This window comes from Lactuca virosa, chromosome 4 (genome assembly GCF_052849685.1).
Source record: "Lactuca virosa cultivar CGN04683 chromosome 4, Lactuca_virosa_CGN04683_v6, whole genome shotgun sequence".
NCBI classification, from domain to species: Eukaryota; Viridiplantae; Streptophyta; class Magnoliopsida; order Asterales; family Asteraceae; genus Lactuca; species Lactuca virosa.
In genome coordinates, this window is record NC_136429.1 from 287,974,218 (window position 1) to 288,046,306 (window position 72,089).

Consider the following 72,089-nt stretch of genomic DNA (forward strand, 5'->3'; position numbering starts at 1 on the left):
AGAAGATAGAATAAAACTGAGCTCGCATACGATTAAACACTTGAAACCGTCTGATACAACTCAGGGACCGAAAACTAGCAAAGTACAACTGCTGATCAACCACTACACTTTTGACAGCCTGACAGCCTATATATACTTATGTGGACCGAAAACAGGTTTCCGTCAGCAGACCGAAAGCCTGTTTTCGGTCACTTCCAACCGAGAACAATGGCCTAGACCGAAAACGTCAAATACACACAAAAGACTCCAAAATACATTGACAAATGCCCTAACTCATCTATACATTGTTGCCTAGCCCAAACCATATATATTGGCCCTTCAATCTCCCCCTTGGTTTGGGGCTAGCATGAATTCAGTCTTTGTCAACCACCAGCACGTCTGACTTTCCCATGGCTCCATTCCACATCTCCTTTTGAATAATATCAGCAACCATCGAAGTGTACTCCTTAGCAGCAGACTCAAAAAGGTCTTCAGCCACCTTGATCTGATGATGAGAAAGCTGATGTATATCCCACCTTCCAAACTGTAGCAGATCCCTCTTGTCATACAATCGAATACATCCATGTTCAAGTTTGATGACAGCGGAAGCTGTAGTTTCATCAAAAACCCAGTATTGCATGGATTTTAGAGATCCATCTGGATGGTTCTGAAGGATAGGAATCTGCTTTACTTGTTCAGTAGCAGGCCACATCACAGACCGAAGAGGCTGATTGGTTTTGGGATCAATGACACTCGGGTATATCTTGATGATAGACTCTGCAGTCTTCATTGAGGGAAAGCCCTTTGCCACTTGATTTTCCAAAAATAACTTGAACTGTGTCGCCTTGGGTTCATTTGATGGATTTGCAAAAGGAGCCTTAGACAACTCCGTAAGATCAACCCTGGTCCAAGAGTGGAAGTCATGAGCATCTTTATACAATTCGGTATTTCCACTCTTCCTTCTCACGATCCACATGTTTAGAGTGTCGTGGAATCCCCATGAGATGATCCCTGACCTATCACCATATACGTCTCTGAATCGATTTTCTCCAAGATCCGTAAAGGTGATGTTTGGTTGATCCCCGGGAGCATTCTGATCCGAGCTCCTCTTGAACAAAAATTGACCCTTCTCAGCAAACTTGGCTAGTTTAGCACATTTTAACGCCACGACATTCGGAGCCTGTGCTGGTTATTTGTCAAAACGATTGACAATCGAGGTTGTTCTTGTAGGAGGTGGAACCACGGGAGCGTCTTGATTGGGAAGATAGACCCTTGGCTCATCGACAGATGATTTGAATTTGTCACCAAGTTCTTCTTCCAGCTTCTTCTTCAAATCATAATAGCTGGCGGTCAACAAACCAAAGTGCGTATGAAGATCGGTGATCTGCTTTGTCTTCAGAGCTTTATCTTCAAGGAGATCAGCAACTTGAATATTGAGCTTGGCGTTCTCAGTTTGAAGGTCTGCAACCTTGATATCAAGCTCAATATTTTTCTGGTTCAACACACTAATCTCCTTTCTCAGCTCAGGCACTGAGGCATCATCATCTCCAGATATACCTTCCTCAAAGGATATTCCTTTTTTGCGTGAGGAGCGAGTTGGACTTAAATTCTGGGCCATATGCATGGCTAGCCTCTCAGAGGCAGCATCATGATAGAACCTTGGAGGAGACGAACTCAGGCCAGCAGACGAACCACCAGCTTCATGAATAAAGTTGGGGCCTTCTTGAATGGGCACAGATGAGGAAGGGGCAACTGTTGTAGATGGAGGAGTCTGTGTGGTTTGAGTTTGATCAGGAAAAATTACTCCCAACCTTGGATCAATTCTGCGTCTTTTCATCGGGGGATGGGAGGTTAGGACTGTCTGATTATCACTTGTAATTGGCTCGGATGTAGGAACCACCTTATCAAGGGTAGGAATCCCTGATGATGTGTCCATTTGAGTTGAAGAATCAGCCACTTGAACGGTAACCGGAGGCTCAACTTCTCGATCGTCAGCTTTCTCCCTTATCTCCGGTGTTGGATTGGCACCATCATCGATATATTTGAGGAAGTCATCGAGGTCTTCATTTGGCAAAGGGTTCTCAAGTCCAGTAAACTGCATCGAAACATCATCTTCGTCGTAACCGGACAGATCAAGATTCTCATACTCATCCTCTTCTCATCCTTCAATCTCAGTGAACTCTTCTGTTGTACCCTCGCTAAAATCACTCTGAACTGTCACATTCGTTAGGTCATGCTCCTCAGTAACAATGATGGATGGAGCAACAATTTCTTCCTCATGGTCTGACGCATCGATAACATCGTCATTCACATTTGCATGTTCTGACGATGCTTGATTAGTTGACATTTGTTCAAACGAACCATGTGATTCTGAAGAGTCTGACAGCTAGGCAAACTTTCCAAATTTTACGAGAGGGTACTTCCCTTGGAACATTATTTTCCCTTTACAGTTCTGCTTGATAAGGCTCACAGTGTTTGGTCCGAAAGCTTTCATGTCAAGAATTTCTCATGTCTTGACCAGATCGGGAAATAGGCTGTTGATGAAAATTTGAATAAATCTTGGATAGAGCAGGAATTGATCCTTCAACTTCTTGTTAGCATTAGTAACCATCTCCTCCAAGATAAACTTTGAGAAGTTGAAGTCAATCCCGTCAGCCAATGCAACGATCGCCTGAGTATTTCTCGAGGATATTTCGTCTGAACCACCCTTTCTCCCAGATATGCAGTTGACAAAAACGTGAGCTAGAAACCTCCAGTAAGGAGGTAACAACTTCTTTAGGGTTGGTGGAAAGACTCCTTCGTATCCCATCTTCTCGAGATACTCATCAACAATTCTCAGATCTATATCAGTCGGATAAGCAGCTTTGTCATCAATCTTTAAAACATCTCTGATGAATTGCTCAGAGATAACAGCTTTGCATCCTCTGACAGAAGCTTCAATTTTCACTGATCCATTGTCTCCATTTTTGACACTTGCAGATCTCCAGAATTCGTTGATCAGGTTCAGATAAATGATGGGGTTCCAGGTCAGTGCAGTTGAGATGCATCATTCCCTTAGCCTGTACATCATTGATTTGAACTCATTGTGTGCTACTGAAGGATCATCAAGAAGAATGGACACGTTGTGACTTTCTGCAACTTTGAGACTTGCCATTTTATCTGCACAAACAGGCCAGATGAGAAAACAATTGATTAAAACAAATTAAAACTATTTTCTCAATTATATCAATTAATTTTGGCCATTTCATTTGAATTTTATTAGTCAAACATGGGTTCTCGATCAAGACAGTCAGACCGAAAGCTCATGGACCGAACACTAGTTTGACCGAAAGCCAATTAGAATCGAAATGGCTTAAATGAGCCGATTTGACCGAACACGGCTTCGACCGAAAGCCGTCTAAGCCGTTTTGATCGAAAGTGGCTCGGCTTGACCGAAAGCCGGTTAACCGATGGACAGAAAACGGCTTCGACCGAAAGCTCGCCGACAGTTCTTGTTTTCACGATTTGGGCATGATTTCACGGTTGATTTTCAGCGATAAGCACATAGGCATGGTCAGAATCTTCATACCTTAAAGATTATGGGGTCGATTGAACGAAATAACACAAAAAAATATTTCGAGGGTTTGAGAGAAATCTGGAGAGTTTTTGGTTTGCAGAGAATGAAATGAGGAAAGGAACCGATTTCAGTGTTCCCTTTCCCTTATATACCTGGCCCAAACCCAGTTCTTCACCCATGGGCTGATCCCGATTTCAATTAGCATTAAGCCCAATACTCAAAAAATTTTAAAAATAAATCATTTTGAGGATTAACTTCAAATAAAATGAAATAAAATAAAATAAAATATTCTAAATTTTACCAATCCTAAAAATTTAAAGAATAAAAATAAAATAAAAAACATTTTCTAAAAATTTATCAATCTTAAAAATGAAAATAAAATAAAATAAAATAAAAATACCAAAATTTTAATTCAAACTAATTTTAATCCTCTATCTTGAAATTGATAAACTTTTTGTGATATGGGATCAAAGTTGTTAGACAATCATTTTCCATTTATCAGTACCTCTCCTTTCATGAATAGATCTGGTCGATCGCCGGTATTGTGGTCCACTTAAGCACGAAAAATTGTGACAAATTTTTAGGAATGCTATCAGTGACAGGACAAGTTGATCCTAAGTTACTAGATAAAAATACCTAAGGACCATTTATCTGACGACGACCAAGGATATTGTTGACCACCTAAATTGAGCAGCGAGATCTACAGACAATCTAGAATTGTTCATGTTTAGATGTACTAGAACATGTTTCCCGCTTCCTGACATACCCTAATAATCAAGAACTTCCGAGATACTCCTTACTTTAGGTGAGCAGACTATTATTCGTGGAGAGGATAGATTTAGAATGCATATGCCGTACACTCAGGTCAGATCTTTCAATCACGCAGAGAGTGAAACATATGACTGACTAGAATTTCAGAGGGATTGAGAAGAAGAATGTTGCATATGCTGTGTACCAGGTCGGATTGTTAATCACGCAAAGGAGACAGCATATGGCTAACAGATAGGAAGAGTTGCATAGATAGAAGATGCAGAGAAATAGAGTTGCATATGCTACATTGCAGGTCGGATCTTTCGATCACACAGAGGAGGCAACATATGACTAACAGTAGGAGAGAAAGAAAATAATTTCCTACAGACCTACTTTATCGGAATTCCCCAGTCGCTCCGTCAATACCGGAATTAAGGACATAATCCGTACATCGAGGAAAAGTTAAACCACAGTTCTAGATACGGGTTCTTTAATGTGACTGGTGGATTCTCATGTATATCTCCCTGCTCAACCTACCTAAGCGTCGTATTGTTAGGCTAAATGGAACTATCTAGGTCAGAAATTTGTCAAATCTCTAGATTCCTTAAGTTCATCTGCACCTAGTCAAGTCCAATAAATTTTTCGTGCCTACCAGCGCATCGAACACAGAGCCTAGACAATTTAGCTTTGGTACTTTACACAGACTCAGATTGTCTATTATCACAAGCTGATATCACTTCCCATCACATCACTTCTCAGTAATATTTTTGATTTTTTAGTTTTTCTAATGTTTTTGGATTTTCTGATTTTCTATTTTTTTTGGATTTTTAATTTTCTAAATTTTGTTTGGTTTTTGTTTATTTTTCCCCCTAAATTTGTGCATGGGTGAGAATGAAAATAAAATGCGCAAATTTAAACTAACCTAAACAAAAATTAATCCTCAAAGCGAATCATTTCCAAAAAGTTTACCAGCACATCGAATCGAGCTTTGTTAAACGGCTTGGTGAACAGATCCGCCACATTATTAGTAGTGGGAATCTGTTCTAGACAGTATTCTGCTTCTTGCATTGCCAAGACACCAGCCTATCTCCTAGAAATTGACATCCGCCTGAAGTCGATTTCCTGTCAAGCTCGCAGCCTCCGTAATTGCTGTCTGCAAAAGCATAAATATCAAATTCGGAATTTTTCGGATAGCAAAGACCCAGTTTTGGGCTGCCTTTGAGGTACCGAAAAATCCTTTTAACAGCAATAAGATGAGACAGTTTAGGATTAGCCTGGTAGCGCGCGCATTGACAGACCGCAAACATAGACTTGCAGTCAGATACATCAGCGATCCGATCATCGATCTGCAGTACGTTTGATCTACAGATTCGCCTTCAAGCGCGCCACGAGAGCACAAACTTCTGTATAATCAAGACCCTCAATTTGCCTGAACCCACAGACCACCAATCTCGCCTTATTACGGATAATGACACCCGAATCGTCTTGTTTGTTCTAAAACACCCATCTGGTGTCAAGAGATTTCTTGCCTTTAGGCAGCTCCACCAACTTCCAAACCCCAAGCTTTTCGAATTGATTGAGTTCGTCATGCATGGCATCCACCCAGCTGGGCTCATTCAAAGCCATTTCTACGTTCTTGGGCTCCATTTGAGAGATAAAGCAAGAATAGAGACATGCGTTGACGTCTCCACTCTGGCTTCTCGTTTGAACTCCGTCGCGTAGCTGGCCAATGACGTTTTCTATCGGATGATCGCGCTGTATGCGAGAGGGGATTTCGTGACTGATGTCATTGACTGAAACGGGAAGATTATGGATATTAATAGCTCCTTCATTTGCTGAAGAATCCACGGTAGATGTACCAGCTTCGTTTGGTAGATTTGCTACAAACTCATCAGAGATTTGTTCGGGAAAGAGAAGTTCCATCAAATTTTGAGTGACAACGGATGCGATTGGAGTTAGAGGAGTAGCATCAGCATCTGGAGCATGTTGTTGTGTTGAGGATTCAGGAGATGCGATTGGAACAGTAGACACCACCGGAGGATCAGTAGCAGAAACCAATGGTGGTCTGTAGACAACCTCTTCATCTTCGTCTTCAATGATAATCTTCGAGCCAGAGGTACACCCAGCTTGGTTATCGGACAACACACTAAAGGATTTGAAAAACGATGTGTAGTCAAATAGCCAATCAGGACCCACCCTAGCGTCCGTCTCATTCTCTTCAAGCCAGCGAACATCGAAAGACTCCACGATTTGTTTCGTCTTCTTGTTGTATACCCGGTAAGCAGTACGAGTAGCGTATCCGACAAAATAACAATCATCAGCTTTTGCATTGAATTTTGGGTTGGATTCCAAGTGGAGAAGGGTGCAAGGGCAACCAAATACTCGGAAATGGCGGATACATGGCTTGTGTCCATATAAAATCTCGTACGGGGTTTTCATCTGGGCTTTGTTGATCAGGACACGATTTTAAACGTAACAAGCTGTGTTGATCGCCTCCGCCCAAAAGAAAACTGGAAGTTTAGAATCACAAAGCATCGTCCTTGCGGTGTCTTGTAAAGTCCGATTCCTCCGCTCAGCAACACCATTTTGTTGTGGCGTCCGAACAGAGCTGAATTGACGCACAATACCCTTCTCAGCGCAAAAATGATCAAGAAAATCGTTCTTGAACTCTGTTCCATTGTCTGTACGAAGCGCTTTTACTCGGTTGTTGGTTTGGTTCTCGATCATTATAATGAACTTCTTGATGAGGTCAGCGATCCCAACTTTGTTGGACAGAAAGAAGACCCACGTGAAACGAGAGAAATCGTCTATCACAACGAGACAATACGAATTTCGGTTGATGCTGAGGACGTTGACCGGACCAAACAAGTCCATATGCAACAATTAGAGCACCTGGCTGATGGAGTTGACCTGCTTTGGCAGATGTGGTTTCCGATGGTGTTTGCCTTGAGCACAGGAAACACATTTTTCAAAAGTAATAAAATCTCTGACAGGCAGACCGCAGACCATTTCGTTCTTAGCAAGTCGGTTCAGGTTCTTTGCATTTGCATGGCCAAGTCGACGATGCCACAACATTGCTTTTTGTTCTGAGTCTTTGGAAAAGAGACAAGTGACTTCATCGGGGACATTGCTGCTCATGTCGATAATATAGGCATTCCCATCCCGCTTAGATTTGACGAGAATCCACTCCTCCGGAATGACAATGTCCGGCTTTAAGATTAGACATTCTTTATCGGTGAAGTGTGTTGAGTAACCCTTGTCACAGATTTGAGAAACGCTCAGCAGACTGTGCTTCAGCTCAGGAGCATAGTTGACATTCTCAAAACTAAGCACTCCGTTCGTCACCGTTCCTTTCTGCGTTATCTTTTCTCCTTCTCCGCCTGCGAAGGATACATATACCCCATTAAATGTCTGAATGTCGTGCAGTTGGGAGATATCTCCTGTCATGTGCCGGGAGCAGCCGCTGTCGACATACCATGGTCTGACGACATTCCTCCGCAACTTTCCCTGCATGATGAGCAGAATCATTTAGATTTGGGGACCCAGGTCATTACTGTCCTGGTTGACCCTTTACTTTCACAAATTCATCTTTCAATTTCTCTTTCATTTTTCTTTTTCAACCGATACAGAGGAGGATGATGACTGATCAGATTTTAATTTTGGCATCTATTGATATTTAGGTTTTGAAACATTTTTTGTTTGAGTTTGCTTCGAGCCGGTGGATTTTCTACTCGAAGAGTTTGAAGATCCAAACCTACTCTTTGACGAAATCGACTGTGGTTTAGCTTGGGTCGATTTTGGCAAACTGTTTGTGAATTTGTTGAAAACCTGTTTGTTCTTTTGAAAACCTGCCATTTTCTTGTTTTGATTTGTTTTCTAGTCATCATCTCGAGAGCGAGTTCTGGAGGATTTTCTAATTAAAGATCGTCCTCTAGACTCATTCTCTCCTCTTTGTGACAAATAATGCACAAACATCCGATTTAAACAATTTCTGGTAATATGACCAGCAGTACCACAATTGAAGCAAATTTGTTTATTATCATTGGTTTGGGTACTGCTCTTGCTAGATTTCTGGTTTTTATTATCTTTTCTAGCATTTTCACATTTGCAAGAACAAGCACTAGATTGTGAAGCAAACGTAGAAGATGTAGAAGCATTTGAATCAGATTTAACAACTTTACCAGAAACAACACCATTATTTTCAAAATTATCAGTCTGAAACAACACACCACCGGAAACAAAAACATCCGTTTTAGAGTTTGACACAGATTCATCACAAAATTCAACACCAAATTTAGACACAGAATTATTCGACTCAGACTTTTCAGCTTCTTGCTCCCCCTGAACTACTGACATATCTGCACTTGAGGTAGAAAATGTTAGTATCCAAAATTTTATCATTTGAGCATGTTGCTTGTTCAGAAGCAGGCTTTCCATAAACTAAGAAAGGTTCTCTATCAATCTCTTCTTGAGATAGAGGAATGACAGTATAGGTATGATTGAATGGAGGATGGACACTCTCAAAACCTAATCCTACTTTCTTTTGGTTTCCACATGTAATGTCCTTCCACTACATCTGTCCCTCTATCATTTTTGCAACTACTTCACTTGACCCATCGAATTTGTTAAAAATAAATTCAGCATTTTCAAGACGATTTTGCAATGAGTCAAGTTCAGCGGTCACAACAGCAAATTTTCTTTTGAGATGATCATAGTTCTCGCATTTGTTGCTGTAATCCTCTTGCAGTTTCTTAAAGTCCTTTGTTTTATTCTCTAATTGTGTTTTTAAAGGCTTTTGATTTTTCCTAAGTGTGTAACCCTCATACTTAAGGTCCTCGTTCTCTCTCTTGATTAATTCAATTTGGTCACATAAGAATTTAACAGTTTTCATGCAAGATTGAGAACAACCAAATTCACCGACCTCGGGTTTGGCTGGCTCGGGAGTAGTTTGCACCATGAACGCAAACTGAAGATTCATCATTTCTTCTTCAGGGTCTTTCTCTGCTTCTTCCTCCATACAATCCTTGATTTGAGCAAGATGCGCATTTTCAGGTCCTGAAATATTCAGAGCCTGAATTTGATCTTCCCAATCAAAGGATTGGGCTACCATCGCCAAGTTAGCAGTCTGATTGCTTGAAGAAGATCCCTTGTTGACATAGGTCACCGACACCATGGTTCGCTAAGAATTCTCTATTCGATCTGGCTTTGGACATTCTCGAGCAAAGTGTCCAGGTTCATGGCAATTATAACATCTCAGCTTCCCTTTGTTGAACCCCACTTTCTTGTCTGAATTCACACTCCAGTTGTTCTTTTCGGTTTTCTTGGAGAACTGCTTTGCCCTAAAAACAGCCATGGCCATTTGCCAGGTGATGTCCATCTCCTCCACATCCTCTGGATGGATCTGATCTAGGTCAGCAAATGATAATTGTGGGGAAAGTTCTCCAGCCACAAAAGCATTGTAGCAGTTCACCAGAACAGTGGCAAGGGCCAGATTTTCTTCCTTCTCTTTTAAAGATGAAACTTGAGAACTGAATCCATGAGATTGAATGGGTGCAACTGAGGATGAACCAACACTAGAACCAACTTGTTGAGCTAAAGTTTGAGGTTGAGGAACTTGAATGTGTTGCATTTGAGGGATCACGTATGAGGTAGGCTGATGAGTCACATAGGGTTGAACTTGTGGAACATGAGAAACTGGAGGAGCTTGAGAAGTAGAAAAACTTGAGAAAGCAGTGTTGTTGGTGGTTTGGATCCCAAGATTTGCTGAGGAGTATGAATTAACATGATTAATCTCCCTTTGCTTATCATCGAGATCGCAAGCCTTAATGATTGCCATCGTTTCGGCTAAACTCAACCTGTTCAAATCTTTGGTCTTTTTGATCACTGAGACATTCATGTCCCAGGATTTTGATAGAGAGTTCAGCAGCTTCTTGTTTATTTCTGATCTTGTCACCATAACACCGGCAGAGCTCGTTTCTGTGGTAACTGTGATAAACCTCTGCAACTGATTTTCAAGTGTTTCTCCCAAGACATAGTTAAACATATTGAATTTCTGTCGCAGCATGTCTTGGCGACTCTGTTTCATGTCTTCGTTGCCTTCGTATACTTCGATCAGTGCTTCCCATAATGCCTTTGCTGATGTATACTCACGGAAACCTTGAGCGATAATGCCATGGTAAGTGTAGCAAGAGCCTTTTCCTGCTCCTCGACTCTCTCGAAATCATCATCAGTGTAATTCTCAACTTGCTTATCCATTATTGTGCCATCTTCCAATGTTGTTGTGATGCGGATTGGACCTCTTAGAATGCTTCGCCATATCTTGAAATCCTTCATTTTGATATACTTTTCGATCCGATATTTCCATTCTGGAAATCCTTCCGCGGATAACAGTCGGGGAATTCGAGAAGTGGTTCCCATAATCGCATCTAATTCATGATGAGCTGACATGCTTTGAGATTCCATTGTTTTTTTTTTTGTTTTTGATTTTTGTTGTTTTTGATTTTTTCTTTAAAATTTTTAATAAAAATTAACTTGAAAAATAAACAAAATGATCAAGGAATGAATGTTTTCGGTTGAGTGGTGATGACCGAAAACAAGGAATTCGGTTGAAAGGAGAAACAAGACAAAAGAGGTTTTCAGTTTCTGAATGATAAGGGGTTTTCGGTTTATGAAGGATCAAGGGTTTTTCGGTTTATGATGATAGCGGGGGTTTTCGGTTTCTAAAGATCAAGGAGTTTTCGGTTGAAGAACAGCTTTCGGTTTCTGAAGATCCAAAGGATTTCGGTTGAAGAACAGTTTTCGGTTTCTGAAGATTCAAAGGATTTCGGTTGAAGAACAGTTTTCGGTTTCTGAAGATTCAAAGGATTTTGGATTTTCGGTTTCTGAAGAACTTGAAGAACAGTTTTCGGTTTCGAAAGATTGAACCGAAAAGTAACAGTTTTCAATGAAAAACTTAGATTTTCGATCCGATTTTGATTTCCACACACTGAAACCTCAAACACAGCTTCCAAACAGCTTAGATCTGGACAAAAATCGATTGAAGATATGTTTTCGGTTGATGAAGATCAAATCGAAAACAATAAGATTTCAATCGAAAAACTGAAATCCAAGCAGATCTCAATTCCACACAATACAAATTGTGATCTGATCTTCTAAACTCGAGCAAAAACAAGCTTCTAGTGACCGAGAACGTGAAGAACACGACTGTGAAATAGAAAACTGAATAATAAGCTTGATTGACACCGATTTGATGCTATGATACCAATTGTAAGGTCCTTGATGGAAGGATCTTCACCAATGATCAATCAAGCAAATGAAAATAAAGAAGAAATGGAGTAGAAGATAGAATAAAACTGAGCTCGCATACGATTAAACACTTGAAACCGTCTGATACAACTCAGGGACCGAAAACTAGCAAAGTACAACTGCTGATCAACCACTACACTTCTGACAGCCTGGCAGCCTATATATACTTATGTGGACCGAAAACAAGTTTCAGTCAGCAGACCGAAAGCCTGTTTTCGGTCACTTCCAACCGAGAACAATGGCCAAGACCGAAAACGTCAAATACACACAAAAGACTCCAAAATACATTGACAAATGCCCTAACTCATCTATACATTGTTGCCTAGCCCAAACCATATATATTGGCCCTTCAAAATTCCATGAAGTAATACAAGTGAGCGTGGGTTGAATCCAATACTCAGAACTTATGAGCACTCATGAGTGTTGTAGCAACACTTTGTTATGTCCAACATCTTAGACATCTACAAGCCAACTCATGACAATCTTGATTCATATCTACTTCCAACATACGACCAACTTTGGAGAATTTGAATAATAATATACCATAACATAATTATTCAGGAAGTCAAAACATGCAAAATGAAATGATAGTAAACGATTGACAAAAGATAGCAACAGTTTACTCATAAATAAACAACAACTTTTATTCATCATCAAATGTCAATTACACTTTACACATTTCAAAACTATCTAACTACTAAAACTAATATCATCCTTCAGCCCTATGCGCCTCGCATGTTGGAGATGCTTAACCCTACCCAGTCCCTTCGTGAGGGGATCTGCTGGGTTCTCATCCGATGATACCCTCTTTGCCACGAGGAGTCCTTCTTCTATTCGATGTCTGATGAAATGGTATTTTCTGTCGATGTGTCTGGATCTCCCGTGATCCCTTGGTTCCTTGGCTAAGGCAAACGCACTTTCACTATCACAGAAAATCTCCATAGGCTTCTTTATAGCTGGTACAACCCCAAGGTCTCCAATGAAGTTCTTTAGCCATATAACCTCCTTTGCTGTCTCGCTTGCCGCTATATACTCTAATTCGCAAGTTGAATCAACCACTGTCTCCTGCTTGGAACTTTTCCAAGAAATTGCTCCTCCGTTTAAGGTAAAGACCCAGCCTAACTGAGAGCACAAATTATCCCTATCTGTCTGAAAGCTAGCATCACTATACCCTACTACTCTCAAGTCATCACTCCCACCGAGGGTAAGGAACCAGTCCTTGGTCCTTCGCAGGTACTTGAGAATGTTCTTTACCGCAGTCCGGTGATCCTTTCCAGGGTTCCCCTGATATCTGCTGACCATGCTCAATGCAAAGGCCACATCAGGACGAGTACAAGTCATAGCATACATGATCGAGCCTACAGCGGAAGCATACGGTAATCGACTCATCTCAGCTATCTCAGCCTCTGTACTCGGGCTCTGAGTCTTACTCAACCTGGCGTTACTCTGGATCGGTAACTCTCCTTTCTTGGAATTCTGCATGCTGAACCTATTCAGCACCTTATCCAAGTAGGTACTCTGACTAAGTCCAATTAGTCTTTTACTCATGTCTCTAAAAAATCCTTATCCCTAGGATATAGGCAGCTTCTCCAAGGTCCTTCATAGCGAAACACTTCCTAATCCATGACTTTACTTCCTGCAGAGTTGGGATGTCATTTCCTATGAGTAGTATGTCATCCACATATAATACCAAAAAGCTAACTATACTCCAACTAGCCTTGACATATACACAAGATTCATCTTCTCTCCTCGAAAAGCCAAACTCTTTGACCTTCTCATCGAAACAAAGATTCCATCTGCGAGGTGCTTGTTACAATCCATAGATGGATTTCTCAAGCTTACATACTCTATTAGGGTACTCTACACTGACAAAACCCTCTGGCTGACTCATGTAAACATCCTCAGCCAACTTTCCATTAAGGAAAGCGGTTTTGACATCCATTTGCTATATTTCATAGTCATGAAATGCAACAATGGCTAACATAACCCTAATAGATTTAATCTTTGCTACTGGTGAAAAGGTCTCATCATAATTAACTCCCGGAGTTTGAGAAAAGCCCTTTGCAACCAGTCGCGCCTTATAAGTGTGTACATTACCATCCATGTCGGTCTTCTTCTTGAAGATCCATTTGCACCCGACTGTCTTACGACCTGGTACATTGTTAACCAAGTTCCAAACTTGATTGTCATACATGGATTGTATCTCGTTGTCCATATCCTCTTTCCATTTAGCAGCCTCAGGGCCTGCCATGGCTTCCGTGTAGCTGTTATGTTCGTCCAGACTTAGCAGTGTGCTATCACTGATAAGTGTATCACCTTTCGTAGTAATATGGAAACCATAGTAATGCTCAGGTTCATTCCTAACTCTCGTGGAACGCCTCAGAGGTACAGACTCTTCTGTCGGATCAACAAGAGTTTCCTGCTCAGGTTGATTGCTCGGGTTTCAGGTTCCTTCACCACTTGACTCTTGAATTTCTTTAAGGTCAATTTGCCTCCCACTGTTTCCTTGGCTTATGAATTCTCTCTCTCGAAAGACTCCTCTCCTTGCTACAAAGACCACATTATCATTGGGTCTGTAGAAGAGGTAACCAAAGGATCTCTGTGGGTAGCCGATGAAAATACACCTCTCACTTCGAGGTTTGAGTTTATCGTGAGTCTCGCGCCTCACGAAAGCTTCACAACCCCAAATCTTGATGTGGTCCAGATTTGGAACTTTTCCAGTCCACATCTCGAGAGGTGTTTTGGCAACCTTTTTGGTAGGGACTAGATTAAGGATATAGGCGGCAGTCTCTAAGGCATACCCCCAAAATGAGATTGGTAGCGTAGCTCAAATCATCATGGAACGAACCATATCCAACAAGGTTCGATTGCTCCTCTCAGCCACACCATTCAACTGCGGTGTCCTGGGAGGTGTCAATTGTGAGACAATCCCACATTCCTTAAGATAGTCAAGGAACTCTGTACTAAGATACTCACCACCTCGATCGGATCGAAGCATCTTAATGTTCCTGCCCAAACTCTTTGAATCTTTCAAAGGTCTCTGACTTATGCTTGATTAAGTAGACATATCCATATCTACTAAAATCATGAGTAAAAGTCACATAGAAGCGATTAGCATCTCTTGTGGCGGTTTTGAAGGGTCAACACACATCACCAGTGAAGGTTGACTTTGTCATTTTCCCAAGCAAACAAGATTCACAACTATCTTCTGATTTTAGGTCAAATGACTCCAAGACTCCATCCTTTTGGAGTTGGCCTATGTGTTTCTTGCTTACATGTCCAAGACGACAATGCCATAATGATGCTTTATCTAAACTAGTGGTAAAATAGATACACAACACATTATTTCCTAGGTTATCTACAATCGACACAGTTTCATACACACCATCACAAGGTAATGCTTTAAAATAAAGAACATTATTAACGAAAGCATTAATACCACCACTTTCATTATCAAATGAAAAGGTAAAACCTTGTTTGTACAAACCATGAAAGGAAATAATATTTCTTGCCATTTCAGGTGAATAACAACATTTTTTCAAATCTAATGTTAACCCACTACTTAGCAACAAAGAATAAACTCCAATCTTGGTGACAGGTGTAACTTTCCTATTTCCCATGATCAAGTTTATCTTCCCATGCTCCACATTTTCACTTCTTCTTAGTCCCTGCAAATCACAACATATGTGAATACCACAACCTGTATCAAGGACCCAAGAATTAGAATAGGGTGAGTTATTAGACAATATAGTGTAAATACCTGCATGGTTGGGTTTTACTTTCCCATCCTTAACATCTTGCTGGTACTGTGGGCAGTTTCGCTTCGAGTGCGATTTTTCATGGCAATAGAAGCATTCAGTCTCTTTAGGGTTAGCAGAAGGAGTGACGAAACCTTTCTTGGTTCCACTTGAAGAGGAGCCATCAAGGGACTTTCCCTTGGTACCCTTCGAAGGGCTCTTCCTCTTCTTTCCTTTGCCTTGCCAGATTGCCAAGACAGGGGCCGCGGTAGGAGTAGGAGTAGTAACAACCGACTTACCTTTAAGACCACTTTCCGTGGTCTTCAAAAGTCCTTGAAGTTTTCTAAGTGTAACTTCCTCCTTGTTCATGTGGTATGTCATGCGGAATTGATCATAACACGAAGGTAGAGAGTGAAAAATGATATCAATTGCCAACTCCTCTGGGAAGTTCACATTCAGTTTCAGCAAACGGTCCACATACCTTTGCATTTTCTGCATGTGGCCCGTGATGGGTTCACCATCCTTCATCTTGGTAGTTATCATGGAGGAGATGATTTCATACCGCTCTTGACGAGCACTCTGATGGTAGCGGTCCATCAAGTCCTGGTGCATCTCAAAAGTGTAGAAGTCCTCATAGGACTTTTGGAGCTCGGCTGTCATTGTGGCCAACATGATACAAGCCACTTTGGTTGCATCTCTCTCATGTGCCTGGTATTCAGCGATCGCCTCAGGAGTAGCAGATGACTCATCGAGTTCCTTAAGCTCCTTGTCGAGGACATATTCCTTGTCCTCATAACGAGTGACCATCCTGATGTTCCTGATCCAATCCATAAAGTTGGATCCATCAAAGATGACTGTCCCACAAAGGTTCATGAGAGAGAAGGAGCCGGTAGGGTTTGAGCCAGAAGCAGCATTGTTGGAAGACATCTGAAAGAAGAAAGACAAGTTTAGATTAGATATAAAGATAATCTTTAATAAAACACCCAAATGTAATATTAAGGTGAGGACCCAACACAATATTTTATAACTTAGAAGAGGGATGCCGTAATCCAAGCCATAAAATATTTGAAGGTAGGTGAATGCCGATTCACCAATTTCCACCATGAAAACGAAATAAAGTATTAGGTTTTAATTGGTTTTTGAAACTCCTAGATTCTTTGAGATTCATTGAACTTTTCAATGGCATGTTTCAATCTCGAGTGTGCCCTTCAGGTTTTGTGACTGGGATGCCGAGGATCACAAAACAAGGTGTGAAGTAACCATGCAAATTACTTGGTACCCTTAATGTTTACCCCCCAATCGATGTGCCGGTTAACCACATGCGCTCCATCGATACAATAATAAACATTAAGTTACCTGTTGCCTACCTTGTTAAGTCCAGGTTAGTGTGCCGGTTAACCACACACGCTCCATTAATGACTTTATCAAAGTGCAAAGTGTAATTTCATGGGTTAGCACCTTATTCACATGTTCCTAAAGTAACTAAGATTGGGAATTTATAAAAACATTTAGTTACTTTACATTCATCATACTTTTAATGAGGATTTAAAGTCCTTGTCCTACCCGTTCGGCTAACGACCCTCTACCAGTCAAGGAAGCGGTGGGTGAGAGTGGACACCCATTAAGCTGCCATTTTATAGGCAGCAACCTTATACCCCCTTATAGACCGGCTTCGTGAATGAGGCCTACTAACGGTAAAACGACTTGTTCTTATACATATATATATATATATATATATATATATATATATATATTATTAACTTATAATATTATAAAGTATAAGGGTTGAATTTCAACTTTTAAAATTCTAGGGGTTGGAACTAAAGTTTTTATAGTGACTTTACATGTTCCAAAACATGAGGGCAAGTTTTGTAACTTTCAAAACTTTTCATCTTTCATAACTTATGAGTTAATGGATTAATAAAATGGGAGACTTTTCATTTTATGTAACCTATGTGTTTAGTAATGGACTTTAAAAGAGTGATTTTTGGTAATCCATAACCGAGGACAAATTATGGATTCCATTAAAACACATAATGATCAAGAATTAAACTAACAAGCAAGTTACAAATAATTCCTATGATCTTCTAAACTCATAAGTTCATGAATGTTCATATCAACAATTTCAAGAATCATAAATAAACCATATAAAACTTGAAATTTTGATAATAGCTATTGAAAATGGATTAGCATAACCATTACACCATCTAAAACAAGTTTTATAACACCAAAACAGTTTAGGGTAATGTTTCTAGTCCATTTCCAGCAGCAAAACTCGAAAATCTGCATTCAGGGGCTCCTACTCGTCGAGTGCACAAACCTATTCGACGAGTAGGATGAATTAACTCATGGACTCGTCGAGTCCCCCCATGGACCCGTCGAGTCCCCCCATGGACTCGGCGAGTTCATGCTACAGAATGCAGAAAACTGAGTTTTTTCAACAAGTTTGCATCAAGTATCAAACAAACAAGCCTAGGCTCTGATACCACTGAAGGGTTTTGAGCATTCTAACACTGCTGTGGTGTACATGCAACCCTAGAAACCTTGGATCTATGTTTTACTATGATACATGCAAATTTGATTTTCCAAGGTTCTTAACCTATCTAGCATAGCATGGGGAACTTTTAAACATAAGTGCTAGAAGAAGAACATACCTTTTGTAGTTTGGATTCCTTGAGAATCTTGTGAGCCTAGCACCTCAAGTGTGATGCCTCAAATGTCTCACACAACACTACAAAACTTGGAATAACCTTGAGAGAAGTTTCACTAAACCTCAAAATCGGATTGCCCTCTATCTTGTACAAGTAGTGCCGATTTTGCTAGACTAGGGGTCTTTATATAGTTGTGACACAAGTAGGGTTACACCATGTAAACCCTAATTGTCATGGCTTTCCATATTCCATGATCCATGGGTTTGTAACCTCCATGGACTATCCATGGAGCACCTTCTCGGTTTTAACCCAATCCATACAAACCATGGATCATTAGCCCACTATAGAAGAATAGATGATTTACACAATCAACCCCATATATTTAATTAGTCTCTTTTTGATCACTTAATTAATTCCAAATGAATTCTTTGATCAATACTAATTAAATAATATTATTAATATATTAGAACTTATAATATATTAATATACCTTAAGTGTCCTTTCTCTCATTTTGGTCTATCCAAGTGTTGCAATGCCATGCAACCCAAATGGACCATACTAACCGGGGTCAAGTACATACCAAAAATAGTTATGGACTTAGACACCTTATCCAACAGACTCATTATGTCACTTTCCGTTTCCCAGGTGAGATTTGGCCCATTCGTATGTTTCCAACGGACAAGCACTAATTCGACCATCTTGCGTCATAACTTCTTAGTCTTTCGATCAACAATTGCCTCTGGTTCTTCAATTAACCTTTTGTTCTCATCAATTCTTAACTCAAAAATTGGAATTATGTCGGGAACTTCTCCCGTGAACTTCCTCAAATAACACACATGGAAAGTGTTATGAATTCTGTCACACCCCAAAACCGGAACGGCGGAAACGTTCTGGGGTGGAGGACGTCATGTACAGTATCATAACAATGCATAATAGTAAAGACAAGCAACAACATCCATTGCATTAACATAATAATTTTAATACAAGCGTGTTCTAAATAGTATGTAAGACACCAAAATGTATAATCAAAATAAAAGATGAGTCTTGTATGTGCTCCATCTTCTCAAAAGCTTCCTCGGTACCTGTCTACTGATGACCTGAGAATACAAGTTATTTTGAAAAGAGTTTATCAGTATAAAGCTGGTGAGTTCATAAGTATTTAGTTTCATTGCTCATATGAAAATTTTTGTAACAACGTAGTGTAAATATTCATAGTTGTTTGTAAATGTTTGTAAATAGTTATGCTCCCTAGAAAATCCTATATTTTCTAGTGAAATGTAGTCTTCTACCAAGACCCGACTATTTGTGTATTTGTTCCTTATGTAGTGTAAGAGTTTTTCCCCAGTGAAACTGTCATTATAAAAATATAGTTTATTTAAACGTGTATGTGACAGAATCACAAAGTAATGAAATACAGACTCCAGGTAGTACTAAATGTACAGTACACCTCGGGGAGTCTAAAGTAGTAAAATGTAGACTCCAGGTGGTATTAAATGAACAATACGCCTCGAAAAGTCTGTTTTTCCTTTAATTCTTAATTGGTTAATTAAAGGTTTGAATGTGAACTTGTATGTAACCATGCTGATCGACGGCTGAATAACTGATGACCCTCCGGTGTCATATGTAGTGAGGTAACATTCTGTCACCCCTTGGCCTTATCGGCTGGGACTGTAGCTAGCAGTCAGGGTGTGGGAGTGTCTGTCTCGTATAGATCAATACACACAATGCCCGCTCTCCCTCCAGGAGACTCTGGTTACAAAGTGATACCACAATGAAGTGTCGTATCGAGAAGTAGTATGTCACATTCTGATTATTGTATTCTAAAGTTTGTATAGTATGTTATAGTGTAGTGATGTTTTCTCTGTACTAGTGTATAGTATATTCTCTTGTATAGTGTGTGGTATGTTCTCTTGTATAGTGTATAGTATGTATTGTTTCTCAATGTAGTACTTATGTAGTGACTCGTAAATGTACTGACTCTTGTATGTATCGTTGTAGTAGTAATAGTGAGTAGTAATCCCTTAACTATACCTATTATAGTTAAGTTGTTTGTATGCCTTCGTTACACAAAGGTACTGAACTGAAGTGAAAGCTTTTATATCCAACACATATATATATATATATATATGATATATAACTAAGAGTTCAACGACATTTGGACAAATAACAGGATACCTTAAGTCCACAACCAAACAAGGAATAGGAAATATGGTGAGCTCTCAGTCCTAAGTCCTTCAAGTCTTACTTATATAAATATATTAGTGTAGATATGAGTTTGAAAATAATGTAAGTTTAAGAAGGTTTGAAAACAGTTTTTTTAGCATCTAAAAGAGTTTAATAAAAGGTTTTGAAGTGCTTGAAATCCATAAGTTTGATAGCAATTTGAAAGTAATAGTAAATCTTTCTGTTTATTCTAGTTATCAATCACATATGATTAAAGCAATAACTAGAATGTTTCAACTTGTATTCCCCCCCCCCCCCATAAAAGCATTAAAAATCATTTCAAAGGTTGATTAAGGGGTATGAACTCACCTGAAATGAGTGATGCGAATGTAAGATCGGAAAAAGGATGCTAAGTGTCAAGTGAAGACTTGAACACACACACGGATCCTATTAACATATAAAGACACATATATGTGTACAATTAGTGTATATTCAACTAATTAAGAAGGATAACACACTTATAGTCTAGGAAACACTTATAATGAAGTGTTACAATCACAAATGATTGCATAAAAGGAGTGTATGGTCACTAAATGGAGCTTTCGGTCCAAGTGGCATGTTCCTAGAAGCTTTCGGTCCTAATGGTATTCTTGGTCCAATTGGTTCTCCGTCCGAAGGGTTCTCGGTCCAAAAACCGAAAACTCAAGATCTTTGATGCATGTGGTGTTTTTCAAGGGCTTTCAAACATGCATAGGGGTTCTAAGTGTTATCCAAAGCCTTAAGTGTGTTTTAAGGTCTTAAAGGCACCTTTCTTTAGGGTTTTCGGTTTAAGGAGATGCACTAAACCGAAAACTCCTTTTGTTCTCGGAAAAATGGCGATTTCAAGGCTCTAAATCAAGTATCCTTACTAGATAACAAGTGTAGGAAGTAGATACTTACAATATGGAAGCAAAGAAGGGTGTTTTCGGCCCAAAACACTAGTGTGTGTTCTTGGTGTTCTTGAAGAACACTTGAAGATCTAAGAAAAAGAGAAGATTTCATGGATGAAATCATGTATAACTACTAGATGAAGTGTTGTAACAACAAATCAAGAGAAGAAACACTTACATTTTTGGAAGATTTGAAAGTAGCTCTTATGATACTTGAGAGAAAAATGTGGGTGTTCTTGAGGTTGGAAGTAAAAAAGTGAGGAAAGAAGGAGTAAACTCATGCCTTAAGCATGAGTTCTCGGTAAAAAGGGGGTCTTCGGCCCCACCCCTCATGTTTGGCCGCAACACCTTATCAAGGTGTTATTTGTTTTATTTGTTCCCCAATAATCCTAAAAAAATACTTCCTTTCATTTATTCTCTCGAAGAATAAATATTTAAAAATACCCAAACGGACTTTAAACCGAGCTAAAAATTAGCAGAAATGAATTTGACTTTTAATTGATGTTCTTGACTGTAGAGTTTGTACAAAAGAAAATTTCGGGTTGTCACATCATCCCCCCGTTAGAGGGAATTTCGTCCCGAAATTTAGAGTTCAAGCAACTAAGTTATTACAAATAACTAAGTAAAAAGATGAGGATATTTATGTTTCATTTGATCCTCGCGTTCCCAAGTGAACTCCGGTCCTCGCTTGGCGTTCCAGCGAACCTTCACAATTGGGATGCGGCTTTGTTTCGTTCGCTTGACCTCTCAGTCCATGATCTCTACAGGTTCTTCCACGAAGTTGAGGCTCTCGTTGATCTCGATCTCGTCGAGTGGGATTACAAGAGTCTCATCGGATAGGCACTTTTTCAAGTTTGATACGTGGAAGGTAGGATGTACGTTACTAAGCTTGCGGGGTAGATTGAGTTTGTATGCTACAGGGCCGATTCTAGCGAGAATCTCGAAAGGCCCTATGTATCTTGGATTCAACTTTCCACGCTTTCCGAAGCGTATCAAGCCCTTCCAGGGTGAGACTTTCAAAAGGACTCGGTCTCCCACCTGGAATTCCAAAGGTTTCCTCCGTTTGTCTGCGTAGCTTTTCTGTCGGTCTCTAGAGGCTTTCAATCGTTCACGAATCTGAACGATCTTCTCTGTCGTTTCCCGAATGATTTCCAGACCCGTGAGAGTGCTGTAAGGAACTCGTCCTTTAGCTAACTGAGTGTCACCCACCTCAGCCCAGCACAGAGGGGATCTGCACTTCCGGCCATAGAGGGCTTCAAATGGAGCAGCCTTTATGCTCGTGTGATAATTGTTGTTGTAAGAGAATTTGATGAGGGGTAAGTGAGTATCCCATGCCTTCCCAAAGTCGATCACACAGGCATGCAACATATCCTCTAAGGTTTGTATAGTTCTCTCACTTTTTCCGTCGGTCTGTGGATGGTAGGCCGTACTCATGTCCAGCCTCGTTCCTAGGGAGCTTTGTAATGACTGCCAGAACCTCGAAGTGAATCTACTATCTCTATCGGAGATAATAGATATAGGAACACCATGCAGTCGTACGATCTCCCTAATGTATGTTCTTGTGAGCTTCTCCATTTTGTCGGTCTCTTTGATGGGTAGGAAGTGCGCGGACTTGGTCAATCTGTCGACGATGACCCAAATGGTATCAAGCCTACCCGTTGTCTTGGGTAGCTTGGTTATGAAGTCCATAGTGATCCGCTCCCACTTCCATTCAGGTATCTCTGGTTGCTGAAGTAAACCTGATGGTTTCTAGTATTCGACCTTAACCTTTGCGCAAGTAAGGCATTTACTCACGAAGGTAGCAATCTCCGCTTTCATGTTAGGCCACCAGTATAGCTTTCTAAGATCCCGATACATCTTATCTGAACCTGGGTGGACGGAATATCGAGTGTTGTGTGCTTCCTTCATGACCAAGTCTCTGAAGCCACCGTGTCTCGGTGTCCAGATCCGGTCCATGAGATATAAGGCTCCGTCACCCTTGACTTCCAAGTTCTTATCCATTCCACGTAGGGATTCTCCCGCCACATTTTCAGGTTTTAAGGCTTTGAACTGAGCCTCCTTAATTTGTGCGGATAGATGCGAATGGATAGTCATAGTTAATGACTTCACTCTTCGACCAGAATATTCTTTCCGGCTTAGGGCGTCTGCTACTACATTGGCTTTACCCGGATGATAACGAATTTCGCATTCGTAGTCATTGAGCAGTTCGACCCACCGTCGTTGTCTCATATTGAGCTCCTTCTGGTTGAATATGTGTTGTAGGCTTTTGTGGTCTGTAAAGATAGTGCTCTTCGTACCATACAGGTAGTGTCTCCAGATCTTCAGGGCGAACACAACCGCTCCTAATTCGAGATCGTGTGTGGTGTAGTTGACCTCGAGTGTCTTCAGCTGTCTTGAGGCATAGGCGATGACCTTACCTCGTTGCATCAGAACACAACCGAGCCCCTGGTTGGATGCATCGCAGTATACCATGAAATTGTCTATCCCTTCGGGGAAGGATAGTATCGGTGCGGTGCATAAGGCTCGCTTCAGCGTTTGGAACGCCTTCTCTTGTTTCTCTTCCCAGTCGAAGGCCACGCCTTTCTGGGTCAATGTCGTCAGGGGTTTCGCAATTCGAGAAAAGTACTGTATGAATCTGCGGTAGTAGCCAGCGAGGCCTAGAAATTGACGAATTTCTCTAGGCGTCTTCGGTCCTGACCAGTTCTCAATAACTTTAATTTTGGATGGATCCACGTGGATTCCTTCTTCGCTAACCACGTGTCATAAGAATTCGACTCTTCGAATCCAAAATTCGCATTTAGAGAACTTCGCATAGAGCTTCTCTGATCGTAAGGTTCCTAGGACTTGTCATAAATGATCACTATGTTCCTCCTTACTTCGAGAGTAGATAAGTATGTCATCGATGAAAACGATGACAAACTGATCCAAGTAAGGACGGCATACCCTATTCATTAAGTCCATGAATACTGCAGGCGCATTGGTCAATCCGAATGGCATCACTATGAACTCGTAGTGTCTGTAACGAGTTCGAAAGGCTATCTTCGGAACATCCTCCTCAAACACTCGTAACTGGTGATACCCGGATCTTAGATCAATCTTAGAAAAGTAACTCGCCCCTTGCAGCTGGTCAAATAAATCGTCTATGCGAGGAAGAGGGTAACGATTCTTGACTGTAAGCTTGTTGAGTTCCCTGTAATCGATGCACATACGGAACGATCCATCTTTCTTCTTCACGAATAAGACTGGTGCTCCCCAGGATGAGAAGCTTGGTCTTATGAAGCCCTTGCTGAGCAGTTCGTTAAGTTGACCGGACAGTTCTTGCATCTCAGCAGGTGCTAGACAATAGGGCGATTTGGCTACGGGGGTAGCCCCTGGAATTAAGTCGATCCTGAATTCGACTTGACGTTGGGGAGGTAAACCCGGTAGCTCTTCCGGAAAGACGTCGGGGAAGTCGCGTACAACGGGGAGGTCTTTCAGGTCTTTTGTTTTCTGGCTCGTATCGACGATGTGCGGCAAGAATGTACGATATTCCTTGCGCAAGTACTTCTGGGCTTTAATACTCAAGATGATACGAAGGCTCGTACTGGGTTTGTCTCCGTAGATCAACAAGGTTTCGTTATTCGGTAGGTTTAGGCGGACTGCTTTCTTGAAACATAGGATATCGGCGCAATAAGGACTCAACCGGTCCATGCCTATAATGACATCGAAACTCTTGATTGCTACTGGTATGAGGTCGATTGGAAATGAATGATGGTCTAGTGTGAGGGTACAACCTATGTAAATCTCGTTAGAACTCTCTTTCTTTCCGTTAGCCATTTCTACGACGAAGGTTTCTTTTAGTGCTTGCGGTGCTTGATTAAGTAAGTGTTTAAATTTTTGGCTTACGAAGCTCCTCTCTGCCCCACTATCAAATAGGATACAAGCATAAGAGTTATCGAGAAGGAACGTACCCATGACTACTGTGGGGTCTGCCATAGCTTCATTATGGCCAATAGCAAGTAGTCTTCCTGCTCCTCCCGCATTCCCAGCTTTCAGACAGTTTCTTTTGAAGTGCCCTGTTTCGCCGCACCCGTAGCAGGCCTGGCTCACTCCTACACTGGGAACCTGGGTGATGGGTTTGGGTGGTGTTCTGCAAAACCGAGCGGTGTGGCCCTTCCGGTCGCAATTACCGCAGTGCATTTCCCGGCAGGGGCCGTTATGATCGGAGGAGCACTTGGTGCACTTGGGTAGGCTCCCTGCATATGGTTTGTATGGTACAGGGGCAGCAGGAGTAGTGGCAGCATGGCCAACTACCGTCTGTTGGTTCTTGGAAGAGGGTTGAGCTGATTTGCCCTTCTTTCGGTCCCAACGCTTCCTCTTGTTGTCAGCTGTTTTGGTTGGAGCGGGGGCAGTCATTGTAGTTGTTGTTGGAGTAGAAGGAACCTCATGGTCGATGAGCCTTTGGGCCAATTCCTTGGCACTATCAAAGGTCGCAGGGTGTGATGCTAGAACGTTCCCTCGATATGGGGGTACCAGACCCCAGATGTATCTTTCGATTTTCTTGCTCTCGGTGGGGACCATGGTGGGGCATAGTGTCACCAGGTCGTAGAACCTGGCTGTATAAGCCACTATGTCGGAACCCTTCATTTTGAGGTTCCATAGTTCCTCCTCAAGCTTCTGAATTTCGCCCCTCGGGCAGTACTCCCTTGTCATTTGGTCCTTCAGTGTATCCCAACCCATGACGTTAGCTGTTACCAGTGAGAATGATTTGACATGGCCATTCCACCACGTTAGGGCCCTTTCGGTGAAGGTGCAAGCAACGAACTTTATCTTGCTTCCTTCAGGGCATGAGCACATCTCAAAGATTACTTTTGTTCTCTCGATCCATTGGGATAGTGCAATGATCCCTCCAGTTCCGTTGAAGTACGTAGGTTTGCAGCTGATGAAATCTTTATAGGTACACTCCCGTGCACGTGGGTGGATTTCACCATGGCTAGAGTTGGTGCTAGTCCCCATTCCACTAACACCACCAGAGTTTACTTGGGCCATGGCTGTGGTCACAGCTGCGGTCACCGCTGCTTGAAACATCACCGCATCGAACTGCGGAGGGGATGGTGGTGGTGGAGTTTGATTCACAGGCGTGTTTCTGCTCGGACGCTTTCAAGGCGGCATCCTTTACTGAAAGTTTATAGAGATGATGATAATAGTAAGGATCAATTTCAAGAATGATGAGAGTGTTTCATAGACTAAATCGCCATAATCCAACTATTAGATAGAGGCATATAAGTAGAGTAGGGAAACACAAGAGTAAGGACCTTCCAATAGATTAGATAACTGCTAATATTACTGGTATTAATGGTGTAAAATGAGTTTGGGAAAAATGACCTAACAGTAGGTCTTACATCAAACCATAAGGGAAAATGTTGGCAGCTTAGTAGTCTAGTTAGAGTACTTTTAAAAGTTAGGAATGTTTTACAGACAAGTGCTCCATAGAGAACAGAAAAGAAAGGCTATTCCTTAATCAAAAGAGAAAGATGAGTCGACATCTTCTACCGGCGACGGGTATCCCTCGGGCGAACCGTCAGGTCTGCCAGTTGGCGTACAACCTCTTGAAGATGTCGCTCATGCGCCCTCTGACGTACTCGGAGTTCCATGACTTCGGCTCGGGATACAGGTAGCTGTTGCTGCAGAGCCTCGTTGGTCCTCCTAGTTCTCTCCATAGCCTCTTCAAGTTGGCGAATGCGGACTGTATTAAGGCCAGAGTTGGCGTCAACTTCCATTACTCGGTCGATGGCTGCATGACCTTGCTTGACGTTCCGAGCAATCCTACGGACCATAATGGGCAGGACTCGGTCAGCTGAGCCTCCCTCGCTTATGTTGTAAAAGCTTCGGTCTCCATTGTAAGGTAAGGGTTGACCCTGCTCATCACTCCAACGGTTCAAGGTTGTCGCCCACAAGGGAGTGGGACCTTGAAATGCCAGACGGGGGTTGAGGTTTGGGACTTGACCTTCTTGGGGTAGGTTGTTGACCTCTGGTTCGGAGTCGGAGCCATCCGAAAAGCCTTCTACGAGGTGATCATCCAAAGGGATTGGGTGATCATCTTCTGGCTCATCATCAAGCCATCCACCAATGCCTTGGTTGGGATAATACGGATCGCCGGGAAGATGGAAGCCAGCCATGTTATCTACGCGAGAATGGGGAAAAGAATAGTTAATAGTGGTACTAATGAGGATCCTTTTTAGTTTGCACATAAGTACTTATAGCAACACAAAATACTCCTATAGTATTCTGTTCTAATGTTCCCGTTTGTAGTAGTGTTGGTAAGTTTTTTTTTAGACTTGTTGCAACACCACAATCATTCTTAGGCACATGCTAGTCACTCCTCGGAGAATATAGTTGATCAGGCTATATCCCCCTAGCTTTGACTATATGTCTCTAAGCCTAAGTGTGCTGTTCAACAATCGTAATACTTGTGTTCTGTTCTAGTATGATACTGACCTTGGTATGAATAGATGTATATATACTTAGTTAAATATTTTATTATTTAAAAGTATATATTCTTGGTCAGAGTGTTTTAATCCCGTTGTGTTTATAGTTTGTATATCTTTTATGGGTTGATATACTCGATTCACTATAACCAATGCTCTGATAACAATCTGTCACACCCCAAAACCAGAACGGCGGAAACGTTCTGGGGTGGAGGACGTCATGTACAGTATCATAACAATACATAATAGTAAAGACAAGCAACAACATCCATTGTATTAACATAATAATTTTAATACAAGCATGTTCTGAATAGTATGTAAGACACCAAAATGTATAATCAAAATAAAAGATGAGTCTTGCATGTGCTCCATCTTCTCAAAAGCTTCCTCGGTACCTTTCTACTGATGACCTGAGAATACAAGTTATTTTGAAAAGAGTTTATCAGCATAAAGCTGGTGAGTTCATAAGTATTTAGTGTCATTGCTCGTATGAAAATGTTTGTAACAACGTAGTGTAAATGTTCATAGTTGTTTGTAAATGTTTGTAAATAGTTATGCTCCCTAGAAAATCCTATATTTTCTAGTGAAATGTAGTCTTCTACCAAGACCCGACTGTTTGTGTATTTGTTCCTTATGTAGTGTAAGAGTTTTTCCCCAATGAAACTATCATTATAAAAATATAGTTTATTTAAACGTGTATGTGACAGAATCACAAAGTAATGAAATACAGACTCCAGGTAGTACTAAATGTACAGTACACCTCGGGGAGTCTAAAGTAGTAAAATGTAGACTCCAGGTGGTATTAATTGAACAATACGCCTCGAAAAGTCTGTTTTGCCTTTAATTCTTAATTGTTTAATTAAATGTTTGAATGTGAACTTGTATGTAACCATGCTGATCGACGGCTGAATAACTGATGACCCTCCGGTGTCATATGTAGTGAAGTAACATTCTGTCACCCCTTGGCCTTATCGGCTGGGATTGTAGCTAGCAGTCAGGGTGTGGGAGTGTCTGTCCTGTATAGATCTATACACACAATGCCTGCTCTCCCTCCAGGAGACTCTGGTTACAAAGTGATACCACAATGAAGTGTCGTATCGAGAAGTAGTATGTCACATTCTGATTTTTGTATTCAAAAGTTTGTATAGTATGTTATAGTATAATGATGTTTTCTCTGTGCTAGTGTATAGTATATTCTCTTGTATAGTCTATAGTATGTTCTCTTGTATAGTGTATAGTATGTATTGTTCCTCAATGTAGTACTTATGTAGTGACTCGTAAATGTACTGACTCTTGTATTTATCGCTGTAGTAGTAATAGTGAGTATTAATCCCTTAACTATACCTATTATAGTTAAATAGTAATGTTGTTTGTATGCCTTCGTTACACAAAGGTACTGAACTGAAGTGAAAGCTTATATATCCAAAACATATATATATATATATATATATATATATATATATATATATATATATATATATATATATATATATATATATATATATATATATATATATATATATATATAACTAAGAGTTCAACGACATTCGGACAAATAATAGGATACCCTAAGTCCACAACCAAACAAGGAACAGGAAATAAGGTGAGCTCTCTGTCCTAAGTCCTTCAAGTCTTATTTATATAAATATATTAGTGTAGATATGAGTTTGAAAATAATGTAAGTTTAAGAAGGTTTGAAAACAGTTTTTTTTAGCATCTAAAAGAGTTTAATAAAAGGTTTAGAATAAATATTTAAAAATACCCAAACGGACTTTAAACCGAGCTAAAAATTAGCAGAAATGAATTTGACTTTTAATTGATGTTCTTGACTGTAGAGTTTGTACAAAAGAAAATTTTGGGTTGTCACAAATTCCATTCAGGTCTTCGGGTAATTCGAGCTTGTAAGCTTGGTTCCCAATCTTCTGAAGAACTTTAAACGGTCCAATAAACCTTGGACTTAACTTTCCCATTTTTCAAAACCTTATAAGTCCCTTCCACGGTGAGACTTTAAGCCAAACCGAATCTCCAACTTCAAAAGTCATCGGTCCTCGCTTGTTGTCATCATAGCTCTTTTGACGATCCTGAGCTACTAACATTCTCTCCCTAATTATTTTCAACTTTTCAGCAGTTTGATGGACTATCTCAGGTCCAATAAACTGCTTTTCTCCAGCCTTAAGCCAACAAGACGGCGTACGACACTTCTGCCCGTACAAAGCTTGATAAGGTGCCATCTTTATGCTCGAGTGGAAACTATTATTGTAGGAAAATTCTACCAAAGGTAAATGTTCATCCCAGTTACCTTGGAATTCTAGGGTACATGCTCTCAGCATATCTTCAAGCGTTTGTATCGTTCGTTCGCTCTAACCATCAGTCTGTGGATGGTAAGCTGTACTCAAACACAACTTGGTACTCGATTCCTCTTGTAGACTCCTCCAAAATCGCGAGGTGAAACGGCTGTCACGATCTGATACAATCGTTAATGGCACACCGTGAAGCCTCACAATTTCCTTCACGTAAGAACTCACAAGCTTATCCATAGACCATTTCTCATTGGCAGCTATGAAGTGCGCACTCTTAGTGAAGCGATCAACGACCACCCAAATCATGTCGTGACCATTCTTTGTTCTGGGCAGTTCAGTGACAAACTCCATGGCAATGTCTTCCCACTTACCCATCGGTACATGTAAAGGATATAAACTCCCATATGGTTTCTGATGTTGTGCCTTAACTCTTGCACATGTCACACACTCGGCCACATACTTTGCAATATCGAGCTTCATCGTCGGCCACCAATAATAGGGTTTTAGGTCCCTACACATTTTAGTGCTACCGGGATGTATCGAGTACATGGTTTTGTGAGCTTCTTCTATCAAAAGATCTCTTACTCTTCCTGACTTAGGTATCCAAATCCGATCTTGGAATACCTTCAGTCCGTGACTGTTTGTACCGAACACTAACATTTTGCCCAAAAGTTCCTCCTTTCGGTCATTCTTTTCTGAAGCTTCCTCTTGAGATTTCTTTATACTCTCCACAATTGTCGAGACAACTTCTATTCTCAACGCTCTTGGCCTTTTGCTTTCAAGACTGACTTTCCGGCTGAGAGCATCAACAACAACATTTGCTTTACCGGGGTGGTAAAGTATCTCACAGTCATAGTCCTTGAGTAACTCCAGCCAGCGTCGTTGCCTCATATTTAATTCCTTCTGATTAAAGAGATATTGGAGACTCTTATGATCAGTGAAAAGTTTGCACCTCGTGCCATAGAGGTAATGCCTCCATATATTTAGAGCAAATACTACCGCTGTCAACTCCAAATCATGAGTGGGGTAGTTCTTTTCATGCTCTTTCAGCTGTCGAGACGCATATGCTATCACCTTTTCTCTTTGGGTCAACACACAACCCAATCCAACACCAGATGCATCGCTATAGACAACGAAGTCTTCAACTCCATCGGGTAGCGAAAGAATCGGTGCTTCACATAGCTTCTTCTTTAGCAACTCGAATGCTTCTTTATGCTTATCACTCCAAGCATAAGTAGCTCCTTTGTGACTCAAAGCTGTTAATCGAGTAGCGATCGAAGAAAAGCCTTGGATAAACCTTCGGTAATATCCAGCTAATCCCAAAAAGCTTCGGATCTTCGTGGGAGTTTTCGGTTCTTCCCACTTCATCACAGCTTCAATCTTTGCTGGATCAACCATTATCCCTTCTTGGTTGACCACGTGACCCAAGAATTGGACTTCTCGAATCCAAAAAATCACATTTGGAGAACTTTGCATACATCTTCTCCTTCTTCAAGACTTCTAACACTTCTCGCGAGTGTCTGCCATGCTCCTCTTGGCTTTTTGAGTAAATCAGAATGTCATCTATGAACACTATCACAGATTTATCAAGGAACGGATTACAAACCCTATTCATTAAATCCATGAATGCTGCTGGGGCATTGGTTAGTCCAAACGACATAACCAAAAATAGCTTGAACCTTGCAGCTAATCGAACAGGTCATCAATCCTTGGCAATGGATATCTATTCTTTATCGTTCCCTTATTCAGCACTCTGTAATCAATGCACATCATGATACTCTCGTCCTTTTTCTTTACGAATAACACTGGAGCTCCCCAGGGTGATGAACTAGGTCTAATGAAACCTTTGTCCAATAACTCCTGAAGTTGCAACATCAGCTCCTTCATCTCCGTTGGCGCTAGTCGGTAAGGTGCTTTTGCTATTGGCGTCGTTCCTGGTAAAAAGTCAATACGGAATTCTACTTGTCGATCAGGCGGTAATCCAGGAAGATCCTCGGGAAATACTTCCGGATAATCACACACGACAGGAATACTCTGCATCTCCTTTTTCTCCTTCTTTGCATCAATCACGAAGGCCAAATATGATGTACATCCTTTGGCCAAACACTTTCTGGCTTTCATTAAAGAAATAATCCCAGAATTCACTCTGCGTTTGTCCCCATACACCATAAATGACTCTTTCCCTGGCGGGTTTACTTTTACAATCTTCTTCTTGCACAATATTTCGGCATCATTGACGCTAAGCCAATCCATTCCCAGCACGATGTCATCCATTTAACTCAATGGGCAATAATTCCTCGTGGAACTTAATCCCATTCAAATCAATTAAGACGTTTTTCATACGATGGCTAACAAGTACAAACTTGCCACTAGAAACTTCTACTAATAAAGCATTATCTAGTCTATCAACAGGCAAAGCTACTTTTCTACCAAATTCATGTGAAATAAAGGAGTAGTTGGCTCCTGAGTCAAACAAAATTTGGGCAGGCAATTCGTTTACGAGAAAGGTACCTGAAGCGACATCAGCTTCTTCTTTAGTAGCTTCTAGTGTCATCTGAAAGGCTCTCGCCTTCGGCTTTGGTGGAATGTTGGATTTTGCTGCCTCCTTCTTTTTCGGACAATCCCTCGAGATGTGCCCCTCCTCACCACACCCATAGCAGACTTTCTTGGTAAGGGTGCATTCGTTGGCATAGTGCCCTGGTTTTCCACATTTGAAGCATGTGACTTCCCCATCAAATTTCCCATGATGCTTCTTCTTGCATTTGTCGCACCATTTTGCTTCGCCTCCTCCACCTCCTCCCGAACCGGATTTCGAGAACTTATTTTTCTTGTTGGACCCTGAAGGTCCATCGAACTTCCTCTTCTCACCAACCTCTGACCTCTCCAGACCCTTCTCCCTGATCTGAGTCTCAACATTCTTAACAGCCCAGATGGCGGCTTTCAATGTGGTTACTTGCTTAACCATTGGACCAAAGTCCGTTGGTAATCCACGCGAAAACTTGTTGACCTTTGAGAGTTCTGTTGGAACTAGGTATGGGATAAGCTTCATCTTTTCTGTGAAACTTGCAGCGTATTCAGTAACGCTCATTTTTCTCTGAGCAGTATTGCAGTTTCAGTTGTTCCACAAAGTCTTCCCAAGACATCTTGCTAGCTTCTCCCTTGGGCATCGAGTCGGCTAATAGCTTCCACCAACTCAATACTCCAGATTTTAACAAAGGGATCGCAAGAGCGGTCTTCTGCGTGTTGCTGCATTCGCAACTTTCAAACATTGTCTCCATTTCGGAGATCCGGTTTATAACTTCTACCGGCGTCGGGCTTCCGGATAGACATGGTGGTTTGGATGCCATGAAATCTTTATACTTGCATCCACGTCTGTCGTTTCCTCCATCCTGGTTGTTATGTCTAACCAACGGTGGGTTGGCTTGACCAATAATCCCACTGAAGTTTCCTCCTTTCGATTGTCCTTCACTTAATTCGGGCTGTACAATCGGCATCGAAGGTTCTTCACGATTCTGCTGAAGCAGACGTCTAGTTTCTTCCATGTGACGATCCAACATCGTCTGAATCATCAATTGTACACCAGCCATTGTCATTGGCTCAGGTGCTGCTGCTACAACAGGTATCTGCTCAATTACAGGTGGTTGATTCCTGTTTTCGTTTACGTTTCCAACTCTGCTTCTTGTTCTTTCCATTGTTGATCTATACACCGAATAAGGTGAATTTAGATCTTTATTCTCGATTGATAATTAAATTATCCAAATCACTCCGAAACGTTTACATGCTAGTTATAATACCGTAATCCTACGCTTAGAATCCTAAACACATAAGGTTTTCAAATCCGGTTGGCAACAAACCGTAGATCCGAACAAATAATATCATATATGGCAAACATATAACATTTAGCACATAAAAGCATTTTAGGCAACTTTCCTAAAATACACTAGTGCTCGTGTCTAAAATATAACAGACACTTATTTCACAATCTTCACTTAGCATTCTAAGTTTAAGTCTAGAAATCCTACAAATTCCTAGTTCGCTTAAACTAATGCTCTGATACCAACTGTGACATCCCCAAAATCACGGCCATAAAAGACCAATTTAATTTATGCTTTTTAAATAATTTCCGAGTAATCTTTTGATTAAAAGAGTCACGGAATTTGTTCCCAAAACAAAATATGATAAAATAAAATTGATCAAAGCATTTCTTAAAGAAATGTATTTTTCATATATAACAAAACTCGGGATGTCATGTTCCGATACAGACCAAAAGCATAAACGACATATTATAAGCCTTACAACAGTTATATACAACTACTGGCCTATAAACACAATATCTTCACATGTTGTCCAACTTATGCTCTCGCGCCACTACCTGTAATTACAAATAAAATTGAGTGGGTTAGGCTTTGGAGCCTGGTGAGCATATAGGGTTTTTCAACCCACAATAAATAATTATATTTAATTTCACCAACCAACAATAACCATTCCCGTTCTCCTCACTTTACGTCCCTAAAACAAAAACTATCACAAGGGACCTAATCTAAGGATTTTCATCGGGATGGACATTACTGCAGAGGGGTTTCCTCAACAATAGATGCCCTAAAGGCAACCATGAGGGGGGATAGAGTACACCGGTGAACACATCGTTCACAACACCTACAGGTTATGAATACACCGCTAGATGACTAGATCAACAACAACATCGAGGCCTCTCATCATTTTATTTCATCACACATCAACTATCTACCCATGTTATACCCAACAGTTTTGTAGATAACATATACATAGATACATACTTATACAACTTTAAAACCTGTATAATATATCCATTCAATACTCATTCCAGGTAACAGATAATATACAAACACATAACACGTATTTTATAAAGAATAATTCATATCTATATGTTATAAGAAAGCAACTACACACTCACTTGATAAGAAGATTATCTGACAACACTACGGCTCTTAGAGCAGTATTCTTCAGTGAAACCGGGATATCTTCACACACCGGGCTTCTCGCGGGCAGAGCTTTGGCTTGAAACTCTTTTCTTCTCGGGATCTTCGGTGCTTCGGGACTCGCTTCAGGTGTCGGGATGATACCGTGGCTTCGGGGGTACATCAAGACAGTTAGAAAGGGTATCGGGAGTGAGAGAGTGAAGGAATTAGCAACTATGGCCGGCTGCCCTTCGGTTTCTATTTATAGGGCCATTTTTCTGGATTCACGTCGTGAATCTCAATATTCACGTCGTGAGTTCAGTCAGGCATAGGTCATTGCATTCGTCATCAGTCCACTTTCCCTGGAAGGCGTCACTTCTGAGTTCACGTCGTGAACACTGTGTTCACGTCATGAATTTTGGCACAGTGTCGGGGTTCGTGCCCCGAACTTCAGAAATTCATATCTTTCGCATACGAGCTCCGTTTTTGACGTTCTTTATACGCACGCGTAGGTGAGATTATGCTCTACAACTCTCGTTTAGACTATGCCGGCTAATTTTGACTTTAACTTTTATTATATTATTTTTAGTAGGCCGGGACAGGAAAACTCCGTTAGGAATTCACAACTCCTTCATCCGACATCCGTTTTCGTCTATCTTTTTACCGCTGGACTACTATCGACGAGACCTTCGATTCTCATTTAGATTGTTTCGGCTAGAAACCACTCGATCTCATATTCGAGCTTTAGGCTGCATACCGTTAAGTCGAAACTTCGAAAAATCATAACTACCTCATACGAAGTCAGATTTAGACGTTCTTTTTATGCACGCTCTCGGTTTAACGTATTCTACGACTTTAGTTAGATCCCTAAGGCTAAATATCGCTCTATCGTAAATTCACTATTTACGTCACGCAGTGTCGTACCGGTTCTGTCGCAAAACTTCGACGTGTCATAACGTCTTCGTTATAACTCGGATTTTGGCATTCTTTATATATTCGGAAACCTTGCCACGACCACTACAACTTATTTCATAGATATCGGGTTTATCTAATATTTTATTATTGCGCTTATTCTTGTTCTTAATTCGTTTAAGTTACACAATTAAGCATAAATCACATAAAACTCAAAATAATACATTTTTATTATTTCACAACGGTTTACAAAGGTTAACCTAGACCGTTACATCATCATTAATGCCTAGCCTAGAAACACGGGCGTTACATACACAAAGGCAGCAGAAGCACAAACAAAACATATTCCAATAAGAGATCACATATCCATGTACAATAACAACATAAATAGAAAAGTGAGGAGAAAATAGAGATCATACCCTTGAAGCCTTTGATTTCCCCTTGCTTTAATGTGTTGTATAGATAAAAAAAGTAGATTTCCTTTGATGTAGTCACACCCAATAAGAAGACCTTGCACACACTTGACAACCTCCTTGCTTATGATCAATACTTAAACACAAACCCTAAAAAACTATATTTGTGGATTTTTCTTGGAACACATAAAACAAAGAGAAATAAGAATGAGATATGAAATCCGAGTGGGATAGGGGATCCTTACGGTAGCTTTGGCATTCCTTATATAGGGATAGGCTTTGGTGGATAATTACTTAGTCACCAAGTAATTATCCTTAAGTATTTTAAATACATTCACTTTAAAACCTTAAGATCTACAAGTTTCACATTAACTAATTATTGACTAACAAGACAAAAAAAGTAGATCCTTATCATCTCAGTTGTTATTTTATGTTTAGATTTTTTTAGTGTAACCCACGAAGACCCTGATATTAATAGTAATATAACCAACTTATTATGACTATAGGCATAAGTCCAACAGTCTTCCACGTAGTTTACGAATCAGTTGTGCATTGGTTTACCCAAACACATATCGTAATTGGATGTTATAAAGAGTAATTCCATGCATAATTTGGTTAGTAAAATGTATGACTATATAGTCGAATTAATTCGTTCCTTTTGCCTTAACAGGAAAATCGATATATTTGGGCCCCTCGATGATTTGTTGTGGACATCTGAAGTGCTTGGCCGAGCTTGGACTATATTGGTATTTTCAATTAGTAGTCAGAATTAAGTCGTCGTAAATCAGGAAATCGAGAAACTAAATCCTGGACTGTGAGATTGATTCTAATCCATGTATCACATCTATACGATATATTGTAGAACGAAGGAATAACTTATCACTTATCTTAGGGCCAATAGTGTAACACCCGCAGATTTGGGCTAATCAATTTAGAGATAATAAGCATTAAAAATGAATTTTTGATAGAATATTATTTCTAATAAATAATATTAAGCAAAGTGTAGTATATGTCATAAGGATTCTGTACATACAAAGGACACTGAAATCCGACTTAAAACGAAGAAGTTATGACCCATCGAAGTTTTGCGACAAAACCGACACGACTCCGCATAACGTAAAAAGTGAATTTTTGACGAAATACTTTTTAGCCTTATCAATCTAAACGAAAGTTGTATTAGACATTAAACCGAGAGCGTGCATATAAAGAACGTCCCAATCTGACTTCGTTAGAGGAAGTTATGATTTTTCGAAGATTCAGCGTAGCAGTATACAGTCCGGAAATCAAATTTTAGATCGATCGAATACTAGTCGACAAAACCTAAATGAGAATTGAAGATCTCGTTAATAGGAACTCAACGATATAAAGACAGTCGAAAACGGACGTCGGATGACAAAGTTATGAATTTTTAACGAACTTTAACTGTCTAAGCCCTGTTAAAATATAACTTTAAAAATATAGTCAAATTAGCCAACAGAGTCTAAACGAAAGTTGTAGATTCCATCGATACCTATGCGTGGATATAAAGAAGGTCAAAAACGGAGCTCGTATGAGAAAGTTATGGGTTTTAGAAGATAATTAGTTTTTGGAGTAACCATCGAGTGACACGTGGCGCGATCTGGGCCGCACCTTCTACCCCATGGCTTGCCACCAGATGGTGACACGTGGCTAACGAATGTCCAACGTTCAGCTATGGAACGCCCTGCATTCGGCATATTCACAACCTATAAATAGAAGGCGCAAATCACTCCATTCTTCACACTTTTCTCACCAATTCTCTCCCAAACACCCCCAAACCCTCAAGGCTTTTCCCTAGCACCTCGTAGGTGTTAGTAGCGAGTCCCGGAGTGCCAGAAGGCCCCGAGAAGAAGAGATTTCAACTCAAAAGTTCTACCCGCGCAGAGCCCGGTTTCTCGTTAAACCCCTTTGTAAGTGAGTTATGCTTACCGTTATCGTTAAACCCCTTATGTTTAAGTTCATTATCGTTATTATGAACCTATAAACAAGATTTATTAGTGATTCCAAGTCGTTATATTGGTTGATCTACTTATGGGGATGATGTTTAGGCTGTGATATAGTGAGGTGTTTAAAGTGGAATTTCCAAACAGTATATTTCGTATACCGAACAGACCCTACCTCCGATATGATCCTACCTGGTTGTTCCTTACTTTATAGATCTTGAAGTAGACTTTGAGTTAAAAAAAGTCTAGACTAATAATTAGTCGCAATAAATATTAGACTAAAACTTATCGATGATAATACTAGGTTATGTCAAAGGAAAAGACAATTGCTAGAAGCAAAGCGCTGTCCAAATTTCGAATCCACACTTTAACAAGTGAGTGCATAGTTACTTTCATCTTACACATAGATATGAAGTATCTAGATAATTAGATGCTTATGTGCTTATTATTTGTGCTAAGAATATTATGTGTTAGATAAGATATTATGTGATGGTGTTTAACTGATTTAATCATATAAGTATTATATACTTATAAATATGTATTGGGTAGCGACGGGTGATAAGAGATAGGTGATGATAGAAAGGTGATGATAACTAGGTGATGATATATATGAGATGATAAATAGGTGATGCAAGATGAGAGATGATTAGGAGATGCCATAACCTTGACATGTGATGTTGCGATGTAGTCATCTACCTGAGTATAGATGGCGACCACTGACTAATCTAAACAAGTTATTTGGAAACACCGGCAGAATCATAACCTGTAGTTGATGAATTACGAGTTCAGGAGATGTAGTAACTACGTATTCATGTGATAATACTCTAAACCTTACTGGACATGTATTGGGGGCGTAATCCCCGAATCAATATTGTCTATGCGATGTAGGCGATGATCCTTAGGAACAAACATATAAGGAAATGTGATGTAAGGAAATGAGAGGTAAATATGATTTAGGAGATGTCCCTTTGGATAAATCTTTAGGGAAGAATAAATAAAGAAAATAGGGATGGGTAATCGGGTGTGACAACCCAAAATTTCTATCTTGTAAAGCCATTCAATTCAATCACAAGTCAGACTTGTTTCTGCTATCTTTTAGCTTTGTTAAGTGTCTGTTTGAGTGTTCTAATCCTAGTACATTCAAGGATTGGGTGTTAGGAAGTATCTACTAAAGTTCATTGTGCAACATTCAAGCCGGAAAACTCCAACACATGGAGTTTACGGCCGTAAACTAGAGCTTACGACCGTAAGCTCTTGTTTGGCCGTGAACTACCTCATTAAGGTTGATATTCCTTCATTTTTCTTCACTTCTCACATCTCCAAGTCAAGAACACTCATTTCTCTCTCAAGTATCATAAAAAACACTTCCATTTCTCGTCTAATTTGTAAGTGATTCTTTCAATTATAAGTTGATATCCTCCTTGATCTAGTAAAACGCCATGATCTTATCCGTGAATTCATCTCTTTTTGGGGTTAGATCTTCAAGAACACCAAGAACACACACTAGTTTCTTTGGGCCGTAAACACCCCTTCAAGCTTCCAAACCGTAAGTATCCTATCCATATACTAGTTATCTAATACAAGCTCTTGATTAGGATCCAAGAAGCAACCATTTTAGCAAGAACATCAAGAGTTTATGACCGTAATCCCTTATATGGATGTAAACCCTTCTTGATTTATGTCATGGCCGTGAACTCCTTCAAGTCTTGGCCGTAAACCCTAGCTATTTCATGTGTTGGCCGTAAAATCCTTGCCCGTGAACACATCTAGGCCGTAAACACACTCTTGTGTGGCCGTGAACACCTTTTGTACAATCATATATGATTGTAACACTTCATTCGAAGTGTTTCCTAGTCCCTAAGGTTGTTCCCTAACATGATTAGTTGTCATATACACTAATTATATACATATATGTGTCATTATATGCTTAATAGGATCTGTTTGTGCTCAAGGCTTCACTTGACACTTAGCATCGTATATTGATCTTACATTCGAATCACTCACTATAGGTGAGTTCATACCCCTAACTTATCTTTTAAGTGATTTTAAATGCTTTTAGGGGGGGGGGGGATACAAGTAGAAAACATTATAATTATTGTACCAATCACATGTGATTAATAACTATCAAATAAGTGGATTTCTTATACTTCAAAACTGTGTTATCAAACAAACTATTTCAAAACATTTTATAAACTAACATCAACTCATCTGTAACCATTCAAATGGTTAAAATTCCTTTATATGTTAAAACTCTTTTATATGCTAAACTCTTTATCAAACTCTTTTAAACTTATGTATTGTCAAAATCATGTCTATATAGATATAGTTATATAAATAAGGTTGAAAAGGCTTAGGACTGATAACTCGCTTTATTTCCTGTTCCTTGTTTGGTTGTGGACTTAGGGTATCGGTTGTTTGTCCGAGTGTTGTTTAAATCTTAGTTATATATTATGTATATGTGTATAGATATAAAAGTCTTTCCATCAGTTCAATACCTTTGGGTAGGAAAGGTATACAAACATGATCAGTCATTCAAACAACGTTACTAGTAAACTATAATAGATATAGTTTAGAGGATTACTACTCACTATTTCTAGAACAATGAAACATACAAGAGTTAGTTCATACATGAGTTAGTTCAAACATACTATAACGAGAAACAGAAAGAACATACTATAAAGAGAAACAGGGAGGAACATACTATACACTAGAATAGAGAGAACATACTATACACTAGAATAGATAGAACATACTATACAAATACAAGAATACTATAACATTAATGTGAGCCAATACTTCATGGCACGACAATGTACTGTTGTGTCACGTTTTGATCGTCGTGTTTTATTAGTCAATCAAGTATGGTTACAATCTCATCATATTTTACCTTAATTAAACAATTGGTTTAAGGTAGTTAGTACATCTGTAGTTACTATATACAATACTACTGTACATCGTCATTTTCCCATTACATTCAAATTGTGATCTTCTCACATAAACGGTAATGTAAACTATATTTTTGGTAATGATAGTCATACTTGGGAAAAAACACTCACTTTTACAAAAGAAAAAACATACAGAACAGTCGGGTCTTGGTAGAAGACTACATTTCATTATAAGTAGAAAATCTAGGATTTTCTAGGAGATACAAACATTTACATCAAACATTTACAAACATTTACATCAAGCATTTACAAACACTTTCATCAAACATATACAAACAACTGTCACTAAAATACTTATGAACTCACCAACCTAAATGCTGATCTACTCTTTCAAAATAACTTGTATTCTCAGGTCACCAGTAGACAGGTACACTGGACCAAGTTTTGAGAAGACGGAGCGTGTTCAAGACTTCTCTTTTATTTTGATTCATATTTTTGGTGTCTTTCAAACTATTCACAGATTACACTTGTATTAAATTATATTATTAATGCAATGGATGATGTTGTTGCTTGTTTACTATTGTGCATTGTTATGATACTGTACATGACGTCCTCCGCCCCCGAACGTTTCCACCGTTCTGGTTTGGGGGTGTGACATCGGGTTATTTGTTTGAGATGAAATATGTGAAGAAACAAATTAACTATATTATTGTGGATTGAAAATCCTATGTACTCACCAGGTTTCCCAACCTGACCCATTCAGTTTATTGTATCACAGGTAGCGATATTAAAGATACACTCTGCTGAGGGATTCAAGAAGATGTAGATCATTAGTGAAAATTAATGTAAGGTCTGTTTATGCTTATGTTTTTGTATTGACGATGACATCCCAATGTTTTACTTTAAATAAAATACATTTCTTTTAAATGCTTTGATAATATCATTATCATGTTTTCTGGGAACAAATTCTGCAATATTATTCTTCAAAAAGGATACTTTGATTTTATAATAAGCATAAATAAATTTTTTAAAATGACCGTGAATTTGGGGATGTCACAAATAGCTAATTTGAATCAGAGTTTGGCAATAGCTTTGGAAAGCACTCTTTGCTGGTTACTTCAAGGTCTATACTTGTAATTATAGTTATAAACTTATCCTAGTGGGAGTATGTTGGATAAGGGTGTCTAATCCAATAACTAAATTGGTATATTATTGAATTAAGAGCAAAGTCCTTTTTGGGTTGCCCTCATAACCAGTAAATGAATACAATGACGTTTGGAGAGAGAGGTAGATTTATTAATTTATTATATGATTAATAAAATAAATAGAAGTCAAAATAAATGATTTATTAATATATTAATTAGAAATTATGTTTATTAATTAAAAATTAATCAAAAATTAATTAGAATTAATTTTGTGATTAATTAGATTAATTGAAAACACAGGGACTAAAGGTGACAATGTTCAAAAGTTGAGCATTGAAGGGTTCCAAAACCTTCCCACATAAGCGGGACGGTTTTGAAGGGTTCCTAGGGTTTCTAGGAGCCTTAGGGAGCAAGAAAAAGGATAATGGTTATGTAAGGATACTTGCCTTATATACACCTACCTTATACCCTATAACTACCCCCTTAACGGAGCCTTGAATTCGTCCATCCCATAAGTCTTCACAAGATCTAATTTTTGATCTCTCTTCCCCTCTCTAAAAAGGTCTTCTAGTTACTAGGTTTTGGGTACAAGCCATTAAAGGCATCATACATTTGTTGCTTGCTTTCCAAGGAATCTAGAAGAAGGTTTTTATTGATTAATTGATACATTAATCAAAGGGTACGCAACCTTTTCTTTATGTATAAATTTGAATATACTAGGGTTACAATAGGGTTCTTCATATTTATAGTTAGTTGCTATCAATAGAGAAACCATATATCCTTTCTAGGTTGCATGTGAACTTAAGGGGTTAAGAGTTTTTCCGCCACATGATTGTTTTTGTATAAACTATAAAACCCATCAGTAATCATACTAATGAGCTATTTAGGTAGGTAATAATGCTTTACAGTTTTAGTCTCTATGAAACTCTTAGTTCTATCATGATTTATTGACTTAGGACAATGATATGTTTATGTAACGCCCGTAGATCCGGGCTAGTCAATTTAGAGATAATAGGGGGTCGAAAATGACTTTTCGACAAAAGATTATTTAGAATAAATAATCTTAACCAAGTTGTAGAATATGTCTCAAGGGTTCCGTACATATAAAGAACGCCGAAATCCGAGTTATAACGAAGAAGTTATGGCCCGTCGAAGTTTTTCGGCAAAACCGGCACGGCACCGGGAGACGTAAATAGTGAATTTACGATGGAGGACTTTTTAGCCTTAGAAATCTAAACAAAAGTTGTAGTATACATTAAACCGAGAACATACAAAAAAAGAACGCCCAAATTTGACTTCGTATGAGGAAGTTATGAATTTTCTAAGATTTGGCTTAGCAGTGCACAGCCTGAAACTCGAATTTTAGATCGAGCGGTTTTTGGCCAACGCGATCTAAATGAGAATTGAAGATCTCATTAATAGGAACTGCACGGTAAAAAGACAGACGAAAACGGAGTCCGTATGTAGAAGTTATGAATTTTACGCGGACATTTAACAGTATAATCTCCTCGTACTGTTAAATTTAAGATAGATCGAGAATTAGCCGACGGAGTCAAAATGAAAGTTGTAGATCTTATTTTTACCTACGCGTGGATATAAATAACGTCAAAAACGGAGCTCGTATGCGACAATTATGAAGTTTTGAAAATCGGCTGATTTCCACCATGTGTGCGATGCCACGTGTCAGCACCAGGCGAAACCTTGGAGCCTACGCAACACCACGACGTGGTGAGAGGCACCACGACGTGGTGACCCCCAGGCAGCCTATAAATAGAGGTGCCGGGTGAAGCTCATTCCTCACACCTTTACCCACTTCTTTCTCTCTCTAGAACCTCTCTCTAAGCCCCCAAACCCCCTAAAAAGCCTATGGAACCTCCCTAGCACGAGGCGGAATCCCGGAGCGCCCGACGGCTCCGAGAAGAAGAGCCTTTCGGCTCTGGAACGCTGCTCCAGCAAAGCCGGTTTTCTATAAAACCCGCTATAAGTGAGCTATGCCTACGCTATTTTTAATATAGCTTCTAATTAATTATAGTAACATTATTAGGACCTTAAAATAATTATTTAGGCTATTATTATGAGTTATATAAGAGTGTTGTTTAACGCTTATATAATAGTAATAATAGCTAGAATATTAATTAGTCTCGGTGAATATTAGACTAAACCCTAGTGGTAATGATACTAGGTTTTGTCGAACGAAGCTGTTTTAAGTAAACGAAGCGCTGTCCGAGTACCGATTCACCACCTTATCAGGTGAGTGCATAGTTACTTTCATCTTACACATAGATATGAAGTATTTAATATAAATTACATGCTATGTGTTCATATTGTCTGTATACTTGCCGTCTATGCTGGGTGAAAGATTTTTATACATGTTTTAAATTATTTAAACTGTATATGTATTTTATATCTACAAAATGTGTTGGGTAAAACATGGGTAGATGAAATAGTTGATGTGTGACAAAAACAAAATGATGAGAGGTGATATAGACTATGAGATAAGGGTGAGAGGTGAACCATGAGAGAAGCCTTTTACCCAAGTGTTGGCCCCGTCATCTAGCAGAGTATGGATGACAACCACAGACTATTCTAGACAGTCCAGTGGAACACTAGCAGGCTCGCAACCTGTAGGTGTTATTTGAACTGTGTATTCATCAGCTGTACTCTAAAAACCCATTGACATGTATGGCGAGTGGATTCTCGGAAACGATTCCGTTGATAAACGAGATATCCCTGGCTGCTATGGATTTAGTGCCTGATGAGCAAACCTTGGCAACTATGGATTTAGTGCCTGTTGAGTAAACCCTGGCAACGATGGATTTCGTGCCTATTCCTTAGGATAATCCTTAGGAATAAATAAACGAGAAATAGCTGATTCTTAGGGTAGATCCTTAAGAGTAAAGAAGATAATGGGGATGAGTAATTGGGTTGATTGTTTGATGTTTAAACATAATAATTATATTATTGTGGGTTGAAAACCCTATGTACTCACCAGGTTTTCTAACCTGACCCACTCAATTTATTTGAATCACAGGTGTCGATATGAAGTTACGTTACATTGAGAGATTAAGGAGATATAAATCACTAGTGATAATGAATGTAAGTTCTGTTTATGCTTATGTTTTTGTATTGACGATGACATCCCAAATGTTTTAAAATGAATAAAAATACATTTCTTCGGAAATGCTTTGATAATGTAATTATCATGTTTTTCTGGGAACAAATTCCGCAACATTTTCATTAAAAAAACACACTCTGATTTTTATAAAGCATAAACAAAATCGGTTTTTTCTGGCCACGAAAATGGGGATGTCACAGTTGGTATCAGAGCATTAATTTAAGCGAACTAGGAATAAAGATTTATTTCTAGACTTAAACTTAGAATGATAAGCGATGCTTGTGAGGAGTGTGTCTTAGGTAATACACCTGAATAGACACAAGCACTAGCTTGTTTAGGGAAAATGTCTAACATGCTTTTATGTGATAAATGATTTATGATGCTACATGTATGATCGGATCTATGGTTTGTTGCTGACCGTATCTGGAAACTTTATGTGTTCAGATTTCTAAACGTTTAATTACGGTATTAGAACTGGCATGTAAATTTTCGGAAGAATAGGGAGATTTACACGTCAATCGTAAATAAATCTTTCTTATCTTAATTCTCGTCACCACACACCGAACGTAAGACTTCGTGTATAGATCGACATGGTGAGCACTCGAAGCGGAATTGGAAGTGGAAACCCGCAGCCCAAACCGCAAGTGATTGAGCATGCACCAGAAGTAGCAGATGTACCTGGGCCAATCACGATGGCAGGGGTACATGCAATGGTGCGGATAATTCTGGATCAACAGATGGAAGAAACAAGGCGTTTACTTCAACAAAGTAAGGGCGAGCTTATTGTGCCAGTACGCCAGGCACCTACTCTTGATGCAACCATCTGGGTTGCTAAGTCTGTCGAATAAATGATCGACGATAGGATCGCCAACAAGGTTGAAGTTGGCAAGAAGAGGAAATTTGAAGGGTCTTCTGTGACAATCCGAAATTTTTATCTTATACACTTATTCAAATCAATGAAGGCCAGACTCGTTTTTGCTATCTTCTAGCACTATTTAGAGTCAATTGGAGTGTTTAAAACCTAATATAATCAAGGTAAGAGTCGGGGGCTGAGTATTGTGAGTGTAACACCTTGCAATTGAGCCAAACACACCAACACAAGGTGTGTGCGGCACACTCTCACCTATATATAGAAGACTTAGTTATTTTTGAACACTTTTCCACTTCTTCAAAGCTAGAACTCGAAATCCTCTCAAGTATCATCCAAATCTTCATCTTGATTGTAGCACCTTGTTCCTGGTATGTATTTTATTTAAGTATTTTGCATTTTTAACCTTGGACTCGGCGAGTTGAAGGACCAACTCGCCGAGTAGAAGCGGGATGAGACGCGGGATTTAAGTGATGGACTCGACGAGTAGGCTCTGTATGGACAAAACCCTAATCTGAGGGTTTGCACCCTATTTAAACAACCTTATACAGCCTCCATCGCCCCTTTATGCTCCCAGAAACCCTCTATAGCAAACCCTAAGTGTTTTGGAGCAAGATTTAAAGCTTTTGAGTGATTTTTGGTGGTTTTGTTCACAAGGAAGAAGGAAGAGCATAGAAGGATCAAGAGGAGACTGAAGGATTCGAGTTTGGTTCATCATTTGCAGTCTTTGAAAGGTATAAAGTCTGTATCTTGCTCTTTCATTTGATAGATCCCTTTTTGGGAAGATTTAGGGCTTTTATAAGCCATTTTGGTAACCAACCATGATTTTAAACATGGTTGGGGGTCAAGACTTCGGACCTAGCACTTGGGAAGAGCCACAAGGCAGATTTGGGTTGCTTTTGCACCCAAGAAAGGTCCCATGCATCATAAGAGCTCATTTTATGTCCTTTTGAGTTCAAAGTCCCACGCTTGCACGTAAAGTTTGTAACTTTACGTGCTAGAACGATTGAAGGAGCTTAGATCTACCTTTTGGTCAAGTGTTGTACATCAGAATTCGAGGATTTAGGGTATGGATGTCATCGACTCGGCGAGTCCGTTCTTGGGACTCGACGAGTCCAAGGCTTTGAGTCCCATATCTGTTGAGGGTCAAAAGGACTCAGTTGGGTGTTAGAAGGGTTGTAGCAGGACAGAAAGAGTGACCCAACGCATTGGACTTAATTTTAGACCTGGAGTTCATGGGACTCGACGAGTGCTAGAACAGACTCGGCGAGTCCAAGGAAATCTCCTTATATTTTAAGATGAACTCGACGAGTTGTTCATACAACTCGGCGAGTCAAGGTCAGAACTTGTTCATCAGTTGAAGGTGAACTCGGCGAGTGTTCATCCGACTCGGCGGGTCGGATGAAGGTTCATTGATGTCCGTAAGGAGGGGAACTCGTCGAGTCGTTGCCAAACTCGACGAGTCGAGTCGTGGATAAGGACGAGTAAAGGGAAGAGACTCGACGAGTTGACGACCCAACTCGGCGAGTCGGGTCAACTGGAAGTTGAATTTGTCTTGGACTTGGTTGGGGGTAAAATGGTCATTTTACCCTAAGAATAGATATTAGTCTCTAACTGAGTGTTTTGTGGGGATTGTAGCCGGAGGATTTCCGGAGCAGTAGCGGACAGAGGTTTCCGGCACAGATTATCAGCAGCTACTTGTACGAGGTGAGTTACCTTCCAGTAGGGGTGGGTCTAAGGCCACAATGCCGGCCCACCAAAGAGGAGTATTTAGAAGATGATTGTCTTTGTGATAATTATCTTGGTCTGGTTACGTGCTTTGGTCATGAGTTTTATCTGTATGATATGTTACATGTGTAATAGGGATTAGCTTCCCTGACAGCGGTCCTTAGGACCGAAGGGTAGGTCAGTACCCGGATATGCCTGACTGTATGTTTATATCTTGTTGTTGTATGCTAGTGGTAGGGGGTGGAATAGTCCCCAGTTACCAGTTGAAAGATACCGATGACAGTTACCGGTTGAAAGATACCGATGATGATTACCGGTTGAAAGATACCAACGATGATTACCGGTTGGAAGATACCGATGTTATTGTATGGTATGTGGTATGATGGGGGAACTCACTAAGCTTTGTGCTTACGGCTTCAGTTTTGGTTTCAGGTACCTCTTCGTCTAAGGGGAAGGAGCCGACGGTGTAGCATCGCATCACACACACACATGATTTCCGCATGGAGTTTTCTGGGATTGTACTCTGATATGTTATTATTTTATGACTTGGGTTTCAGACATGATACATTGTTTCATGAGATGATGTGTTTTCATAGTATTTTCTTATGAATGTTTTTATGAGTCAGTTAATTAAAAAGAAATTTTTCGACTTGAAAATTGGGATGTTACATTGATCTTCATAAAAGGTAGTAATCCTTCCTTTTTATTTGTTGATACACGACCCTAACTAGCAAAACCCTTTGGTTTGATCCATGAAAACATCCATTTTAGCCAAGAACACCAAGAACACACACTAGTTTTGGACCTTAATCACCCTTTCAAGCCTCTATAACGTGTTTACACTTATCATAACTTGTTATATGCTAAGAACACTTGATGATATGCTAGAAAAACACGATTTTATCATCTTCATAAAGGATGTGCGACCGCACACATCAAGGTGGCCGCACACACCCTTTTTAGGTCCAAAAATGGCAATTAACTCCATATAAGGCTAAAGCATGAACTAAGAAACCTTCCTAGATGAGTACTAAAGCCTTAAAATACGTTTTGGTACATTCCATAGGGAGTGTGCGGCCGCACACACACCCTGGCTGCACACCCTGGCCGCACACACACCCTGGCCGCACACCCTGGCTGCACACACACCCTGGCCGCACACCCTGGCCGCACACACAAAAATGTTGTGCATTTTGACCATACACTCCCTTGTATAGCCAAATACCCCTTATATACAATCATATATGGTGGTAACACTTAATTCTAAGTGTTTTTATGTCCCTAAGGCGTGTCCCTATCACCTTTAGCGGTTATATACGTTAAATATATTCATATATGTGAAATTATATGTTAAATAGGATTCGTTTGTGCTCAAGACTCCAATTGACACCCAACAATCCTATATCGATCTTTCATTCGAGTTACTCACTACAGGTGAGTTCATACCCCTTAATTAACCTTTTAAATGTTTTTAAATGCTTTTATGGGGAGGAATACAAGTTGAACAATTTTAGTTATTATATCAATCACATGTGATTAATAACTACCAAACAAGTGGATTTCTTACTTTTCAAACTGTGTTATCAAACTGTTTTACTTCAAACTGTTTTACAAACTCTTGTACATATCAAATACTTTTATTAAACTCTCTTAAACTTATTTTTTGTTAAATGTGTACCTATATAGATATAGTTATATAAGTAGGATTGAAAGGACTTAGGACTGATAACTCACCTTACTTCTTGTTCCTTGTTTGGTTGTGGACTTAGGGTATTCAGGTTATTTGTCCGAAGGTCGTTTGAATCCTAGTTATATATTATGTATATGTATATAGGTATAAAGGTTCCTTCTTTCATTCAGTTCAATACCTTTGGGTAGCAAGGGTATACACACATGTTCATACATTCAAACAACATTACTAGTAAGCTATAATAGGTATAGTTTAGGGAGATACTAATACTATTACTAGAACAATGAAACATACAAAGAGTCAGTACATACATGAAACAATACCATACAGAGAGAACATACAATACCATACAGAGAGAACATACATACATGCTAGACAGGGAGAGAACACAAATACAGCTAGCACATACATATACAAGAACATTACTACAGTTATGTGAGCCACGTAACGGGGGCTGGCATTACCTGTCATGGCCCATTTTGTATCCAGAATCCCCTTAAGTGGGGAGCTTATGAGTTTGTGTATAGATCTATACTGGATTGACTATCCTATACCTTGCTGCTCGCTACAGTGGGACTTGCAAGTCTACGGGTGCCAAACGTCATTTCTTCCGACGTCTTACATCGTCGTGTTTATAGTCGGTAGCAGGATACAAGCCGATCACATGGTACTTTAAATAACAATTGGTTTAAGGTAGTTAGTACAACAATAGTTACTTAATACAACACTACTGTACTATTTCATTTTCCCATTACATTCACTTTGTGATCTTCACACAATAAACAACAATGTAAAAACTATATTTTTGGTTAATGATAGTCATATTTGGGAAAATACATACTCTTACAAGAGACACACACACACAAACACTAGATGCCTTGGTAGAAGGCTACTTTTAGTAGAAAACATAGGGTTTTCTAGGAGAGTTCAAACAATTACAAACATTTTCAAACTTATACATTGCAGACTTACAAACACTTTCATACAAATACAGACACTAAAATACTTATGAACTCACCAGCTTTAAAGCTGATAAACTCTTTCAAAATAACTTGTATTCTCAGGTCGCCAGTAGGCAGGTACCGGTGCCAGGTTTTGAGAAGATGGAGCTCGTTCAAGACTCATCTTTTATTTTGATTCATATTTTTGGTGTCTATATAACTTGACAGAACACACTTGTATTAAATTATATTATTAATGCAATGGATGATGTTGTTGCTTGTTTACTACTTTGCATTGTTGTGATACTGTACATGACGTCCTCCACCCCCGAACGTTTCCGCCGTTCCGGTTTTGGGGTGTGACAGATTGGTATCAGAGCATTGTCTATAGTGAATCAAGTATATCAACCCATAAAAGATATACGAACTATAAACACAGCGGGATTAAAATACTCTGATAAAGAGTTTATACTTTTAAAATAATAAAATATTTAACCAAGTATACATACCTGCATCCATTCTAAAATCAGCGTCACTAGGACAGTACAAAAGTATTACGATTGTTGGGCAACACAATTAGACTTAGAGACATATGGTCAACCCTGGGAAGATATAGCCTGATCAACTATATTATCCGACGAGTGAATAGCATGTGCCTAAGGGTAGTTGTGAGGTTGCAACAAGTCTAAAAACTTACCAACACTACTACAACGAGAACAGTAGAACGGAACATAAACTTAAAATACTATAGGAGTATTTTGTGTTACTATTAATTACTTATCTGAGAACTAAAGGTCTTTATTAGTATGTCAATAGTTGCTGAGTGGATACACTAAGGTTATATGTAACTAGGATGTCATAGACTTAGAATCTGTGATCTTTGCTTTACTTCTTGTTCCTTGTTTGGTTGTGGGCTTAGAGTTAGGGTCATTTATTCAAAAGTCTATCCTGTCTTGGCTACATATGACTGGTATGCACTACGCAAATGTTGAATTAACCGATAAAGATCATCTTATAATTATCTAGTTAGTGCGTCTATTTAGTTAATTATTTTCTTTATCCCTTTTCTCGCGTAGATTTGATGGCTGGATTCCATATCCCCAGAGACCCGTACTATCCCAACGAAGGCAATGCTGGATGGCTTGGAGAAGAGCCAGAAGATGATCACCCAATCCCTTTGGATGATCATGAAGCTGAAGGCTGTTCTGATGGTTCTAACTCGGAGCCAGAAGTCAACAACCTACCCCCAGCTGCTCAAGACCCAAACCTGAACCCTCGTCCATCATTTCAAGGACTCACACCTCTGTGGGCCACAAACTTGAACAGATGGAGTCACGAACAAGGACAACCCATTCCCTACAATGGAGATAGAAGCTTCTACAACTTCACCGAGGGAGGTTCAGCTGACAGGGTCCTACCCGTCATGGTCCGTAGGATTGCTCGGAACACCGAGCAAGGTCAAGCAACTATCGACCGAGTCGTGGAGATTGACGCCAACTCTGGCGTTAATACAGTCCGCATTCGCCAACTAGAGTCTGCTTATGAGAGGACTCAGGCCCGCAATGCAGCTCTACAGAGGGAACTTGCTGAAACCCAAGCTGAAGTCAGGGAACTTCGAGCTCAGCAAGCAAGATCTGAAAGGCGTATGAGGGACATCGAACGTCTTCTGTCGGAGTCAAGAACTCACTCTAGTAGTTCTCGTCGCCGATAGAGTCCCAACGACTTCTCTTTTGGATATAACCTAGTTTCTGTAAAAACTCTAGTCTAATTTCCTATCCTTGTAAATCTTAGACCTGTTAGGTCTTGATTAGGTCGTAGATCTGTCAAAATTTTCCTATCTTGGTTGATGTAAGGCCTACTTCTAGGCCATTTTTCTCAAACTTGTTACATCTGTAATTCCAGTATTATTGACAGATATCGAATCTCATGGAAATTATATCCAAATGCTTTCGTCTACAATCAATCATACTATTCAGTTGTGCTGTTGGGCTATGGAGAGTTAGTCCATGAGTCATTCTCATCAATTTTCCTATTAAATTCTTATCAATATCTTCATCTTTCTAAACTTATAGTTAAAAGATGCCTCCACGTCGATCGACAAGACGCGATCCTCCAATCACTGCAACACCACCTGCTCCTCAAATCGATACGGCAGCTCTGAATGCTGCTGTAGCTGCGGCTGTGGCTATAGCCATGGCTCAATATCACTCATCTGGTTCCACTGGAGGAGGAACCCCTGTTCAATCTACTCTTGGTGAAGGTCCGGTGCGCTTGAGAGAGTGCTCCTATAAGGACTTCACTAACTGCAAGCCCAAGTCCTTTAGAGGGACTGGCGGAGTCATTGCCCTCTCGCAATGGTTCGAGAAGACCGAATCGGTTTTCAAAATATGCTCCTGTCCAGAAGGGAGCAAGGTCAAGTTCGCTGCTTGCACCTTTGAAGACAAAGCCCTGACATGGTGGAATAGCCATGTCAAGTCACTATCTCTTGTGGTGGCTAATGCTATGGGATGGGAAACTTTGAAAGACCTCATGATTGAGGAATACTGCCCGAGGGGTGAAATCCAAAAACTAGAGGAAGAACTGTGGAGCCTAATCATGAAGGGCTCCGACATAGTCTCCTACACCGCCAGGTTCTGCGAACTGGTGGCCCTCTGTCCCAACATGGTTCATACAGAGGGGAAGAAGATAGAGAGATTCATATGGGGGCTGGTGCCTCCATTCCAGGGAAATGTTTTGGCTTCAAACCCCACTACATTCAATAGTTCCAAGCGATTGGCACAGCAGCTTATAGACCATGGGGTTCGTACCCCGACCACAACAACAACCCTGGCCATCTCAGAACCTTCCAAAACCGCTGATTCCAAGAGGAAGTTCTGGGATGACAAAAAGAAGAAGAAGGCTGCCAAAAAGCAGCAGATCGTGGCAGTTCATGCTGCGTTAGCACCTGCCACTACTGTTGCTCCAGTAAAGCAGTACGCTGGAAGTTTGCCTAGGTGCAACCAGTGCAACTTCCACCACATTGGAGCCTGCCGGGAAATGCAGTGTTCGAACTGCAACAGGAAGGGGCACACCGTCCGTTTCTGCAAAGCTCCGGCTAGGCCACTCAACCAAGTCCCCGGAACAGGAGTGGGCCAAGCTTGCTACGGTTGTGGCGAGGTGGGCCACTACAAGAGGGACTGCCCAAAGGCAGGGAATGCCGGTAGAGTGGGAAGAGTTCTGGCCATAGGCCACGTGGAAGCGGTTGCCGACCCCACAGTGGTCACGGGTACGTTTCTCCTCGATAACTCTTATGCATGCATTCTGTTTGATAGTGGAACAGAGAGGAGTTTCGTGAACCAAAAATTTGCTCATTTACTTAAGCAAAAATCACGAGCACTTAAAGAACCGTTCACAGTAGAAATGGCTAACGGAAAGATGGAGAGCACTAGCAGTATATTCATAGGGTGTACCCTAACTCTAGATAGCCATTCATTTTCAATCGACCTCATGCCGGTATCAACTAAAAGTTTCGACCTCATTATTGGCATGGATTGGTTGAGTCTTCATCGTCCCGACATCATGTGTTATGAAAAGGCTGTACGCCTTAATCTGTCGTCTGGCGAAACTCTAGTTGTATATGGCGACAAACCCGACACGAACCTTTGTATCATCTCGAGCATTCAAGCTCAGAAATTCTTGTGAAAGGAATGTCATGCATTCTTTGCTCATGTGGTCGATGTGATCCAAGAAACGAAAGACATTCAGAACATTCCAGTAGTACGCGACTTTCCCGACATCTTTCCAGAAGAACTCCCAGGATTACCTCCGCAACGTCAAGTCGAGTTCAGAATCGACTTAGTTCTAGGGGCTACCCCCGTAGCCAAATCGACCTATCGTCTAGCACCTGCAGAGATGCAGGAACAGTCCTGTCAACTTAATGAACTTCTCAGCAAGGGCTTTATAAGACCAAGCCTCTCATCCTGGGGAGCTCCAGTCTTGTTCGTCAAGAAGAAAGACGGATCGTTTCGTATGTGCATCGACTACATGGAGCTCAACAAACTGACCGTCAAAAATCGTTATCCTTTGCCTCGTATTGACGATTTATTTGACCAACTTCAAGGGGCGAGCTTCTTTTCAAAAATCGACTTAAGATCCGGATATCACCAACTACTAGTGCTAGGAGAGGATGTTCCGAAGACAGCCTTCCAAACTCGTTATGGGCACTACGAATTCGTAGTGATGCCGTTCGGATTAACAAACACGCCCCCAGTATTCATGGATTTAATGAATAGGGTGTGTCGTCCTTACTTGGATCAGTTCGTCATCGTCTTCATCGATGACATACTTATCTACTCTTATAGTAAGGAGGAGCATAGTCGACATTTGCGACAGGTCTTACAAACACTATGTTCGGAGAAGCTCTATGCGAAATTCTCAAAATGCAATTTTTGGATCCGAAGAGTCGAATTCTTAGGGCACGTGGTTTGCGAAGAGGGAATACACGTGGACCCTTCCAAAATCAAAGCCATTGAGAGTTGGTCAGCACCGAAGACGCTTACTGAAATTCGTCAATTTCTAGGCCTCGTTGGCTACTATCACAGGTTCATTCAGAACTTCTCCCGAATTGCGAAACCTCTTACAACATTGACCCAGAAGGGCATGGCCTTTGACTGGGAAGAGAACCAAGAGAGAGCGTTCCAAACGTTCAAGCGAGCCTTGTGCACCGCACCTATACTATCCCTCCCCGAAGGGATAGAAGACTTCGTTGTCTATTGCGATGCGTCAAATCAAGGGCTCGGATGTGTTTTGATGCAACGAGGTAAGGTCATCGCCTATGCCTCAAGACAACTAAAGACACACGAGGTCAACTACACTACCTACGATCTGAAGTTAGGAGCAGTTGTGTTTGCTCTGAAGATCAGGAGACACTACCTGTATGGAACAAACAACACTATCTTTATAGACCACAAAAGCCTACAACATATATTCGACCAGAAGGAGCTCAACATGAGACAACGACGGTGGGTCGACCTAATCAGTGACTACGAATGCGAAATTCGTTATCATCCGGGTAAAGCCAACGTAGTAGCTGACGCCCTAAGTCGGAAAGAATATTCTGGTCGTAGAGTCAAATCTTTGACTATCACTATCCATTCACACCTGTCCATGCAAATTAAGGAAGCTCAGCTCGACGCTTTGAAACCTGAAAATGTGGCGGGTGAATCCCTGAGAGGGATGGATAAGAACTTGGAAGTTAAGGGTGGCGGAGCTTATTATTTCATGGATCGGATCTGGACCCCAAAACTCGGTGGTTTCAGAGACTTGGTCATGAACGAGGCGCACAACACTCGTTATTCCGTCCACCCAGGTTCAGATAAGATGTATCTGGATCTTAAAAAACTATATTGGTGGCCTAACATTAAAGTAGGGATTGCTACCTTCGTGAGTAAATGCCTTACTTGTGATAAGGTCAAGGTCGAATAACAGAAACCCTAAGGTCTACTACAACAGCCGGAGATACCGGAATGGAAGTGGGAGCGGATCACTATGGACTTCATAACCAAGTTGCCCAAGACAACGGGTGGACTTGATACCATATAGGTCATCGTCGATAGATTTACCAAGTCTGCACACTTCCTACCTATCAAAGAAACAGACAAGATGGAGAAGCCTATAAGAACCTACATTCGGGAGATTGTACGACTGCACGGTGTTCCCATATCCATTATCTCAGACAGAGATAATAGATTCACTTCGAGGTTCTGGCAGTCGCTACAAAGTTCCTTAGGAACTAGGCTGGACATCAGTACAGCCTACCATCCACAGACCGACGGACAAAGTGAGAGGACTATCCAAACCTTGGAATATATTGTGACAACCCGAAATTTCTATTCTATACAACCATTCAATTCAATAGAAGTCAGAACAGTTTCTGCTAATTTTCAAGCTTTTTGTGCAACAATAATATCCCAAAACTCCAAGAGTTTGGAGTTTACAGCCTAAACAAAGGTGTTTATGGCCGTAAACCCTAAAAGGGGGTATAAATATGACACTTAGTCATTATTTACCACTTTTCACATTTTCAAGATCCAAAACCCATTTCTCTCTCAAGTATCATCCGACTTTTCTTCAAGATCTTCAACTTTGTAAGTGTTTCTATCCCTAAAAATTTGATATCTTACTTAATCTAGTGATCTTACATGATTCCATCCGTGAAATCATTCCAAAAGTGTAGATCTTCAAGTTTCACCAAGAACACCAAGAACACACACTGGTGTTCTTGGACATTTAGCACCTTTTCAAGCTTCTACATAGTAAGTACTCTTACTCTAGTGTATTATAAGACTTGTTGCACTTCTAAACATCTAGAAAACACCAAGGAATCACAAGATCAAAGGTGTTTACGGTCCAAGAACACCTTGGACCGTAAAGCCTAACAAAGGGGCCAAAGTGGCCCTAGTCCCTTACCAAGCCTTGGAAACTAGCCTAGACCCCTTCCTTGATGTGCTTAGTAGTTGAAAAACATCAAAAGACCATAAACCATTTGGGTTTACGGCCTAATCACTTCCTAAGGCTTAAACTCCACAAAGGAGTAAAATGGTGCCCTAATCACTTCCTAAGGCTTAAACATGAAGTAGGAATGCTTCTTATGACCTTTAAAGCTTCAAAACACAAAATGGTAGAAGTACCATGAGTTTACGGCCGTAAACTCATGGGGTTAAGACCGTAAACTCAATAAGAGTTGGTCCCAAAACTGTAAACTCCAAAAGAGTTTACCCTTGGACCCCAAACTCAATAGCCAAGTCCTACAACCCTTAGATGCAATCCTTAGCACTTATAACACTTAAATCAAGTGTTTTACATGTCTTAGGATGTCTTAACTTGGTTAATTAGTTGTTTAATTACTAATTGGATACATATATGTGTTATTATATGTTAACTAGGATCCTTGTGTGTGTTCAAGTCTTCACTTGACACTTAGCATCCTATAACAATCCGTTCATCCAAACCACTCACTACAGGTGAGTTCATACCCCTTAATTAACCTTTTAAATGTTTTAAATGCTTTTATGGGGGGGAATACAAGTTGAACGATTATAATTATTATATCAATCACATGTGATTAATAACTACCAAACAAGTGGATTTCTTACTTTTCAAACTGTGTTACCAAACTGTTTTACTTCAAACTGTTTTACAAACTCTTTTATATACCAAATGCTTTTATCAAACTCTTGTACATGTCAAATACTGTTACTTAAACTCTTTTAAACTTATATTCTGTTAAATGTGTATCTATATAGATATAGTTATATAAGTAGGATTGAAAGGACTTAGGACTGATAGCTCACCTTACTTCCTGTTCCTTGTTTGGTTGTGGACTTAGGGTATCAGGCTTATTTGTCCGAAGTTCATTTGAATCCTAGTTATATATTATGTATATGTATATAGATATAAAAGGTTACTTCTTTCATTCAGTTCAATACCTTTGGGTAGCAATGGTATACACAAACATGTTCATACATACAAACAACATTACTAGTAAGCTATAATAGGTATAGTTTAGGGAGATACTAATACTATTACTAGATCAATGAAACATACAATGAGTCAGTTCATACATGAGTCATAATACATAGTGATGAGAAACAAATGTAATACATAGTGATGAGAAACAAACATAATACATAGTTATGAGAAACAAACATAATACATAGTGAGGAGAAACAAACAATACCATATAGAGAGAACATACATACAGGCTAGACAGAGGAAGAACACACAATACAGCTAGCACATACATTACATATACATTACTTCAGTTATGTGAGCCACGTAACGGGGCATGGCACTACCTGCCATGACCGTTTTGTATCCAGAATCTCCTTCATTGGGGAGCATGTGAGTTTGTGTATAGATCTATACTGGATTGACTATCCTACACCTTGTTGCTCGCTACAGTGGGACTTGCAAGTCTACGGGTGCCAAACGTCATTTCTTACGACGTCTTACATCGTCGTTTTACTAGAGTCGGTAGCAGGATACAGGCCGATCACATGGTACCTTAAATAACAATTGATTTAAGGTAGTTAGTACAGCAGTAGTTACTTAATTCAACACTACAATACTATTTTATTTTCCCATTACATTCACCTTGTGAACATTCACACAATGAACAGTAATGTAAAAACTATAATTTTGGTTAATGATAGTCAGATTTGGGAAAACACATACGCTTACAAGAGACACACACACAGACACTAGATGCCTTGGTAGAAGGCTACTTTTAGTAGGAAACATAGGGTTTTCTAAGAGAATTCAAACTTTTACAAACTTATACAAACATCATACAAATGCTTTCATACAAATACAGACACTAATATACTTATGATCTCACCAGCTTTAAAGCTGATAAACTCTTTCAAAATAACTTGTATTCTCAGGTCACCAGTAGATAGGTACCGGTGCCAGGTTTTGAGAAGATGGAGCTCGTTCAAGACTCATCTTTTATTTTAATAAATATTTTTGATGTCTATTTAACTTGACAGAACACACTTGTATGAAATTATATTATTAATGCAATGGATGATGTTGTTGCTTGTTTACTACTTTGCATTTTTGTGATACTGTACATGACGTCCTCCACCCCCGAACGATTCCGCCATTCCGGTTTTGGGGTGTGACAGATATGTTGCGAGCCTGTGTGATCGACTTTGGGAAAGCATGGGATACTCATTTACCCCTTGTCGAATTTTCCTACAACAACAGTTATCACACGAGCATAAAGGCTGCTCCATTCGAGGCCCTCTATGGTCAACCCTAGGAAGATGTAGCCTGATCAACTACATTATCCGAGGAGTGATTAGCATGTGCCTAAGTGTGGTTGTGAGGTTGCAACAAGTCTAAAAACTTACCAACACTACTACAATGAGAACAGTAGAACAGAACATAAACTTAAAATACTATGGGAGTATTTTGTGTTACTTTAATTACTTATCTGAGAACTAAAGGCCTTTATTAGTATATCAATAGTTGCTGAGTGGATACGCTAAGGTTATATATATATAGGATATCATAGACTTAGAATCTGTGATCTTTGCTTTACTTCATGTTCCTTGTTTGGTTGTGGGCTTAGAGTTAGGGTCACTTATTCGAAGGTATGTCCTGTCTTGGTTACATATGACTTGTATGCACTACGCAAATGTTGAAGTAACTGATAAAGATCATCTTATAATTATCTAATTAGTGCGTCTATTTAGTTATTTCTTTATCCCTTTTCTCGCGTAGATATCATGGCCGGATTCCATATCCCCGGAGACTCGTACTACCCCAACAACGGCAATGCAGGATGGCTGGGAGAGGAGCCAGAAAATGATCTCCCAATCCCATTGGGTGATCACGAAGCTGAAGGCTTTTCTGATGATTCTGACTCGGAGCCGGAAGTTAACAACCAACCCCCAGCTGCTCAAGACCTAAACCCAAACCTGAATCCTCGTCCAGCATTTCAAGGACCCACACCCATGTGGGCCACAAACTTGAATAGATTGAGTCAGGAACAGACTCAACCCATTCCCTACAATGGAGACAGAAGCTTTTACAACCTCACTGAGGGAGGTTCAGCTGACAGGGTCCTACCCATCATGGTTCGTAGGATTGCTCGGAACACCGAGCAAGGTCGAGCGACTCTCGACCGAGTCATGGAGATTGACGCCAACTTTGGCGTTAACACAGTCCGCATTCGCCAACTAGAGTCTGCTCATAAAAGGACTCAGGTCCGCAATGCAGTTCTGCAGAGGGAACTTGCTGAAACCCAAGCTGAAGTCAGGAAACTTCGAGCTCAGCAAGCAAGATCTGATAGACGCGTGACGGACGTAGAACGTCTTCTATCGGAGTCAAGAACTCACTCTAGTAGTTCTAGTCACCGTTAGAGTCTCATCGACTTCTCTTTGGATATAACCTAGTTTGTGTAAAAACTCTAGTATAATTTCCTATCGTTGTAAATCTTAGACCTGTTAGGTCTTGATTAGGTCGTAGTTCTGTCAAAATTTTCCCATCTTGGTTCATGTAAGGCCTACTTCTAGGTCATTTTTCCCAAACTTGTTACATCTGTAATACCAGTATTATTGACAGATACCTAATCTTATGGAAATCAATATCCAATTGCTATCATCTGCTAGTACAAGATCTTCGTTCAAACGTACTATTCAATTGTGCTGTTGGGCTATAGAGAGTTAGTCCACGAGTCATTTTTATCAATTGTCCTATTAAATTCTTATCAATATCTTTGTCTTTGTAAACTTATAGTTGAAAGATGCCTCCACGACGATCGACAAGACGCGATCCTCCAATCACTGCAACACCACCTGCTCCTCAATTTGATACAGCAGCTCTAAATGCTGTGGTAGCTGCGGCTGTGGCAAACGCCATGGCTCAATATCATTCTTCTGGTTCTACTGGAGGAGGAACTCTTGTTCAATCTACTCCCGTTGAAACCCTTGTGTGCTCCAGAGAGTTCTCCTACAAGGACTTCACAAACTGCAAGCCATTATCCTTTAAGGGGACTGGCGGAGTCATTGCCCTCTCGCAATGGTTCGAAAAGACAGAGTCGGTCTTTGAGATCTGCTCATGCCCGGAGGGAAGCAAAGTCAAATTTGCTGCTTGTACCTTCGAGTCAAAAGCCCTAACATGGTGGAATAGCCATGTCAAGTCGCTATCTCTTATAGTGGCAAATGCTATGGGCTGGGAAGCTCTGAGAGAGCTAATGGTTCAGGAGTACTGCCCGAGGGGCGAAATCTAAAAGCTGGAGCAGGAGCTGTGGAGTCTAACCATGAAAGGCTCCGATATTGTTACCTATACCACCAGGTTCTGTGAGCTGGTGGCCCTCTGCCCTAACATGATTCATAAAGAGGGGAACAAGATAGAGAGGTACATATGGGGGTTGGTGCCTCCATTTCAGGGGAATGTTTTATCCTCAAACCCTGCCACATTCGATAGTGCCAAGCGGTTGGCACATCGACTTATTGATCATGGAGTCCCTACCCCGTCATCAACAACAACCCTAGCCATCTCAGAACCCGCAAGAACCGCTGATTCCAAGCGGAAGTTCTGGGATGACAAAAAGAAGAAAAAGGCTGCCAAAAAGCAGCAGGTCGTGGCAGTTGATGCTGCGATAGCACCTGCCGCTGCTGCTCCGGTAAAGCAGTACGCTAGATGTTTGCCTAAGTGCAATAAATACAACTTCCACCATGTCGGTGCCTGCCGGGAAATGCATTGTATGAACTGCAACAGGAAGGGGCACACAGCCTGTTTATGTAAAGCTCCGGCGAGGCCAATCAACCAAGTCCCCGGCACAGGAGTGGGCCAAGCTTGCTACGGTTGTGGCGAGGTAGGCCACTACAAAAGAAACTGCCCGAAGGCAGGGAATGTCGGTGGAGTGGCAAGAGTTCTAGCCATAGGCCACGAGGAAGCAGTTGCCGACCCCACAGTGGTCACTGGTACGTTTCTCCTTGATAACTCTTATGCATGCATTCTGTTTGATAGTGGAGCGGAGAGGAGTTTCGTGTGACCAAAACTTTGCTCATTTACTTAGGCAAAAATCACGAGCACTTGAAGAACCGTTCACTGTAGAAATGGCTAATGGAAAGACAAAGAGCACTAGCAGTATATACATAGGGTGTACCCTAACTTTAGATAGCCATTCATCTTCGATCGATCTCATGATGGTCTCAATTAAAAGTTTCGACGTCATTATCGGCATGGAGTGGTTGAGTCTTCATCGTGCCGACATCATGTGTTACGAAAAGGTTGTACGCCTTAATCTGCCATCTGGCGAAACCCTAGTAGTTTATGGCGACAAACCCGACATGAACCTTCGTATCATCTCGAGCATTCAAGCTCAGAAATTCTTACGAAAGGAATGTCACGCATTCCTTGCTCATGTGGTCGATGTGAGCCAAGAAACGAAAGACATTCAGAACATTCCAGTAGTACGCGACTTTCCCGACATCTTTCCAGAAGAACTCCCAGGATTACCTCCGCAACGTCAAGTCGAGTTCCGACTCGACTTAGTTCCAGGGGCTACCCCCATAGCCAAATCGCCCTATCGTCTAGCACCTGCAGAGATGCAAGAACTGTCCTGTCAACTTAACGAACTGCTCAGCAAGGGCTTTATAAAACCAAGCTTCTCACCCTGGGGAGCTCCAGTCATGTTCGTCAAGAAAAAAGACGGATCGTTTCGTATGTGCATCGACTACAGGGAGCTCAACAAACTGACCGTCAAAAATCGTTATCCTTTGCCACGTATCGACGATTTGTTTGACCAACTTCAAGGGGCGAACATCTTTTCAAAAATCGACTTAAGATCTGGATATCACCAACTACGAGTGCTAGGGGAGGATGTTCCGAAGACAGCCTTCCGAACTCGTTATGGGCACTACGAATTCGTAGTGATGTCGTTCGGATTAACAAACGCACCTGTTGTATTCATGGACTTAATGAATAGGGTGTGTCGTCCTTACTTGGATCAGTTCGTCATCGTCTTCATCAATGACATACTTATCTACTCTCGTAGTAAGAAGGAACATAGTCACCATCTGCGACAGGTCTTAGAAACACTTCGTTCGGAGAAGCTCTATGCGAAGTTCTCGAAATGCGAATTTTGGATCCGACGAGTCGAATTCTTAGGACACGTGGTTAGCGAAGAGGGAATACACGTGGACCCTTCCAAAATTAAAGCCATTGAGAGTTGGTCAGCACCAAAGATGCCTACAGAAATTCGTTAATTTCTAGGCCTCGCTGGCTACTATCGTAGGTTCATTCAGAACTTCTCCCGCATTGCGAAACCTCTTACAACACTGACCCAGAAGGGCGTGGCCTTTGACTGGGAAGAGAAGCAGGAGAGAGCGTTCCAAACGCTCAATAGAGCCTTGTGCACCGCACCAATACTATCCCTCCCCGAAGGGATAAAAGACTTCGTTGTCTATTGTGATGCGTCAAATCAAGGACTCGGATGTGTTCTGATGCAGCGAGGTAAGGTCATCGCCTATGCCTCGAGACAGCTGAAGACACATGAGGTCAACTACACTACCCACGATCTTGAACTAGGAGCAGTTGTGTTTGCTCTGAAGATCTGGAGACACTACCTGTACGGCACAAAGAGCACTATCTTTACAGACCATAAAAGCCTACAACATATATTCGACCAGAAAGAGCTCAACATGAGACAACGACGGTGGGTCGAGCTTCTCAGTGATTACGAATGTGAAATTCGTTACCATCCGGGTAAAGCCAATGTAGTAGCTGACGCCCTAAGTCGGAAAGAATATTCTGGTCGTAGAGTCAAATCATTGACTATGACTATCCATTCGCACTTGTCCACACAAATTAGGGAGGCTCAACTCGACGCTTTGAAACCTGAAAATGTGGCGGGTGAATCCCTGAGAGGGATGGATAAGAACTAGGAGGTTAAGGGTGGCGGAGCTTATTTTCTCATGGATCGGATCTGGACCCCGAAACGCGGAGGTTTCAGAGACTTGGTCATGAACGAGGCGCACAACACTCGTTATTCCGTCCACCCGGGTTCAGATAAGATGTATCTGGATCTTAAAAAGTTATACTGGTGGCCTAACATGAAAGCAGAGATTGCTACCTTCGTGAGTAAATGCCTTACTTGCGCCAAGGTCAAGGTCGAATACCAGAAACCCTCCGGTCTTCTACAACAACCGGAGATACCGGAATGGAAGTGGGAGCGGATCACTATGGATTTCATAACCAAGTTGCCCAAGACAACGGGTGGACTTGATACCATATGGGTCATCGTCAATAGATCGACCAAGTCCGCACACTTCCTGCCTATCAAGGAAACAGACAAGATGGAGAAGCTTACACGAACTTACATTAGGGAGATTGTACGACTACACGGTGTTCCCATATCCATTATCTCGGACAGAGATAGTAGGTTCACTTCGAGGTTCTGGCAGTCGCTACAAAGTTCCTTAGGAACTAGGCTGGACATGAGTACAGCCTACCATCCACAGACCGACGGGCAAAGTGAGAGGACTGTCCAAACCTTGGAAGATATGTTGCGAGCCTGTGTGATCGACTTTGGGAAAGCATGGGATACTCATTTACCCCTTGTCGATTTTTCCTACAACAACAGTTATCACACGAGCATAAAGGCTGCTCCATTCGAGGCCCTCTATGGCCGAAAGTGCAGATCCCCTCTGTGCTGGGCTGAGGTGGGTGATACCAAGTTAGCTAAAGCACGAGTTCCTGAAAGCACTCTCACAAGTCCGGAGATCATTCGGGAAATGACAGAGAATATCGTTCAGATTCGTGAACGATTGAAAGCCTCTAGAGACCGACAGAAAAGCTACGCTGATAAACGAAGGAAACCATTGGAATTCCAGGTGGGCGACCGTGTTCTATTGAAGGTCTCACCCTGGAAAGGCTTGATACGCTTTGGAAAGCGTGGAAAGCTAAATCCAAGATACATAGGGCCTTTCGAGATTCTCGCTAGAATTGGCCGTGTAGCTTACAAGCTTAACTTACCGAGTGAACTCAGTAACGTACATTCTACTTTCCACGTCTCGAACTTGAAAAAGTGTTTGTCCGACGAGACTATTGTAATTCCACTCGACGAGATCGAGATCAACGAGAGCCTCAACTTCGTGGAAGAACCTGTAGAGATCATGGACCGGGAGGTTAAGCAAATGAAACAAAGTCATATCCTGATAGTGAAGGTTCGTTGGAACGCCAAGCGAGGACCTGAATTCACTTGGGAGCGAGAGGATCAGATGAAACTGAAATATCCTCGTCTTTTTTACTTAGTTATTAGTAACTACTTATTTGCTTAAACTCTAATTTCGGAACGAAATTCCTTCTAACGGGGGATGATGTGAAAACCCGAAATTTCTATTCTATACAACCATTCAATTCAATAGAAGTCAGAACAGTTTCTGCTAATTTTCAAGCTTTTGGGAATAAGTTTGAGTGTTTTAAAGTTAGTACTTCAGGAGATAACATGAGAGAGGATGCCCTAGGGTTTATTGTGCAACAATAATATCCCAAAACTCCAAGAGTTTGGATTTTACGGCCTAAACAAAGGTGTTTACGGCCGTGAACCCTAAAAGGGGGTATAAATATGACACTTAGTCCTTATTTACCACTTTTCACATTTTCAAGATCCAAAACCCATTTCTCTCTCAAGTGTCATCCGACTTTTCTTCAAGATCCTCAACTTTGTAAGTGTTTCTATCCCTAAAAAGTTGATATCTTACTTAATCTAGTGATCTTACATGATTCCATCCGTGAAATCATTCCAAAAGTGTAGATCTTCAAGTTTCACCAAGAACACCAAGAACACACACTAGTGTTCTTGGACATTTAGCACCTTTTCAAGCTTCTACATAGTAATTACTCTTACTCTAGTGTATTATAAGACTTGTTACACTTCTAAACATCTAGAAAACACCAAGGAATCACAAGATCAAAGGTGTTTACCGTCCAAGAACACCTTGGACCGTAAACCCTAAGAAATGGGCCAAAGTGGCCCTAGTCCCTTACCAAGCCTTGGAAACTAGCCTAGACCCCTTCCTTGATGTGCTTACTACTTGAAAAACATCAAAAGACCATAAACCATTTGGGTTTACGGCCGTAAACCCAAAGACAAATGGTCCAAGGACCGTAAACTCCACAAAGGAGTAAAATGGTGCCCTAAGCACTTCCTAAGGCTTAAACATGAAGTAGGAATGCTTCTTATGACCTTTAAAGCTTCAAAACACAAAATGGTAGAAGTACCATGAGTTTACGGCCATAAACTCATGGGGTTAAGACCGTAAACTCAATAAGAGTTGGTCCCAAAACCGTAAACTCCAAAAGAGTTTACCCTTGGACCCCAAACTCAATAGCCAAGTCCTACAACCCTTAGATGCAATCCTTAGCACTTATAAGACTTAAATCAAGTGTTTTACATGTCTTAGGATGTCTTAACTTGGTTAATTAGTTGTTTAATGACTAATTGGATACATATATGTGTTATTATATGTTAACTAGGATCCTTGTGTGTGTTCAAGTCTTCACTTGACACTTAGCATCCTATAACAATCCGTTCATCCAAACCACTCACTACAGGTGAGTTCATACCCCTTAATTAACCTTTTAAATGTTTTAAATGCTTTTATGGGGGGGGGGAATATAAGTTGAACAATTATAGTTATTATATCAATCACATGTGATTAATAACTACCAAACAAGTGGATTTCTTACTTTTCAAACTGTGTTACCAAACTGTTTTACTTCAAACTGTTTTAGAAACTCTTTTATATACCAAATGCTTTTATCAAACTCTTGTACATGTCAAATACTGTTACTTAAACTCTTTTAAACTTATATTCTGTTAAATGTGTATCTATATAGATATAGTTATATAAGTAGGATTGAAAGGACTTAGGACTGATAGCTCACCTTACTTCCTGTTCCTTGTTTGGTTGTGGACTTAGGGTATTAGGTTTATTTGTCCGAAGGTTGTTTGAATCCTAGTTATATATTATGTATATGTATATAGATATAAAAGGTTACTTCTTTCATTCAGTTCAATACCTTTGGGTAGCAAAGGTATACACAAACATATTCATACATACAAACAACATTACTAGTAAGCTATAATAGGTATAGTTTAGGGAGATACTAATACTATTACTAGATCAATGAAACATACAATGAGTCAGTTCATACATGAGTCATAATACATAGTGATTAGAAACAAACGTAATACATACTGATGAGAAACAAACATAATACATAGTGATGAGAAACAAACATAATACATAGTGATGAGAAACAAACATAATACATAGTGAGGAGAAACAAACAATACCATACAGAGAGAACATACATACAGGCTAGACAGAGGAAGAACACACAATACAGCTAGCACATACATTACATATACATTACTTCAGTTATGTGAGCCACGTAACGGGGCATGGCACTACCTGCCATGACCGTTTTGTATCCAGAATCTCCTTCATTGGGGAGCATATGAGTTTGTGTATAGATCTATACTGGATTGACTATCCTACACCTTGTTGCTCGCTACAGTGGGACTTGCAAGTCTACGGGTGCCAAACGTCATTTCTTACGACGTCTTACATCGTCGTTTTACTAGAGTCGGTAGCAGGATACAGGCCGATCACATGGTACCTTAAATAACAATTGATTTAAGGTAGTTAGTACAGTAGTAGTTACTTAATTCAACACTACAGTACTATTTCATTTTCCCATTACATTCACCTTGTGAACATTCACACAATGAACAGTAATGTAAAAACTATATTTTTGGTTAATGATAGTCAGATTTGGGAAAATACATACTCTTACAAGAGACACACACAGACACTAGATGCCTTGGTAGAAGGCTACTTTTAGTAGGAAACATAGGGTTTTCTAGGAGAATTCAAACTTTTACAAACTTATACAAACATCTTACAAACATCTTACAAATCCTTTCATGCAAATACAGACACTAATATACTTATGATCTCACCAGCTTTAAAGCTGATAAACTCTTTCAAAATAACTTGTATTCTCAGGTCACCAGTAGACAGGTACCGGTGCCAGGTTTTGAGAAGATGGAGCTCGTTCAAGACTCATCTTTTATTTTGATACATATTTTTGGTGTGTATTTAACTTGACAGAACACACTTGTATGAAAAAATATTATTAATGCAATGGATGATCTTGTTGCTTGTTTACTACTTTGCATTGTTGTGATATTGTACATGACGTCCTCCACCCCCGAACGATTCCGCCGTTCCGATTTTGGGGTGTGACAGATATGTTGCGAGCTTATGTGATCGACTTTGGGAAAGCATGGGATACTCATTTACCCCTTGTCGAATTTTCCTACAACAACAGTTATCACACGAGCATAAAGGCTGCTCCATTTGAGGCCCTCTATGGCCGAAAGTGCAGATCCCCTCTGTGCTGGGCTGAGGTGGGTGATACCCAGTTAGCTAAAGGACGAGTTCCTGAAAGCACTCTTACGGGTCCGAAGATCATTCGGGAAACGACAGAGAAGATCGTTCAGATCCGTGAACGATTGAAAGCCTCTAGAGACCGACAGAAAAGCTACGCAGATAAACGAAGGAAACCATTGGAATTCCAAGTGGGCGACCGTGTTCTGTTAAAGGTCTCACCCTGGAAAGGCTTGATACACTTCGGAAAGCGTGGAAAGCTAAATGCAAGATACATAGGGCCTTTCGAGATTCTCGCTAGAATCGGCCATGTAGCTTACAAACTTAACTTACCTCATGAACTCAGTAACGTACATTCTACTTTCCACGTCTCGAACTTGAAAAAGTGTCTGTCCGACGAGACTCTTGTAATCCCACTCGACGAGATCGAGATCAACGAGAGCCTCAACTTCGTGGAAGAACCTGTAGAGATTATGGACCGGGAGGTCAAGCAAACGAAACAAAGCTGTATCCCGATAGTGAAGGTTCGTTGGAACGCCAAGCGAGGACCTGAATTCACTTGGGAGCGAGAGGATCAGATGAAACTGAAATATCCTCATCTTTTTACTTAGTTATTTGTAATAACTTCATTGCTTAAACTCTAATTTCGGGACGAAATTCTCTCTAACGGGGGGATGATGTGACAATCCGAAATTTTTATCTTATACACTTATTCAAATCAATGAAGGCCATACTCGTTTTTGCTATCTTCTAGCACTATTTAGAGTCAATTGGAGTGTTTAAAACCAAATATAATCAAGGTAAGAGTCGGGGGATGAGTATTGTGAGTGTAACACCTTGCAATTGAGCCAAACACACCAACACAAGGTGTGTGCGGCCGCACACCCGAGTGTGCGGCCACACACCCATCCCAGCCGTACATTCTCACCTATATATAGAAGACTTAGTCATTTTTGAACACTTTTCCACTTCTTCAAATCTAGAACTCGAAATCCTCTCAAGTATCATCCAAATCTTCATCTTGATCTTCATAAAAGGTAGTAATCCTTCCTTTTTATTTGTTGATACACGACCCTAACTAGCAAAACCCTTTGGTTTGATCCATGAAAACATCCATTTTACACAAGAACACCAAGAACACCAAGAACACACATTAGTTTTGGACCTTAATCACCCTTTCAAGCCTCTATAACGTGTTTACACTTATCATAACTTGTTATATGCTAAGAACACTTGATGATATGCTAGAAAAACATGATTTTATCATCTTCATAAAGGGTGTGTGACCGCACACATCAAGGTGGCCGCACACACCCTTTTTAGGTCCAAAAATGGCAATTAACTCCATATAAGGCTAAAGCATGAAGTAAGAAACCATCGTAGACGACTACTAAAGCGTTAAAATACGTTTTGGCACATTCCATAGGGAGTGTGCGGCCTCACACACACCCTAGCCGCACACCCTGGCCGCACACACACCCTAGCCGCACACACACCCTGGCCGCACACACACAAATGTTGTGCATTTTGACCATACACTCCCTTGTATAGCCAAATACCCCTTATATACAATCATATATGGTGGTAACACTTAATTCTAAGTGTTTTTATGTCCCTAAGGCGTGTCCCTATCACCTTTAGCGGTTATATACGTTAAATATATTCATATATGTGAAATTATATGTTAAATAGGATTCGTTTGTGCTCAAGACTCCAATTGACACCCAACAATCCTATATCGATCTTTCATTCGAGTTACTCACTACAGGTGAGTTCATACCCCTTAATTAACCTTTTAAATGTTTTTAAATGCTTTTATGGGGGGGAATACAAGTTGAACAATTTTAGTTATTATATCAATCACATGTGATTAATAACTACCAAACAAGTGGATTTCTTACTTTTCAAACTGTGTTATCAAACTGTTTTACTTCAAACTGTTTTACAAACTCTTGTACATATCAAATACTTTTATTAAACTCTCTTAAACTTATTTTTTGTTAAATGTGTACCTATATAGATATAGTTATATAAGTAGGATTGAAAGGACTTAGGACTGATAGCTCACCTTACTTCCTGTTCCTTGTTTGGTTGTGGACTTAGGGTATTCAAGTTATTTGTCCGAAGGTCGTTTGAATCCTAGTTATGTATTATGTATATGTATATAGGTATAAAGGTTCCTTCTTTCATTCAGCTCAATACCTTTGGGTAGCAAGGGTATACACACATGTTCATACATTCAAACAACATTACTAGTAAGCTATAATAGGTATAGTTTAGGGAGATACTAATACTATTACTAGAACAATGAAACATACAAAGAGTCAGTACATACATGAAACAATACCATACAGAGAGAACATACAATACCATACAGACAGAACATACATACATGCTAGACAGGGAGAGAACACACAATACAGCTAGCACATACATATACAAGAACATTACTACAGTTATGTGAGCCACGTAACGGGGGCATGGCATTACCTGTCATGGCCCGTTTTGTATCCAGAATCTCCTTAAGTGGGGAGCGTATGAGTTTGTGTATAGATCTATACTGGATTGACTATCCTACACCTTGCAGCTCGCTACAGTGGGACTTGCAAGTCTACGGGTGCCAAACGTCATTTCTTCCGACGTCTTACATCGTCGTGTTTATAGTCGGTAGCAGGATACAGGCCGATCACATGGTACTTTAAATAACAATTGGTTTAAGGTAGTTAGTACAGCAGTAGTTACTTAATACAACACTACATTACTATTTCATTTTCCCATTACATTCACTTTGTGATCTTCACACAATAAACAGCAATGTAAAAACTATATTGTTGGTTAATGATAGTCAGATTTGGGAAAATACATACTCTTACAAGAGACACACACACAAACACTAGATGCCTTGGTAGAAGGCTACTTTTAGTAGAAAACATAGGGTTTTCTAGGAGAGTTCAAACAATTACAAACATTTTCAAACTTATACATTGCAGACTTACAAACACTTTCATACAAATACAGACACTAAAATACTTATGAACTCACCAGCTTTAAAGCTGATAAACTCTTTCAAAATAACTTGTATTCTCAAGTTACCAGTAGGCAGGTACCGGTGCCAGGTTTTGAGAAGATGGAGCTCGTTCAAGACTCATCTTTTATTTTGATTCATATTTTTGGTGTCTATATAACTTAACAGAACACACTTGTATTAAATTATATTATTAATGCAATGGATGATGTTGTTGCTTGTTTACTACTTTGCATTGTTGTGATACTGTACATGACGTCCTCCACCCCCGAACGTTTCCGTCGTTCCGGTTTTGGGGTGTGACATCTTCAAGGTCTAACAAGAACAACATGTTCTCAAAATCCGGAGGAGGAGGTGAAACAAAATGGTGTAAAAAGTATGGAAGGAAACACAACGGGATATGCCCTAAGGAAGTGACCTGCTTCAAATGCGGGAAGACTGGTCACTATGCCCGCAAATGCTCAACCAAGGAGGAAGTTTGCCTTAAGTGTAGTGGAGAGGGACACTTCAAGCAAGATTTTACGATGAGAGCTACAATGCCAAATGTACCACTAAAGCACTATGAGAGATGTGACGAAGAGGTGACTTGCTACAAATGTGGAAAGACAGGGCATTACGCCAGCAAGTGAGCATCCAAAAAGAGGGTGTGCTACGGATGTAACAAAGAAGGGCATTTAC